This window comes from Equus asinus, chromosome 1 (assembly GCF_041296235.1).
Source record: "Equus asinus isolate D_3611 breed Donkey chromosome 1, EquAss-T2T_v2, whole genome shotgun sequence".
Classification (NCBI taxonomy): Eukaryota; Metazoa; Chordata; class Mammalia; order Perissodactyla; family Equidae; genus Equus; species Equus asinus.
The window spans coordinates 67661871-67733959 of NC_091790.1; positions in this window are offsets into that span (position 1 = coordinate 67661871).

Here is a 72089-nt window from a genome sequence, read left to right on the forward strand (position 1 = left end):
TAGTATTCCATTGTGTATATATACCACATCTTCTTTATCCAATCATCAGTTTCTGGGCATGTAGGCTGGTTCCACGTCTTGGCTATTGTAAATAATGCTGCGATGAACATAGGGGTGCAACGGACTCTTGAGATATCTGATATCAGGTTCTTAGGATAGATACCCAGTAATGGGATGGCTGGGTCATAGGGTATTTCTATTTTTAACTTTTTGAGAAATCTCCATACTGTTTTCCATAGTGGCTGTACCAGTTTGCATTCCCACCAACAGTGTATGAGGGTTCCTCTTTCTCCACAACCTCTCCAACATTTTTCGTTCTTGGTTTTGGATGTTTTTGCCAATCTAACGGGGGTAAGGTGATATCTTAGTGTAGTTTTGATTTGCATTTCCCTGATGATTAGCGATGATGAACATCTTTTCATGTGTCTATTGGCCATATTCATATCTTCTTTTGAGAAATGTCTGTTCATGTCCTCTGCCCATTTTTTGATCGGGTTGTTTGTTTTTTTGTTGTTAAGCAGTGTGAGTTCTTTGTACCTATTCTCCTCAAACTGTTCCAGAAAATTGAGAAAGATGGAGAACTCCCTAACACATTCTATGAAGCCAACATCACTCTGATCCCCAAACCTGACAAGGACAACACAAAGAAGGAGAACTACAGGCCGATATCACTGATGAACATAGATGCAAAAATCCTCAACAAAATTTTGGCAAACCGATTACAGCAATACATCAAAAAGATTATACACCATGATCAAGTGGGATTTATACCAGGGACACAGGGATGGTTCAACACCCGCAAGTCAATCAACGTGATACACTACATCAACAAAATGAAAAACAAAAACCACATGATCATCTCAATAGACGCAGAGAAAGCATTCGACAAGATCCAACACCCATTTATGATAAAAACCCTCAGTAAAATGGGTATAGAAGGAAAGTACCTCAACATAATAAAGGCCATATATGATAGACCCACAGCCAACATCATACTCAATGGACAAAAGCTGAAAGCCATCCCTCTGAGGACAGGCACAAGACAAGGGTGCCCACTTTCACCACTCCTATTCAACATAGTACTGGAGGTGCTGGCCAGAGCAATTCGGCAGGAAATAAAAAAATAAAAGGAATCCAAATAGGTAACGAAGAAGTAAAACTCGCGTTGTTTGCAGACGACATGATCTTATACATAGAACACCCCAAAGAATCCACAGAAAAACTATTAGAAATAATCAACAACTACAGCAAAGTAGCAGGGTATAAAATTAATGGGCCCCAAAGCATCTTGCTTCCAGCTCTCTGGGAAGCTAAGAAACAACTCGCTCTGCACAGTGCTCTAACAGCCTACCGGGAACATCTCTTACAAAGGCCTGTGAAACGCAGTTTCTTTGCAGGCCCGATCTGGATGAAGTAGAACTTCTGATCGGGGTGTGCTGCATTGCCCTAGAGCTGCAAGGCACAAAGTGCTGCATTCTTTCCATAGGGGCAGATGGGCCCCAAAGCATCTTGCTTCCAGGTCTTTGGGAAGCTAAGAAACAACTCGCTCTGCAGAGTGCTCTAAGAGCCTACCGCAAAGATCTCTTACAAAGGCCTGTGAAATGCAGTTTCTTTGCGGGCCTGATCTGGCTGAAGTAGAACTTCTGCTCTGGGTGTGCTACATTGCCCTAGAGCTGCAAGGCACAAAGTGCTGCCTTCTTTCCAAAGGGTGAGAAGGGCCCCAAAGCATCTTGCTTCCAGCTCTTTGGGAAGCTAAGAAACAACTCGCTCTGCACAGTGCTCTAACAGCCTACAGGGAACATCTCTTACAAAGGCCTGTGAAACGCAGTTTCTTTGCGGGCCTGATCTGGCTGAAGTAGAACTTCTGCTCTGGGTGTGCTACCTTGCCGTGGAGCTGCAAGGCAGAAAGTGCTGCGTTCTTTCCATAGGGGCAGATGGGCCCCAAAGCATCTTTTTTTTTTTTTGTTTATTAATGTTATGATGGATTACAAGCTTGTGAAATTTCAGTTGTACATTTTTGTTAGTCATGTTGTGGGAACACCACTTCCCCCTCCGTGCCCTCCCCCCACCCCCCCTTTTCCCTGGTAACCACCGATCAGATCTCCTTCTCAATATACTAATTTCCACCTATGAGTGGAGTCATATAGAGTTCGTCTTTCTCTGACTGACTTATTTCGCTTAACATAATGCCCTCGAGGTCCATCCACCTTGTTGTGAAGGGGCCAATGTCGTCTTTTTTTATGGCTGAGTAGTATTCCATTGTGTATATATACCACATCTTCTTTATCCAATCATCAGTTTCTGGGCATGTAGGCTGGTTCCACGTCTTCGCTGTTGTAAATAATGCTGCGATGAACATAGGGGTGCAATGGACTCTTGAGATATCTGATATCAGGTTCTTAGGATAGATACCCAGTAATGGGATGGCTGGGTCATAGGGTATTTCTATTTTTAACTTTTTGAGAAATCTCCATACTGTTTTCCATAGTGGCTGTACCAGTTTGCATTCCCACCAACAGTGTATGAGGGTTCCTCTTTCTCCACAACCTCTCCAACATTTGTCGTTCTTGGTTTTGGATGTTTTTGCCAATCTAACGGGGGTAAGGTGATATCTTAGTGTAGTTTTGATTTGCATTTCCCTGATGATTAGCGATGATGAACATCTTTTCATGTGTCTATTGGCCATATTCATATCTTCTTTGGAGAAATGTCCGTTCATGTCCTCTGCCCATTTTTCGATCGGGTTGTTTGTTTTTTTGTTGTTAAGCAGTGTGAGTTCTTTGTACCTATTCTCCTCAAACTGTTCCAGAAAATTGAGAAAGATGGAGAACTCCCTAACACATTCTATGAAGCCAACATCACTCTGATCCCCCAACCTGACAAGGACAACACAAAGAAGGAGAACTACAGGCCGATATCACTGATGAACATAGATGCAAAAATCCTCAACAAAATTTTGGCAAACCGATTACAGCAATACATCAAAAAGATTATACACCATGATCAAGTGGGATTTATACCAGGGACACAGGGATGGTTCAACACCCGCAAGTCAATCAACGTGATACACTACATCAACAAAATGAAAAACAAAAACCACATGATCATCTCAATAGACGCAGAGAAAGCATTCGACAAGATCCAACACCCATTTATGATAACAACCCTCAGTAAAATGGGTATAGAAGGAAAGAACCTCAACATAATAAAGGCCATATATGATAGACCCACAGCCAACATCATACTCAATGGACAAAAGCTGAAAGCCATCCCTCTGAGGACAGGAACAAGACAAGGGTGCCCACTTTCACCACTCCTATTCAACATAGTACTGGAGGTGCTGGCCAGAGCAATTCGGCAGGAAATAAAAAAATAAAAGGAATCCAAATAGGTAACGAAGAAGTAAAACTCGCGTTGTTTGCAGACGACATGATCTTATACATAGAAAACCCCAAAGAATCCACAGAAAAACTATTAGAAATAATCAACAACTACAGCAAAGTAGCAGGGTATAAAATTAACGAGCCCCAAAGCATCTTGCTTAGAGCTCTCTGGGAAGCTAAGAAACAAGTCGCTCTGCACAGTGCTCTAACAGCCTACCGGGAACATCTCTTACAAAGGCCTATGAAACGCAGTTTCTTTGCAGGCCTGATCTGGCTGAAGTAGAACTTCTGCTCGGGGTGTGCTGCATTGCCCTAGAGCTGCAAGGCTCAAAGTGCTGCGTTCTTTCCATAGGGGCAGATGGGCCCCAAAGCATCTTGCTTCCACCTCTCTGGGAAGCTAAGAAACTAGTCGCTCTGCACAGTGCTCTTACAGCCTACCGGGAACATCTCTTACAAAGGCCTGTGAAACGCAGTTTCTTTGCAGGCGTGACCTGGCAGAAGTAGAACATCTGCTCTGGGTGTGCTACATTGCCCTAGAGCTGAAAGGCACAAAGTGCTGCCTTCTTTCCAAAGGGTGAGAAGGTCCCCAAAGCATCTTGCTTGCAGCTCTTTGGGAAGCTAGGAAACAACTCGCTCTGCACAGTGCTCTAACAGCCTACCGCGAACATGTCTTACAAAGGCCTGTGAAACGCAGTTTCTTTGCAGGCCTGATCTGGCTGAAGTACAACTTCTGCTCTGGGTGTGCTACATTGCCCTAGAGCTGCAAGGCACAAAGTGCTGCCTTCTTTCCAAAGGGTGAGAAGGGCCCCAAAGCATCTTGCTTCCGGCTCTTTGGGAAGCTAAGAAACAACTCGCTCTGCACAGTGCTCTAACAGCCTACCGGGAACATCTCCTACAAAGGCCTGTGAAACGCAGTTTCTTTGCACGACTGACCTGGCAGAAGTAGAACAACTGCTCTGGGTGTGCTACAATGCCGTAGAGCTGCAAGGCACAAAGTGCTGCCTTCTTTACTTAAGTGCAGATTGCCCCCAAAGCGTCTTGCTACCGGCTGTTTGGGAAGCTAAGAAACAACTCGCTCTGCACAGTGCTCTAACAGCCTACGGGGAACATCTATTACAAAGGCCTGTGAAACGCAGTTTCTTTGCAGGCCTGACCTGGCAGAAGTAGAACATCTGCTCTGGGTGTGCTACATTGCCCTAGAGCTGCAAGGCACAAAGTGCTGCCTTCTTTCCTTAAGGGCAGATGGCCCCCAAAGCATCTTGCTTCCAGGTCTTTGGGAAGCTAAGAAAGAACTCGCTCTGCACAGTGGTCTAACAGCCTACGGGGAACATCTCTTACAAAGGCCTGTGAAACGCAGTTTCTTTGCAGGCCTGATCTGGCTGAAGTAAAACTTCTGCTCTGGGTGTGCTACATTGCCCTAGAGCTGCAAGGCACAAAGTGCTGCCTTCTTTCCAAAGGCTGAGTAGGGCCCCAAAGCATCTTGCTTCCAGCTATTTGGGAAGCTGAGAAACAACTCGCTCTGCACAGTGCTCTAACAGCCTACCGGGAACATCTCTTACAAAGGCCTGTGAAATGCAGTTTCTTTGCGGGCTTGATCTGGCTGAAGTAGAACTTCTGCTCTGGATGTGCTACATTGCCCTAGAGCTGCAAGGCACAAAGTGCTGCCTTCATTTCAAAGGGGCAGATGAGCCCCAAAGCATCTTGCTTCCAACTCTTTTGGAAGCTGACAAACAACTCGCTCTGCACAGTGCTCTAACAGCCTACCGCGATCATCTATTACAAAGGCCTGTGAAACGCAGTTTCTTTCCAGGCCTGATCTGGCTGAAGTAGAACTTCTGCTCTGGGTGTGCTACATTGACCTAGACCTGCAAGGCACAAAGTGCTGCCTTCTTGCCAAAGGGTGAGAAGGGCCCCAAAGCATCTTGCTTCCAGCTCTTTGGGAAGCTAAGAAACAAGTCTCTCTGCACAGTGCTCTAACAGCCTACTGGGAACATCTCTTACAAAGGCCTGTGAAACGCAGTTTCTTTGCGGGCCTGATCTGGCTGAAGTAGAACTTCTGCTCTGGGTGTGCTACATTGCCCTAGAGCTGCAAGGCAGAAAGTGCTGCGTTCTGTCCATAGGGGCAGATGGGCCGCAAAGCATCTTTTTTTTTTTTTTTGTTTACTGATGTTATGATGCATTACAAGCTTGTGAAATTTCAGTTGTACATTTTTGTTAGTCATGTTGTGGGAACACCACTTCCCACTCCGTGCCCTCCCCCCACCCACCCTTTTCCCTGGTAACCACCGATCAGATCTCCTTCTCAATATACTAATTTCCACCTATGAGTGGAGTCATATAGAGTTCGTCTTTCTCTGACTGACTTATTTCGCTTAACATAATGCCCTCGAGGTCCATCCACCTTGTTGTGAAGGGGCCAATGTCATCTTTTTTTATGGCTGAGTAGTATTCCATTGTGTATATATACCACATCTTCTTTATCCAATCATCAGTTTCTGGGCATGTAGGCTGGTTCCACGTCTTGGCTATTGTAAATAATGCTGCGATGAACATAGGGGTGCAACGGACTCTTGAGATATCTGATATCAGGTTCTTAGGATAGATACCCAGTAATGGGATGGCTGGGTCATAGGGTATTTCTATTTTTAACTTTTTGAGAAATCTCCATACTGTTTTCCATAGTGGCTGTACCAGTTTGCATTCCCACCAACAGTGTATGAGGGTTCCTCTTTCTCCACAACCTCTCCAACATTTGTCGTTCTTGGTTTTGGACGTTTTTGCCAATCTACCGGGGGTAAGGTGATATCTTAGTGTAGTTTTGATTTGCATTTCCCTGATGATTAGCGATGATGAACATCTTTTCATGTGTCTATTGGCCATATTCATATCTTCTTTGGAGAAATGTCTGTTCATGTCCTCTGCCCATTTTTTGATCGGGTTGTTTGTTTTTTTGTTGTTAAGCAGTGTGAGTTCTTTGTAGCTATTCTCCTCAAACTGTTCCAGAAAATTGAGAAAGATGGAGAACTCCCTAACACATTCTATGAGGCCAACATCACTCTGATCCCCAAACCTGACAAGGACAACACAAAGAAGGAGAACTACAGGCCGATATCACTGATGAACATAGATGCAAAAATCCTCAACAAAATTTTGGCAAACCGATTACAGCAATACATCAAAAAGATTATACACCATGATCAAGTGGGATTTATACCAGGGACACAGGGATGGTTCAACACCCGCAAGTCAATCAACGTGATACACTACATCAACAAAATGAAAAACAAAAACCACATGATCATCTCAATAGACGCAGAGAAAGCATTCGACAAGATCCAACACCCATTTATGATAAAAACCCTCAGTAAAATGGATATAGAAGGAAAATACCTCAACATAATAAAGGCCATATATGATAGACCCACAGCCAACATCATACTTAATGGACAAAAGCTGAAAGCCATCCCTCTGAGGACAGGAACAAGACAAGGGTGCCCACTTTCACCACTCCTATTCAACATAGTACTGGAGGTGCAGGCCAGAGCAATTCGGCAGGAAAAAAAAATAAAAGGAATCCAAATAGGTAACGAAGAAGTAAAACTCGCGTTGTTTGCAGACGACATGATCTTATACATAAAAAACCCCAAAGAATCCACAGAAAAACTATTAGAAATAATCAACAACTACAGCAAAGTAGCATGGTATAAAATTAACGGGCCCCAAAGCATCTTGCTTACAGCTCTCTGGGAAGCTAAGAAACAACTCGCTCTGCACAGTGCTCTAACAGCCTACCGGGAACATCTCTTACAAAGGCCTGTGAAACGCAGTTTCTTTGCAGGCCTGATCTGGCTGAAGTAGAACTTCTGCTCGGGGTGTGCTGCATTGCCCTAGAGCTGCAAGGCACAAAGTGCTGCGTTCTTTCCATAGGGGCAGATGGGCCCCAAAGCATCTTGCTTCCAGCTCTCTGGGAAGCTAAGAAACTAGTCGCTCTGCACAGTGCACTTACAGCCTACCGGGAACATCTCTTACAAAGGCCTGTGAAACGAAGTTTCTTTGCAGGTCTGATCTAGCTGAAGTAGAACTTCGGCTCTGGGTGTGCTACATTGCCCTAGAGCTGCAAGGCACAAAGTGCTGCCTTCTTTCCAAAGGGTGAGAAGGGCCCCAAAGCAACTTGCCTACAGCTCTTTGGGAAGCTAAGAAACAAGTCGCTCTGCACAGTGCTCTAACAGCCTACCTTGAACATCTCTCACAAAGGCCTGTGAAACGAAGTTTCTTTGCAGGCCTGACCTGGCAGAAGTAGAACAACTGCTCTGGGTGTGCTACAGTGCCCTAGAGCTGCAAGGCACAAAGTGCTGCCTTCTTTCCAAAGGGTGAGAAGGGCCCCAAAGCATCTTGCTTCCGGCTCTTTGGGAAGCTAAGAAACAACTCGCTCTGCATAGTGCTCTAACAGCCTACCGGGAACATCTCCTACAAAGGCCTGTGAAACGCAGTTTCTTTGCACGACTGACCTGGCAGAAGTAGAACAACTGCTCTGGGTGTGCTACAATGCCGTAGAGCTGCAAGGCACAAAGTGCTGCCTTCTTTACTTAAGTGCAGATTGCCCCCAAAGCGTCTTGCTACCGGCTGTTTGGGAAGCTAAGAAACAACTCGCTCTGCACAGTGCTCTAACAGCCTACGGGGAACATGTCTTACAAAGGCCTGTGAAACGCAGTTTCTTTGCAGGTCTGATCTAGCTGAAGTAGAACTTCGGCTCTGGGTGTGCTACATTGCCCTAGAGCTGCAAGGCACAAAGTGCTGCCTTCTTTCCTTAAGGGCAGATGGCCCCCAAAGCATCTTGCTTCCAGGTCTTTGGGAAGCTACGAAAGAACTCTCTCTGCACAGTGGTCTAACAGCCTACGGGGAACATCTCTTACAAAGGCCTGTGAAACGCAGTTTCTTTGCAGGCCTGATCTGGCTGAAGTAAAACTTCTACTCTGGGTGTGCTACATTGCCCTAGAGCTGCAAGGCACAAAGTGCTGCCTTCTTTCCAAAGGCTGAGTAGGGCCGCAAAGCATCTTGCTTCCAGCTCTTTGGGAAGCTAAGAAACAACTCGCTCTGCACAGTGCTCTAACAGCCTACCGGGAACATCTCTTACAAAGGCCTGTGAAACGCAGTTTCTTTGCAGGCCTGATCTGGCTGAAGTAGAACTTCTGCTCTGGGTGTGCTACATTGCCCTAGAGCTGCAAGGCACAAAGTGCTGCCTTCTTGCCAAAGGTGAGAAGGGCCCCAAAACATCTTGCTTCCAGCTCTTTGGGAAGCTAAGAAACAAGTCTCTCTGCACAGTGCTCTAACAGCCTACTGGGAACATCTCTTACAAAGGCCTGTGAAACGCAGTTTCTTTGCAGGCCTGATCTGGCTGAAGTAGAACTTCTGCTCTGGGTGTGCTACATTGCCCTAGAGCTGCAAGGCAGAAAGTGCTGCGTTCTGTCCATAGGGGCAGATGGGCCCCAAAGCTTCCCTTTTTTTTTTTTTTTGTTTACTGATGTTATGATGCATTACAAGCTTGTGAAATTTCAGTTGTACATTTTTGTTAGTCATGTTGTGGGAACACCACTTCCCACTCCGTGCCCTCCCCCCACCCCCCCTTTTCCCTGGTAACCACCGATCAGATCTCCTTCTCAATATACTAATTTCCACCTATGAGTGGAGTCATATAGAGTTCGTCTTTCTCTGACTGACTTATTTCGCTTAACATAATGCCCTCGAGGTCCATCCACATTGTTGTGAAGGGGCCAATGTCGTCTTTTTTTATGGCTGAGTAGTATTCCATTGTGTATATATACCACATCTTCTTTATCCAATCATCAGTTTCTGGGCACGTAGGCTGGTTCCACGTCTTGGCTATTGTAAATAATGCTGCGATGAACATAGGGGTGCAACGGACTCTTGAGATATCTGATATCAGGTTCTTAGGATAGATACCCAGTAATGGGATGGCTGGGTCATAGGGTATTTCTATTTTTAACTTTTTGAGAAATCTCCATACTGTTTTCCATAGTGGCTGTACCAGTTTGCATTCCCACCAACAGTGTATGAGGGTTCCTCTTTCTCCACAACCTCTCCAACATTTGTCGTTCTTGGTTTTGGACGTTTTTGCCAATCTAACGGGGGTAAGGTGATATCTTAGTGTAGTTTTGATTTGCATTTCCCTGATGATTAGCGATGATGAACATCTTTTCATGTGTCTATTGGCCATGTTCATATCTTCTTTGGAGAAATGTCTGTTCATGTCCTCTGCCCATTTTTTGATCGGGTTGTTTGTTTTTTTGTTGTTAAGCAGTGTGAGTTCTTTGTGGCTATTCTCCTCAAACTGTTCCAGAAAATTGAGAAAGATGGAGAACTCCCTAACACATTCTATGAGGCCAACATCACTCTGATCCCCAAACCTGACAAGGACAACACAAAGAAGGAGAACTACAGGCCGATATCACTGATGAACATAGATGCAAAAATCCTCAACAAAATTTTGGCAAACCGATTACAGCAATACATCAAAAAGATTATACACCATGATCAAGTGGGATTTATACCAGGGACACAGGGATGGTTCAACACCCGCAAGTCAATCAACGTGATACACTACATCAACAAAATGAAAAACAAAAACCACATGATCATCTCAATAGACGCAGAGAAAGCATTCGACAAGATCCAACACCCATTTATGATAAAAACCCTCAGTAAAATGGATATAGAAGGAAAATACCTCAACATAATAAAGGCCATATATGATAGACCCACAGCCAACATCATACTCAATGGACAAAAGCTGAAAGCCATCCCTCTGAGGACAGGAACAAGACAAGGGTGCCCACTTTCACCACTCCTATTCAACATAGTACTGGAGGTGCAGGCCAGAGCAATTCGGCAGGAAAAAAAAATAAAAGGAATCCAAATAGGTAACGAAGAAGTAAAACTCGCGTTGTTTGCAGACGACATGATCTTATACATAAAAAACCCCAAAGAATCCACAGAAAAACTATTAGAAATAATCAACAACTACAGCAAAGTAGCATGGTATAAAATTAACGGGCCCCAAAGCATCTTGCTTACAGCTCTCTGGGAAGCTAAGAAACAACTCGCTCTGCACAGTGCTCTAACAGCCTACCGGGAACATCTCTTACAAAGGCCTGTGAAACGCAGTTTCTTTGCAGGCCTGATCTGGCTGAAGTAGAACTTCTGCTCGGGGTGTGCTGCATTGCCCTAGAGCTGCAAGGCACAAAGTGCTGCGTTCTTTCCATAGGGGCAGATGGGCCCCAAAGCATCTTGCTTCCAGCTCTCTGGGAAGCTAAGAAACTAGTCGCTCTGCACAGTGCACTTACAGCCTACCGGGAACATCTCTTACAAAGGCCTGTGAAACGAAGTTTCTTTGCAGGTCTGATCTAGCTGAAGTAGAACTTCGGCTCTGGGTGTGCTACATTGCCCTAGAGCTGCAAGGCACAAAGTGCTGCCTTCTTTCCAAAGGGTGAGAAGGGCCCCAAAGCATCTTGCCTACAGCTCTTTGGGAAGCTAAGAAACAAGTCGCTCTGCACAGTGCTCTAACAGCCTACCTTGAACATCTCTCACAAAGGCCTGTGAAACGAAGTTTCTTTGCAGGCCTGACCTGGCAGAAGTAGAACAACTGCTCTGGGTGTGCTACAGTGCCCTAGAGCTGCAAGGCACAAAGTGCTGCCTTCTTTCCAAAGGGTGAGAAGGGCCCCAAAGCATCTTGCTTCCGGCTCTTTGGGAAGCTAAGAAACAACTCGCTCTGCACAGTGCTCTAACAGCCTACCGGGAACATCTCCTACAAAGGCCTGTGAAACGCAGTTTCTTTGCACGACTGACCTGGCAGAAGTAGAACAACTGCTCTGGGTGTGCTACAATGCCGTAGAGCTGCAAGGCACAAAGTGCTGCCTTCTTTACTTAAGTGCAGATTGCCCCCAAAGCGTCTTGCTACCGGCTGTTTGGGAAGCTAAGAAACAACTCGCTCTGCACAGTGCTCTAACAGCCTACGGGGAACATCTCTTACAAAGGCCTGTGAAACGCAGTTTCTTTGCAGGTCTGATCTAGCTGAAGTAGAACTTCGGCTCTGGGTGTGCTACATTGCCCTAGAGCTGCAAGGCACAAAGTGCTGCCTTCTTTCCTTAAGGGCAGATGGCCCCCAAAGCATCTTGCTTCCAGGTCTTTGGGAAGCTACGAAAGAACTCTCTCTGCACAGTGGTCTAACAGCCTACGGGGAACATCTCTTACAAAGGCCTGTGAAACGCAGTTTCTTTGCAGGCCTGATCTGGCTGAAGTAAAACTTCTACTCTGGGTGTGCTACATTGCCCTAGAGCTGCAAGGCACAAAGTGCTGCCTTCTTTCCAAAGGCTGAGTAGGGCCGCAAAGCATCTTGCTTCCAGCTCTTTGGGAAGCTAAGAAACAACTCGCTCTGCACAGTGCTCTAACAGCCTACCGGGAACATCTCTTACAAAGGCCTGTGAAACGCAGTTTCTTTGCAGGCCTGATCTGGCTGAAGTAGAACTTCTGCTCTGGGTGTGCTACATTGCCCTAGAGCTGCAAGGCACAAAGTGCTGCCTTCTTGCCAAAGGTGAGAAGGGCCCCAAAACATCTTGCTTCCAGCTCTTTGGGAAGCTAAGAAACAAGTCTCTCTGCACAGTGCTCTAACAGCCTACTGGGAACATCTCTTACAAAGGCCTGTGAAACGCAGTTTCTTTGCAGGCCTGATCTGGCTGAAGTAGAACTTCTGCTCTGGGTGTGCTACATTGCCCTAGAGCTGCAAGGCAGAAAGTGCTGCGTTCTGTCCATAGGGGCAGATGGGCCCCAAAGCTTCCCTTTTTTTTTTTTTTTGTTTACTGATGTTATGATGCATTACAAGCTTGTGAAATTTCAGTTGTACATTTTTGTTAGTCATGTTGTGGGAACACCACTTCCCACTCCGTGCCCTCCCCCCACCCCCCCTTTTCCCTGGTAACCACCGATCAGATCTCCTTCTCAATATACTAATTTCCACCTATGAGTGGAGTCATATAGAGTTCGTCTTTCTCTGACTGACTTATTTCGCTTAATATAATGCCCTCGAGGTCCATCCACATTGTTGTGAAGGGGCCAATGTCGTCTTTTTTTATGGCTGAGTAGTATTCCATTGTGTATATATACCACATCTTCTTTATCCAATCATCAGTTTCTGGGCACGTAGGCTGGTTCCACGTCTTGGCTATTGTAAATAATGCTGCGATGAACATAGGGGTGCAACGGACTCTTGAGATATCTGATATCAGGTTCTTAGGATAGATACCCAGTAATGGGATGGCTGGGTCATAGGGTATTTCTATTTTTAACTTTTTGAGAAATCTCCATACTGTTTTCCATAGTGGCTGTACCAGTTTGCATTGCCACCAACAGTGTATGAGGGTTCCTCTTTCTCCACAACCTCTCCAACATTTGTCGTTCTTGGTTTTGGACGTTTTTGCCAATCTACCGGGGGTAAGGTGATATCTTAGTGTAGTTTTGATTTGCATTTCCCTGATGATTAGCGATGATGAACATCTTTTCATGTGTCTATTGGCCATATTCATATCTTCTTTGGAGAAATGTCTGTTCATGTCCTCTGCCCATTTTTTGATCGGGTTGTTTGTTTTTTTGTTGTTAAGCAGTGTGAGTTCTTAGTAGCTATTCTCCTCAAACTGTTCCAGAAAATTGAGAAAGATGGAGAACTCCCTAACACATTCTATGAGGCCAACATCACTCTGATCCCCAAACCTGACAAGGACAACACAAAGAAGGAGAACTACAGGCCGATATCACTGATGAACATAGATGCAAAAATCCTCAACAAAATTTTGGCAAACCGATTACAGCAATACATCAAAAAGATTATACACCATGATCAAGTGGGATTTATACCAGGGACACAGGGATGGTTCAACACCCGCAAGTCAATCAACGTGATACACTACATCAACAAAATGAAAAACAAAAACCACATGATCATCTCAATAGACGCAGAGAAAGCATTCGACAAGATCCAACACCCATTTATGATAAAAACCCTCAGTAAAATGGATATAGAAGGAAAATACCTCAACATAATAAAGGCCATATATGATAGACCCACAGCCAACATCATACTCAATGGACAAAAGCTGAAAGCCATCCCTCTGAGGACAGGAACAAGACAAGGGTGCCCACTTTCACCACTCCTATTCAACATAGTACTGGAGGTGCAGGCCAGAGCAATTCGGCAGGAAAAAAAAATAAAAGGAATCCAAATAGGTAACGAAGAAGTAAAACTCGCGTTGTTTGCAGACGACATGATCTTATACATAAAAAACCCCAAAGAATCCACAGAAAAACTATTAGAAATAATCAACAACTACAGCAAAGTAGCATGGTATAAAATTAACGGGCCCCAAAGCATCTTGCTTACAGCTCTCTGGGAAGCTAAGAAACAACTCGCTCTGCACAGTGCTCTAACAGCCTACCGGGAACATCTCTTACAAAGGCCTGTGAAACGCAGTTTCTTTGCAGGCCTGATCTGGCTGAAGTAGAACTTCTGCTCGGGGTGTGCTGCATTGCCCTAGAGCTGCAAGGCACAAAGTGCTGCGTTCTTTCCATAGGGGCAGATGGGCCCCAAAGCATCTTGCTTCCAGCTCTCTGGGAAGCTAAGAAACTAGTCGCTCTGCACAGTGCACTTACAGCCTACCGGGAACATCTCTTACAAAGGCCTGTGAAACGAAGTTTCTTTGCAGGTCTGATCTAGCTGAAGTAGAACTTCGGCTCTGGGTGTGCTACATTGCCCTAGAGCTGCAAGGCACAAAGTGCTGCCTTCTTTCCAAAGGGTGAGAAGGGCCCCAAAGCATCTTGCCTACAGCTCTTTGGGAAGCTAAGAAACAAGTCGCTCTGCACAGTGCTCTAACAGCCTACCTTGAACATCTCTCACAAAGGCCTGTGAAACGAAGTTTCTTTGCAGGCCTGACCTGGCAGAAGTAGAACAACTGCTCTGGGTGTGCTACAGTGCCCTAGAGCTGCAAGGCACAAAGTGCTGCCTTCTTTACTTAAGTGCAGATTGCCCCCAAAGCGTCTTGCTACCGGCTGTTTGGGAAGCTAAGAAACAACTCGCTCTGCACAGTGCTCTAACAGCCTACGGGGAACATCTCTTACAAAGGCCTGTGAAACGCAGTTTCTTTGCAGGTCTGATCTAGCTGAAGTAGAACTTCGGCTCTGGGTGTGCTACATTGCCCTAGAGCTGCAAGGCACAAAGTGCTGCCTTCTTTCCTTAAGGGCAGATGGCCCCCAAAGCATCTTGCTTCCAGGTCTTTGGGAAGCTACGAAAGAACTCTCTCTGCACAGTGGTCTAACAGCCTACGGGGAACATCTCTTACAAAGGCCTGTGAAACGCAGTTTCTTTGCAGGCCTGATCTGGCTGAAGTAAAACTTCTACTCTGGGTGTGCTACATTGCCCTAGAGCTGCAAGGCACAAAGTGCTGCCTTCTTTCCAAAGGCTGAGTAGGGCCGCAAAGCATCTTGCTTCCAGCTCTTTGGGAAGCTAAGAAACAACTCGCTCTGCACAGTGCTCTAACAGCCTACCGGGAACATCTCTTACAAAGGCCTGTGAAACGCAGTTTCTTTGCAGGCCTGATCTGGCTGAAGTAGAACTTCTGCTCTGGGTGTGCTACATTGCCCTAGAGCTGCAAGGCACAAAGTGCTGCCTTCTTGCCAAAGGTGAGAAGGGCCCCAAAACATCTTGCTTCCAGCTCTTTGGGAAGCTAAGAAACAAGTCTCTCTGCACAGTGCTCTAACAGCCTACTGGGAACATCTCTTACAAAGGCCTGTGAAACGCAGTTTCTTTGCAGGCCTGATCTGGCTGAAGTAGAACTTCTGCTCTGGGTGTGCTACATTGCCCTAGAGCTGCAAGGCAGAAAGTGCTGCGTTCTGTCCATAGGGGCAGATGGGCCCCAAAGCTTCCCTTTTTTTTTTTTTTTTGTTTACTGATGTTATGATGCATTGCAAGCTTGTGAAATTTCAGTTGTACATTTTTGTTAGTCATGTTGTGGGAACACCACTTCCCCCTCCGTGCCCTCCCCCCACCCCCCCTTTTCCCTGGTAACCACCGATCAGATCTCCTTCTCAATATACTAATTTCCACCTATGAGTGGAGTCATATAGAGTTCGTCTTTCTCTGACTGACTTATTTCGCTTAACATAATGCCCTCGAGGTCCATCCACATTGTTGTGAAGGGGCCAATGTCGTCTTTTTTTATGGCTGAGTAGTATTCCATTGTGTATATATACCACATCTTCTTTATCCAATCATCAGTTTCTGGGCATGTAGGCTGGTTCCACGTCTTGGCTATTGTAAATAATGCTGCGATGAACATAGGGGTGCAACGGACTCTTGAGATATCTGATATCAGGTTCTTAGGATAGATACCCAGTAATGGGATGGCTGGGTCATAGGGTATTTCTATTTTTAACTTTTTGAGAAATCTCCATACTGTTTTCCATAGTGGCTGTACCAGTTTGCATTCCCACCAACAGTGTATGAGGGTTCCTCTTTCTCCACAACCTCTCCAACATTTGTCGTTCTTGGTTTTGGACGTTTTTGCCAATCTACCGGGGGTAAGGTGATATCTTAGTGTAGTTTTGATTTGCATTTCCCTGATGATTAGCGATGATGAACATCTTTTCATGTGTCTATTGGCCATATTCATATCTTCTTTGGAGAAATGTCTGTTCATGTCCTCTGCCCATTTTTTGATCGGGTTGTTTGTTTTTTTGTTGTTAAGCAGTGTGAGTTCTTTCTACCTATTCTCCTCAAACTGTTCCAGAAAATTGAGAAAGATGGAGAACTCCCTAACACATTCTATGAGGCCAACATCACTCTGATCCCCAAACCTGACAAGGACAACACAAAGAAGGAGAACTACAGGCCGATATCACTGATGAACATAGATGCAAAAATCCTCAACAAAATTTTGGCAAACCGATTACAGCAATACATCAAAAAGATTATACACCATGATCAAGTGGGATTTATACCAGGGACACAGGGATGGTTCAACACCCGCAAGTCAATCAACGTGATACACTACATCAACAAAATGAAAAACAAAAACCACATGATCATCTCAATAGACGCAGAGAAAGCATTCGACAAGATCCAACACCCATTTATGATAAAAACCCTCAGTAAAATGGATATAGAAGGAAAATACCTCAACATAATAAAGGCCATATATGATAGACCCACAGCCAACATCATACTCAATGGACAAAAGCTGAAAGCCATCCCTCTGAGGACAGGAACAAGACAAGGGTGCCCACTTTCACCACTCCTATTCAACATAGTACTGGAGGTGCAGGCCAGAGCAATTCGGCAGGAAAAAAAAATAAAAGGAATCCAAATAGGTAACGAAGAAGTAAAACTCGCGTTGTTTGCAGACGACATGATCTTATACATAAAAAACCCCAAAGAATCCACAGAAAAACTATTAGAAATAATCAACAACTACAGCAAAGTAGCATGGTATAAAATTAACGGGCCCCAAAGCATCTTGCTTACAGCTCTCTGGGAAGCTAAGAAACAACTCGCTCTGCACAGTGCTCTAACAGCCTACCGGGAACATCTCTTACAAAGGCCTGTGAAACGCAGTTTCTTTGCAGGCCTGATCTGGCTGAAGTAGAACTTCTGCTCGGGGTGTGCTGCATTGCCCTAGAGCTGCAAGGCACAAAGTGCTGCGTTCTTTCCATAGGGGCAGATGGGCCCCAAAGCATCTTGCTTCCAGCTCTCTGGGAAGCTAAGAAACTAGTCGCTCTGCACAGTGCACTTACAGCCTACCGGGAACATCTCTTACAAAGGCCTGTGAAACGAAGTTTCTTTGCAGGTCTGATCTAGCTGAAGTAGAACTTCGGCTCTGGGTGTGCTACATTGCCCTAGAGCTGCAAGGCACAAAGTGCTGCCTTCTTTCCAAAGGGTGAGAAGGGCCCCAAAGCATCTTGCCTACAGCTCTTTGGGAAGCTAAGAAACAAGTCGCTCTGCACAGTGCTCTAACAGCCTACCTTGAACATCTCTCACAAAGGCCTGTGAAACGAAGTTTCTTTGCAGGCCTGACCTGGCAGAAGTAGAACAACTGCTCTGGGTGTGCTACAGTGCCCTAGAGCTGCAAGGCACAAAGTGCTGCCTTCTTTCCAAAGGGTGAGAAGGGCCCCAAAGCATCTTGCTTCCGGCTCTTTGGGAAGCTAAGAAACAACTCGCTCTGCACAGTGCTCTAACAGCCTACCGGGAACATCTCCTACAAAGGCCTGTGAAACGCAGTTTCTTTGCACGACTGACCTGGCAGAAGTAGAACAACTGCTCTGGGTGTGCTACAATGCCGTAGAGCTGCAAGGCACAAAGTGCTGCCTTCTTTACTTAAGTGCAGATTGCCCCCAAAGCGTCTTGCTACCGGCTGTTTGGGAAGCTAAGAAACAACTCGCTCTGCACAGTGCTCTAACAGCCTACGGGGAACATCTCTTACAAAGGCCTGTGAAACGCAGTTTCTTTGCAGGTCTGATCTAGCTGAAGTAGAACTTCGGCTCTGGGTGTGCTACATTGCCCTAGAGCTGCAAGGCACAAAGTGCTGCCTTCTTTCCTTAAGGGCAGATGGCCCCCAAAGCATCTTGCTTCCAGGTCTTTGGGAAGCTACCAAAGAACTCTCTCTGCACAGTGGTCTAACAGCCTACGGGGAACATCTCTTACAAAGGCCTGTGAAACGCAGTTTCTTTGCAGGCCTGATCTGGCTGAAGTAAAACTTCTACTCTGGGTGTGCTACATTGCCCTAGAGCTGCAAGGCACAAAGTGCTGCCTTCTTTCCAAAGGCTGAGTAGTGCCGCAAAGCATCTTGCTTCCAGCTCTTTGGGAAGCTAAGAAACAACTCGCTCTGCACAGTGCTCTAACAGCCTACCGGGAACATCTCTTACAAAGGCCTGTGAAACGCAGTTTCTTTGCAGGCCTGATCTGGCTGAAGTAGAACTTCTGCTCTGGGTGTGCTACATTGCCCTAGAGCTGCAAGGCACAAAGTGCTGCCTTCTTGCCAAAGGTGAGAAGGGCCCCAAAACATCTTGCTTCCAGCTCTTTGGGAAGCTAAGAAACAAGTCTCTCTGCACAGTGCTCTAACAGCCTACTGGGAACATCTCTTACAAAGGCCTGTGAAACGCAGTTTCTTTGCAGGCCTGATCTGGCTGAAGTAGAACTTCTGCTCTGGGTGTGCTACATTGCCCTAGAGCTGCAAGGCAGAAAGTGCTGCGTTCTGTCCATAGGGGCAGATGGGCCCCAAAGCTTCCCTTTTTTTTTTTTTTTTGTTTACTGATGTTATGATGCATTGCAAGCTTGTGAAATTTCAGTTGTACATTTTTGTTAGTCATGTTGTGGGAACACCACTTCCCACTCCGTGCCCTCCCCCCACCCCCCCTTTTCCCTGGTAACCACCGATCAGATCTCCTTCTCAATATACTAATTTCCACCTATGAGTGGAGTCATATAGAGTTCGTCTTTCTCTGACTGACTTATTTCGCTTAACATAATGCCCTCGAGGTCCATCCACATTGTTGTGAAGGGGCCAATGTCGTCTTTTTTTATGGCTGAGTAGTATTCCATTGTGTATATATACCACATCTTCTTTATCCAATCATCAGTTTCTGGGCATGTAGGCTGGTTCCACGTCTTGGCTATTGTAAATAATGCTGCGATGAACATAGGGGTGCAACGGACTCTTGAGATATCTGATATCAGGTTCTTAGGATAGATACCCAGTAATGGGATGGCTGGGTCATAGGGTATTTCTATTTTTAACTTTTTGAGAAATCTCCATACTGTTTTCCATAGTGGCTGTACCAGTTTGCATTCCCACCAACAGTGTATGAGGGTTCCTCTTTCTCCACAACCTCTCCAACATTTGTCGTTCTTGGTTTTGGACGTTTTTGCCAATCTACCGGGGGTAAGGTGATATCTTAGTGTAGTTTTGATTTGCATTTCCCTGATGATTAGCGATGATGAACATCTTTTCATGTGTCTATTGGCCATATTCATATCTTCTTTGGAGAAATGTCTGTTCATGTCCTCTGCCCATTTTTTGATCGGGTTGTTTGTTTTTTTGTTGTTAAGCAGTGTGAGTTCTTTGTACCTATTCTCCTCAAACTGTTCCAGAAAATTGAGAAAGATGGAGAACTCCCTAACACATTCTATGAGGCCAACATCACTCTGATCCCCAAACCTGACAAGGACAACACAAAGAAGGAGAACTACAGGCCGATATCACTGATGAACATAGATGCAAAAATCCTCAACAAAATTTTGGCAAACCGATTACAGCAATACATCAAAAAGATTATACACCATGATCAAGTGGGATTTATACCAGGGACACAGGGATGGTTCAACACCCGCAAGTCAATCAACGTGATACACTACATCAACAAAATGAAAAACAAAAACCACATGATCATCTCAATAGACGCAGAGAAAGCATTCGACAAGATCCAACACCCATTTATGATAAAAACCCTCAGTAAAATGGATATAGAAGGAAAATACCTCAACATAATAAAGGCCATATATGATAGACCCACAGCCAACATCATACTTAATGGACAAAAGCTGAAAGCCATCCCTCTGAGGACAGGAACAAGACAAGGGTGCCCACTTTCACCACTCCTATTCAACATAGTACTGGAGGTGCAGGCCAGAGCAATTCGGCAGGAAAAAAAAATAAAAGGAATCCAAATAGGTAACGAAGAAGTAAAACTCGCGTTGTTTGCAGACGACATGATCTTATACATAAAAAACCCCAAAGAATCCACAGAAAAACTATTAGAAATAATCAACAACTACAGCAAAGTAGCATGGTATAAAATTAACGGGCCCCAAAGCATCTTGCTTACAGCTCTCTGGGAAGCTAAGAAACAACTCGCTCTGCACAGTGCTCTAACAGCCTACCGGGAACATCTCTTACAAAGGCCTGTGAAACGCAGTTTCTTTGCAGGCCTGATCTGGCTGAAGTAGAACTTCTGCTCGGGGTGTGCTGCATTGCCCTAGAGCTGCAAGGCACAAAGTGCTGCGTTCTTTCCATAGGGGCAGATGGGCCCCAAAGCATCTTGCTTCCAGCTCTCTGGGAAGCTAAGAAACTAGTCGCTCTGCACAGTGCACTTACAGCCTACCGGGAACATCTCTTACAAAGGCCTGTGAAACGAAGTTTCTTTGCAGGTCTGATCTAGCTGAAGTAGAACTTCGGCTCTGGGTGTGCTACATTGCCCTAGAGCTGCAAGGCACAAAGTGCTGCCTTCTTTCCAAAGGGTGAGAAGGGCCCCAAAGCATCTTGCCTACAGCTCTTTGGGAAGCTAAGAAACAAGTCGCTCTGCACAGTGCTCTAACAGCCTACCTTGAACATCTCTCACAAAGGCCTGTGAAACGAAGTTTCTTTGCAGGCCTGACCTGGCAGAAGTAGAACAACTGCTCTGGGTGTGCTACAATGCCGTAGAGCTGCAAGGCACAACGTGCTGCCTTCTTTACTTAAGTGCAGATTGCCCCCAAAGCGTCTTGCTACCGGCTGTTTGGGAAGCTAAGAAACAACTCGCTCTGCACAGTGCTCTAACAGCCTACGGGGAACATCTCTTACAAAGGCCTGTGAAACGCAGTTTCTTTGCAGGTCTGATCTAGCTGAAGTAGAACTTCGGCTCTGGGTGTGCTACATTGCCCTAGAGCTGCAAGGCACAAAGTGCTGCCTTCTTTCCTTAAGGGCAGATGGCCCCCAAAGCATCTTGCTTCCAGGTCTTTGGGAAGCTACGAAAGAACTCTCTCTGCACAGTGGTCTAACAGCCTACGGGGAACATCTCTTACAAAGGCCTGTGAAACGCAGTTTCTTTGCAGGCCTGATCTGGCTGAAGTAAAACTTCTACTCTGGGTGTGCTACATTGCCCTAGAGCTGCAAGGCACAAAGTGCTGCCTTCTTTCCAAAGGCTGAGTAGGGCCCCAAAGCATCTTGCTTCCAGCTCTTTGGGAAGCTAAGAAACAACTCGCTCTGCACAGTGCTCTAACAGCCTACCGGGAACATCTCTTACAAAGGCCTGTGAAACGCAGTTTCTTTGCAGGCCTGATCTGGCTGAAGTAGAACTTCTGCTCTGGGTGTGCTACATTGCCCTAGAGCTGCAAGGCACAAAGTGCTGCCTTCTTGCCAAAGGTGAGAAGGGCCCCAAAACATCTTGCTTCCAGCTCTTTGGGAAGCTAAGAAACAAGTCTCTCTGCACAGTGCTCTAACAGCCTACTGGGAACATCTCTTACAAGGGCCTGTGAAACGCAGTTTCTTTGCAGGCCTGATCTGGCTGAAGTAGAACTTCTGCTCTGGGTGTGCTACATTGCCCTAGAGCTGCAAGGCAGAAAGTGCTGCGTTCTGTCCATAGGGGCAGATGGGCCGCAAAGCATCTTTTTTTTTTTTTTTGTTTACTGATGTTATGATGCATTACAAGCTTGTGAAATTTCAGTTGTACATTTTTGTTAGTCATGTTGTGGGAACACCACTTCCCACTCCGTGCCCTCCCCCCACCCCCCCTTTTCCCTGGTAACCACCGATCAGATCTCCTTCTCAATATACTAATTTCCACCTATGAGTGGAGTCATATAGAGTTCGTCTTTCTCTGACTGACTTATTTCGCTTAACATAATGCCCTCGAGGTCCATCCACATTGTTGTGAAGGGGCCAATGTCGTCTTTTTTATGGCTGAGTAGTATTCCATTGTGTATATATACCACATCTTCTTTATCCAATCATCAGTTTCTGGGCATGTAGGCTGGTTCCACGTCTTGGCTATTGTAAATAATGCTGCGATGAACATAGGGGTGCAACGGACTCTTGAGATATCTGATATCAGGTTCTTAGGATAGATACCCAGTAATGGGATGGCTGGCTCATAGGGTATTTCTATTTTTAACTTTTTGAGAAATCTCCATACTGTTTTCCATAGTGGCTGTACCAGTTTGCATTCCCAATAACAGTGTATGAGGGTTCCTCTTTCTCCACAACCTCTCCAACATTTGTCGTTCTTGGTTTTGGACGTTTTTGCCAATCTACCGGGCGTAAGGTGATATCTTAGTGTAGTTTTGATTTGCATTTCCCTGATGATTAGCGATGATGAACATCTTTTCATGTGTCTATTGGCCATATTCATATCTTCTTTGGAGAAATGTCTGTTCATGTCCTCTGCCCATTTTTTGATCGGGTTGTTTGTTTTTTTGTTGTTAAGCAGTGTGAGTTCTTTGTACCTATTCTCCTCAAACTGTTCCAGAAAATTGAGAAAGATGGAGAACTCCCTAACACATTCTATGAGGCCAACATCACTCTGATCCCCAAACCTGACAAGGACAACACAAAGAAGGAGAACTACAGGCCGATATCACTGATGAACATAGATGCAAAAATCCTCAACAAAATTTTGGCAAACCGATTACAGCAATACATCAAAAAGATTATACACCATGATCAAGTGGGATTTATACCAGGGACACAGGGATGGTTCAACACCCGCAAGTCAATCAACGTGATACACTACATCAACAAAATGAAAAACAAAAACCACATGATCATCTCAATAGACGCAGAGAAAGCATTCGACAAGATCCAACACCCATTTATGATAACAACCCTCAGTAAAATGGGTATAGAAGGAAAGTACCTCAACATAATAAAGGCCATATATGATAGACCCACAGCCAACATCATACTCAATGGACAAAAGCTGAAAGCCATCCCTCTGAGGACAGGAACAAGACAAGGGTGCCCACTTTCACCACTCCTATTCAACATAGTACTGGAGGTGCTGGCCAGAGCAATTCGGCAGGAAAAAAAAATAAAAGGAATCCAAATAGGTAACGAAGAAGAAAAACTCGCGTTGTTTGCAGACGACATGATCTTATACATAGAAAACCCCAAAGAATCCACAGAAAAACTATTAGAAATAACCAATAACTACAGCAAAGTAGCAGGGTATAAACTTAACGGGCCCCAAAGCATCTTGCTTCCAGCTCTCTGGGAAGCTAAGAAACAACTCGCTCTTCACAGTGCTCTAACAGCCTACCGGGAACATCTCTTACAAAGGCCTGTGAAACGCAGTTTCTTTGCAGGCCTGATCTGGCTGAAGTAGAACTTCTGCTCAGGGTGTGCTGCATTGCCCTAGAGCTGCAAGGCACAAAGTGCTGCCTTCTTTCCTTAAGGGCAGATGGGCCCCAAAGCATCTTGCTTCCACTTCTTTGGGAAGCTAAGAAACAACTCGCTCTGCACAATGCTCTAACAGCCTACAGGGAACATCTCTTACAAAGGCCTGTGAAACGCAGTTTCTTTGCAGGTCTGATCTGGCTGAAGTAGAACTTCTGATCTGGGTGTGCTACATTGCCCTAGAGCTGCAAGGCACAAAGTGCTGCCTTCTTTCCAAAGGCTGAGTAGGGCCCCAAAGCATCCTGCTTCCAGCTATTTGGGAAGCTAAGAAACAACTCGCTCTGCACAGTGCTCTAACAGCCTACCGGGAACATCTCTTACAAAGGCCTGTGAAATGCAGTTTCTTTGCGGGCATGATCTGGCTGAAGTAGAACTTCTGCTCTGGATGTGCTACATTGCCCTAGAGCTGCAAGGCACAAAGTGCTGCCTTCATTTCAAAGGGGCAGATGAGCCCCAAAGCATCTTGCTTCCAACTCTTTTGGAAGCTGAGAAACAACTCGCTCTGCACAGTGCTCTAACAGCCTACCGCGATCATCTCTTACAAAGGCCTGTGAAACGCAGTTTCTTTGCAGGCCTGATCTGGCTGAAGTAGAACTTCTGCTCTGGGTGTGCTACATTGCCCTAGAGCTGCAAGGCACAAAGTGCTGCCTTCTTGCCAAAGGGTGAGAAGGGCCCCAAAGCATCTTGCTTCCAGCTCTTTGGGAAGCTAAGAAACAAGTCTCTCTGCACAGTGCTCTAACAGCCTACTGGGAACATCTCTTACAAAGGCCTGTGAAACGCAGTTTCTTTGCAGGCCTGATCTGGCTGAAGAAGAACTTCTGCTCTGGGTGTGCTACATTGCCCTAGAGCTGAAAGGCACAAAGTGCTGCCTTCTTTCCAAAGGGTGAGAAGGGCCCCAAAGCATCTTGCTTCCAGCTCTTTGGGAAGCTAAGAAACAACTCGCTCTGCACAGTGCTCTATCAGCCTACCGGGAACATCTCTTACAAAGGCCTGTGAAACGCAGTTTCTTTGCGGGCCTGATCTGGCTGAAGTAGAACTTCTGCTCTGGGTGTGCTACATTGCCCTAGAGCTGCAAGGCACAAAGTGCTGCGTTCTTTCCATAGGGGCAGATGGGCCCCAAAGCATCTTTTTTTTCTTTTTTTGTTTATTAATGTTATGATGGATTACAAGCTTGTGAAATTTCAGTTGTACATTTTTGTTAGTCATGTTGTGGGAACACCACTTCCCACTCCGTGCCCTCCCCCCACCCCCCCTTTTCCCTGGTAACCACCGATCAGATCTCCTTCTCAATATACTAATTTCCACCTATGAGTGGAGTCATATAGAGTTCGTCTTTCTCTGACTGACTTATTTCGCTTAACATAATGCCCTCGAGGTCCATCGACATTGTTGTGAATGGGCCAATGTCGTCTGTTTTTATGGCTGAGTAGTATTCCATTGTGTATATATACCACATCTTCTTTATCCAATCATCAGTTTCTGGGCATGTAGGCTGGTTCCACGTCTTGGCTATTGTAAATAATGCTGCGATGAACATAGGGGTGCAACGGACTCTTGAGATATCTGATATCAGGTTCTTAGGATAGATACCCAGTAATGGGATGGCTGGGTCATAGGGTATTTCTATTTTTAACTTTTTGAGAAATCTCCATACTGTTTTCCATAGTGGCTGTACCAGTTTGCATTCCCACCAACAGTGTATGAGGGTTCCTCTTTCTCCACAACCTCTCCAACATTTGTCGTTCTTGGTTTTGGATGTTTTTGCCAATCTAACGAGGGTAAGGTGATATCTTAGTGTAGTTTTGATTTGCATTTCCCTGATGATTAGCGATGATGAACATCTTTTCATGTGTCTATTGGCCATATTCATATCTTCTTTTGAGAAATGTCTGTTCATGTCCTCTGCCCATTTTTTGATCAGGTTGTTTGTTTTTTTGTTGTTAAGCAGTGTGAGTTCTTTGTACCTATTCTCCTCAAACCCTTCCAGAAAATTGAGAAAGATGGAGAACTCCCTAACACATTCTATGAAGCCAACATCACTCTGATCCCCCAACCTGACAAGGACAACACAAAGAAGGAGAACTACAGGCCGATATCACTGATGAACATAGATGCAAAAATCCTCAACAAAATTTTGGCAAACCGATTACAGCAATACATCAAAAAGATTATACACCATGATCAAGTGGGATTTATACCAGGGACACAGGGATGGTTCAACACCCGCAAGTCAATCAACGTGATACACTACATCAACAAAATGAAAAACAAAAACCACATGATCATCTCAATAGATGCAGAGAAAGCATTCGACAAGATCCAACACCCATTTATGATAAAAACCCTCAGTAAAATGGGTATAGAAGGAAAGTACCTCAACATAATAAAGGCCATATATGATAGACCCACAGCCAACAGCATACTCAATGGACAAAAGCTGAAAGCCATCCCTCTGAGGACAGGAACAAGACAAGGGTGCCCACTTTCACCACTCCTATACAACATAGTACTGGAGGTGCTGGCCAGAGCAATTCGGCAGGAAAAAAAAATAAAAGGAATCCAAATAGGTAACGAAGAAGTAAAACTCACGTTGTTTGCAGACGACATGATCTTATACATAGATAACCCCAAAGAATCCACAGAAAAACTATTAGAAATAATCAACAACTACAGCAAAGTAGCAGGGTATAAAATTAACGGGCCCCAAAGCATCTTGCTTCCAGCTCTCTGGGAAGCTAAGAAACAACTCGCTCTGCACAGTGCTCTAACAGCCTACCGGGAACATCTCTTACAAAGGTTGTGAAACGCAGTTTCTTTGCAGGCCTGATCTGGCTGAAGTAGAACTTCTGCTCGGGGTGTGCTGCATTGCCCTAGAGCTGAAAGGCACAAAGTGCTGCGATCTTTCCATAGGGGCAGATGGGCCCCAAAGCATCATGCTTCCAGCTCTCTGGGAAGCTAAGAAACTAGTCGCTCTGAACAGTGCTCTTACAGCCTACCGGGAACATCTCTTACAAAGGCCTGTGAAACGAAGTTTCTTTGGAGGTCTGATCTAGCTGAAGTAGAACTTCGGCTCTGGGTGTGCTACATTGCCCTAGAGCTGCAAGTCACAAAGTGCTGCCTTCATTCCAAAGGGTGAGAGGGCCCCAAAGCATCTTGCTTCCAGCTCTTTGGGAAGCTAAGAAACAAGTCGCTCTGCACAGTGCTCTAACAGCCTACCGGGAACATCTCTTACAAAGGCCTGTGAAACGCAGTTTCTTTGCATGCCTGACCTGGCAGAAGTAGAACAACTGCTCTGGGTGTGCTACATTGCCCTAGAGATGCAAGGCACAAAGTGCTGCCTTCTTTCCTTAAGAGCAGATGGCCCCTAAAGCATCTTGCTTCCAGCTCCTTGGGAAGCTAAGAAACAACTCGCTCTGCACAGTGCTCTAACAGCCTACAGGGAACATCTCTTACAAAGGCCTGTGAAACGCAGTTTCTTTGCAGGTCTGATCTGGCTGAAGTAGAACTTCTGCTTTGGGTGTGCTACATTGCCCTAGAGCTGCAAGGCACAAAGTGCTGCCTTCTTTCCCAAGGGTGAGAAGGGCCCCAAAGCATCTTGCTTCCAGCTCTTTGGGAAGCTAGGAAACAACTCGCTCTGCACAGTGCTCTAACAGCTTACCGGGAACATCTCTTACAAAGGCCTGTGAAACGCAGTTTCTTTGCAGGCCTGATCTGGCTGAAGTACAACTTCAGCCCTGGGTGTGCTACATTGCCCTATAGCTGCAAGGCACAAAGTGCTGACTTCTTTGCAAAGGGTGAGAAGGGCCCCAAAGCATCTTGCTTCCGGCTGTTTGGGAAGCTAAGAAACAACTCGCTCTGCACAGTGCTCTAACAGCCTACCGGGAACATCTCTTACAAAGGCCTGTGAAACGCAGTTTCTTTGCAGGCCTGATCTGGCTGAAGAAGAACTTCTGCTCTGGGTGTGCTACATTGCCCTAGAGCTGTAAGGCACAAAGTGCTGCCTTCTTTCCAAAGGGTGAGAAGGGCCCCAAAGCATCTTGCTTCCAGCTCTTTGGGAAGCTAAGAAACAACTCGCTCTGCACAGTGCTCTATCAGCCTACCGGGAACATCTCTTACAAAGGCCTGTGAAACGCAGTTTCTTTGCGGGCCTGATCTGGCTGAAGTAGAACTTCTGCTCTGGGTGTGCTACATTGCCCTAGAGCTGCAAGGCACAAAGTGCTGCGTTCTTTCCATAGGGGCAGATGGGCCCCAAAGCATCTTTTTTTTTTTTTTTGTTTATTAATGTTATGATGGATTACAAGCTTGTGAAATTTCAGTTGTACATTTTTGTTAGTCATGTTGTGGGAACACCACTTCCCACTCCGTGCCCTCCCCCCACCCCCCCTTTTCCCTGGTAACCACCGATCAGATCTCCTTCTCAATATACTAATTTCCACCTATGAGTGGAGTCATATAGAGTTCGTCTTTCTCTGACTGACTTATTTCGCTTAACATAATGCCCTCGAGGTCCATCGACATTGTTGTGAATGGGCCAATGTCGTCTTTTTTTATGGCTGAGTAGTATTCCATTGTGTATATATACCACATCTTCTTTATCCAATCATCAGTTTCTGGGCATGTAGGCTGGTTCCACGTCTTGGCTATTGTAAATAATGCTGCGATGAACATAGGGGTGCAACGGACTCTTGAGATATCTGATATCAGGTTCTTAGGATAGATACCCAGTAATGGGATGGCTGGGTCATAGGGTATTTCTATTTTTAACTTTTTGAGAAATCTCCATACTGTTTTCCATAGTGGCTGTACCAGTTTGCATTCCCACCAACAGTGTATGAGGGTTCCTCTTTCTCCACAACCTCTCCAACATTTGTCGTTCTTGGTTTTGGATGTTTTTGCCAATCTAACGAGGGTAAGGTGATATCTTAGTGTAGTTTTGATTTGCATTTCCCTGATGATTAGCGATGATGAACATCTTTTCATGTGTCTATTGGCCATATTCATATCTTCTTTTGAGAAATGTCTGTTCATGTCCTCTGCCCATTTTTTGATCGGGTTGTTTGTTTTTTTGTTGTTAAGCAGTGTGAGTTCTTTGTACCTATTCTCCTCAAACTGTTCCAGAAAATTGAGAAAGATGGAGAACTCCCTAACACATTCTATGAAGCCAACATCACTCTGATCCCCCAACCTGACAAGGACAACACAAAGAAGGAGAACTACAGGCCGATATCACTGATGAACATAGATGCAAAAATCCTCAACAAAATTTTGGCAAACCGATTACTGCAATACATCAAAAAGATTATACACCATGATCAAGTGGGATTTATACCAGGGACACAGGGATGGTTCAACACCCGCAAGTCAATCAACGTGATACACTACATCAACAAAATGAAAAACAAAAACCACATGATCATCTCAATAGACGCAGAGAAAGCATTCGACAAGATCCAACACCCATTTATGATAAAAACCCTCAGTAAAATGGGTATAGAAGGAAAGTACCTCAACATAATAAAGGCCATATATGATAGACCCACAGCCAACAGCATACTCAATGGACAAAAGCTGAAAGCCATCCCTCTGAGGACAGGAACAAGACAAGGGTGCCCACTTTCACCACTCCTATACAACATAGTACTGGAGGTGCTGGCCAGAGCAATTCGGCAGGAAAAAAAAATAAAAGGAATCCAAATAGGTAACGAAGAAGTAAAACTCACGTTGTTTGCAGACGACATGATCTTATACATAGATAACCCCAAAGAATCCACAGAAAAACTATTAGAAATAATCAACAACTACAGCAAAGTAGCAGGGTATAAAATTAACGGGCCCCAAAGCATCTTGCTTCCAGCTCTCTGGGAAGCTAAGAAACAACTCGCTCTGCACAGTGCTCTAACAGCCTACCGGGAACATCTCTTACAAAGGTTGTGAAACGCAGTTTCTTTGCAGGCCTGATCTGGCTGAAGTAGAACTTCTGCTCGGGGTGTGCTGCATTGCCCTAGAGCTGAAAGGCACAAAGTGCTGCGATCTTTCCATAGGGGCAGATGGGCCCCAAAGCATCATGCTTCCAGCTCTCTGGGAAGCTAAGAAACTAGTCGCTCTGAACAGTGCTCTTACAGCCTACCGGGAACATCTCTTACAAAGGCCTGTGAAACGAAGTTTCTTTGGAGGTCTGATCTAGCTGAAGTAGAACTTCGGCTCTGGGTGTGCTACATTGCCCTAGAGCTGCAAGTCACAAAGTGCTGCCTTCATTCCAAAGGGTGAGAGGGCCCCAAAGCATCTTGCTTCCAGCTCTTTGGGAAGCTAAGAAACAAGTCGCTCTGCACAGTGCTCTAACAGCCTACCGGGAACATCTCTTACAAAGGCCTGTGAAACGCAGTTTCTTTGCATGCCTGACCTGGCAGAAGTAGAACAACTGCTCTGGGTGTGCTACATTGCCCTAGAGATGCAAGGCACAAAGTGCTGCCTTCTTTCCTTAAGAGCAGATGGCCCCTAAAGCATCTTGCTTCCAGCTCCTTGGGAAGCTAAGAAACAACTCGCTCTGCACAGTGCTCTAACAGCCTACAGGGAACATCTCTTACAAAGGCCTGTGAAACGCAGTTTCTTTGCAGGTCTGATCTGGCTGAAGTAGAACTTCTGCTTTGGGTGTGCTACATTGCCCTAGAGCTGCAAGGCACAAAGTGCTGCCTTCTTTCCCAAGGGTGAGAAGGGCCCCAAAGCATCTTGCTTCCAGCTCTTTGGGAAGCTAGGAAACAACTCGCTCTGCACAGTGCTCTAACAGCTTACCGGGAACATCTCTTACAAAGGCCTGTGAAACGCAGTTTCTTTGCAGGCCTGATCTGGCTGAAGTACAACTTCAGCCCTGGGTGTGCTACATTGCCCTATAGCTGCAAGGCACAAAGTGCTGACTTCTTTGCAAAGGGTGAGAAGGGCCCCAAAGCATCTTGCTTCCGGCTGTTTGGGAAGCTAAGAAACAACTCGCTCTGCACAGTGCTCTAACAGCCTACCGGGAACATCTCTTACAAAGGCCTGTGAAACGCAGTTTCTTTGCAGGCCTGATCTGGCTGAAGAAGAACTTCTGCTCTGGGTGTGCTACATTGCCCTAGAGCTGTAAGGCACAAAGTGCTGCCTTCTTTCCAAAGGGTGAGAAGGGCCCCAAAGCATCTTGCTTCCAGCTCTTTGGGAAGCTAAGAAACAACTCGCTCTGCACAGTGCTCTATCAGCCTACCGGGAACATCTCTTACAAAGGCCTGTGAAACGCAGTTTCTTTGCGGGCCTGATCTGGCTGAAGTAGAACTTCTGCTCTGGGTGTGCTACATTGCCCTAGAGCTGCAAGGCACAAAGTGCTGCGTTCTTTCCATAGGGGCAGATGGGCCCCAAAGCATCTTTTTTTTTTTTTTTTGTTTATTAATGTTATGATGGATTACAAGCTTGTGAAATTTCAGTTGTACATTTTTGTTAGTCATGTTGTGGGAACACCACTTCCCACTCCGTGCCCTCCCCCCACCCCCCCTTTTCCCTGGTAACCACCGATCAGATCTCCTTCTCAATATACTAATTTCCACCTATGAGTGGAGTCATATAGAGTTCGTCTTTCTCTGACTGACTTATTTCGCTTAACATAATGCCCTCGAGGTCCATCGACATTGTTGTGAATGGGCCAATGTCGTCTTTTTTTATGGCTGAGTAGTATTCCATTGTGTATATATACCACATCTTCTTTATCCAATCATCAGTTTCTGGGCATGTAGGCTGGTTCCACGTCTTGGCTATTGTAAATAATGCTGCGATGAACATAGGGGTGCAACGGACTCTTGAGATATCTGATATCAGGTTCTTAGGATAGATACCCAGTAATGGGATGGCTGGGTCATAGGGTATTTCTATTTTTAACTTTTTGAGAAATCTCCATACTGTTTTCCATAGTGGCTGTACCAGTTTGCATTCCCACCAACAGTGTATGAGGGTTCCTCTTTCTCCACAACCTCTCCAACATTTGTCGTTCTTGGTTTTGGATGTTTTTGCCAATCTAACGAGGGTAAGGTGATATCTTAGTGTAGTTTTGATTTGCATTTCCCTGATGATTAGCGATGATGAACATCTTTTCATGTGTCTATTGGCCATATTCATATCTTCTTTTGAGAAATGTCTGTTCATGTCCTCTGCCCATTTTTTGATCGGGTTGTTTGTTTTTTTGTTGTTAAGCAGTGTGAGTTCTTTGTACCTATTCTCCTCAAACTGTTCCAGAAAATTGAGAAAGATGGAGAACTCCCTAACACATTCTATGAAGCCAACATCACTCTGATCCCCCAACCTGACAAGGACAACACAAAGAAGGAGAACTACAGGCCGATATCACTGATGAACATAGATGCAAAAATCCTCAACAAAATTTTGGCAAACCGATTACAGCAATACATCAAAAAGATTATACACCATGATCAAGTGGGATTTATACCAGGGACACAGGGATGGTTCAACACCCGCAAGTCAATCAACGTGATACACTACATCAACAAAATGAAAAACAAAAACCACATGATCATCTCAATAGACGCAGAGAAAGCGTTCGACAAGATCCAACACCCATTTATGATAAAAACCCTCAGTAAAATGGGTATAGAAGGAAAGTACCTCAACATAATAAAGGCCATATATGATAGACCCACAGCCAACAGCATACTCAATGGACAAAAGCTGAAAGCCATCCCTCTGAGGACAGGAACAAGACAAGGGTGCCCACTTTCACCACTCCTATTCAACATAGTACTGGAGGTGCTGGCCAGAGCAATTCGGCAGGAAAAAAAAATAAAAGGAATCCAAATAGGTAACGAAGAAGTAAAACTCACGTTGTTTGCAGACGACATGATCTTATACATAGATAACCCCAAAGAATCCACAGAAAAACTATTAGAAATAATCAACAACTACAGCAAAGTAGCAGGGTATAAAATTAACGGGCCCCAAAGCATCTTGCTTCCAGCTCTCTGGGAAGCTAAGAAACAACTCGCTCAGCACAGTGCTCTAACAGCCTACCGGGAACATCTCTTACAAAGGTTGTGAAACGCAGTTTCTTTGCAGGCCTGATCTGGCTGAAGTAGAACTTCTCCTCGGGGTGTGCTGCATTGCCCTAGAGCTGAAAGGCACAAAGTGCTGCGATCTTTCCATAGGGGCAGATGGGCCCCAAAGCATCATGCTTCCAGCTCTCTGGGAAGCTAAGAAACTAGTCGCTCTGAACAGTGCTCTTACAGCCTACCGGGAACATCTCTTACAAAGGCCTGTGAAACGAAGTTTCTTTGCAGGTCTGATCTAGCTGAAGTAGAACTTCGGCTCTGGGTGTGCTACATTGCCCTAGAGCTGCAAGTCACAAAGTGCTGCCTTCTTTTCAAAGGGTGAGAGGGCCCCAAAGCATCTTGCTTCCAGCTCTTTGGGAAGCTAAGAAACAAGTAGCTCTGCACAGTGCTCTAACAGCCTACCGGGAACATCTCTTACAAAGGCCTGTGAAACGCAGTTTCTTTGCATGCCTGACCTGGCAGAAGTAGAACAACTGCTCTGGGTGTGCTACATTGCCCTAGAGATGCAAGGCACAAAGTGATGCCTTCTTTCCTTAAGAGCAGATGGCCCCTAAAGCATCTTGCTTCCAGCTCCTTGGGAAGCTAAGAAACAACTCGCTCTGCACAGTGCTCTAACAGCCCACCGGGAACATCTCTTACAAAGGCCTGTGAAATGCAGTTTCTTTGCAGGTCTGATCTGGCTGAAGTAGAACTTCTGCTTTGGGTGTGCTACATTGCCCTAGAGCTGCAAGGCACAAAGTGCCGCCTTCTTTCCCAAGGGTGAGCAGGGCCCCAAAGAATCTTGCTTCCAGCTCTTTGGGAAGCTAGGAAACAACTCGCTCTGCACAGTGCTCTAACAGCCTACCGGGAACATCTCTTACAAAGGCCTGTGAAACGCAGTTTCTTTGCAGGCCTGATCTGGCTGAAGAAGAACTTCTGCTCTGGGTGTGCTACATTGCCCTAGAGCTGTAAGGCACAAAGTGCTGCCTTCTTTCCAAAGGGTGAGAAGGGCCCCAAAGCATCTTGCTTCCAGCTCTTTGGGAAGCTAAGAAACAACTCGCTCTGCACAGTGCTCTAACAGCCTACCGGGAACATCTCTTACAAAGGCCTGTGAAACGCAGTTTCTTTGCGGGCCTGATCTACCTGAAGTAGAACTTCTGCTCTGGGTGTGCTACATTGCCCTAGAGCTGCAAGGCACAAAGTGCTGCGTTCTTTCCATAGGGGCAGATGGGCCCCAAAGCATCTTTTTTTTTTTTTTTGTTTATTAATGTTATGATGGATTACAAGCTTGTGAAATTTCAGTTGTACATTTTTGTTAGTCATGTTGTGGGAACACCACTTCCCACTCCGTGCCCCCCCCCACACCCCCTTTTCCCTGGTAACCACCGATCAGATCTCCTTCTCAATATACTAATTTCCACCTATGAGTGGAGTCATATAGAGTTCGTCTTTCTCTGACTGACTTATTTCGCTTAACATAATGCCCTCGAGGTCCATCCACATTGTTGTGAATGGGCCAATGTCGTCTCTTTTTATGGCTGAGTAGTATTCCATTGTGTATATATACCACATCTTCTTTATCCAATCATCAGTTTCTGGGCATGTAGGCTGGTTCCACGTCTTGGCTATTGTAAATAATGCTGCGATGAACATAGGGGTGCAACGGACTCTTGAGATATCTGATATCAGGTTCTTAGGATAGATACCCAGTAATGGGATGGCTGGGTCATAGGGTATTTCTATTTTTAACTTTTTGAGAAATCTCCATACTGTTTTCCATAGTGGCTGTACCAGTTTGCATTCCCACCAACAGTGTATGAGGGTTCCTCTTTCTCCACAACCTCTCCAACATTTGTCGTTCTTGGTTTTGGATGTTTTTGCCAATCTAACGGGGGTAAGGTGATATCTTAGTGTAGTTTTGATTTGCATTTCCCTGATGATTAGCGATGATGAACATCTTTTCATGTGTCTATTGGCCATATTCATATCTTCTTTGGAGAAATGTCTGTTCATGTCCTCTGCCCATTTTTTGATCGGGTTGTTTGTTTTTTTGTTGTTAAGCAGTGTGAGTTCTTTGTACCTATTCTCCTCAAACTGTTCCAGAAAATTGAGAAAGATGGAGAACTCCCTAACACATTCTATGAAGCCAACATCACTCTGATCCCCCAACCTGACAAGGACAACACAAAGAAGGAGAACTACAGGCCGATATCACTGATGAACATAGATGCAAAAATCCTCAACAAAATTTTGGCAAACCGATTACAGCAATACATCAAAAAGATTATACACCATGATCAAGTGGGATTTATACCAGGGACACAGGGATGGTTCAACACCCGCAAGTCAATCAACGTGATACACTACATCAACAAAATGAAAAACAAAAACCACATGATCATCTCAATAGACGCAGAGAAAGCGTTCGACAAGATCCAACACCCATTTATGATAAAAACCCTCAGTAAAATGGGTATAGAAGGAAAGTACCTCAACATAATAAAGGCCATATATGATAGACCCACAGCCAACAGCATACTCAATGGACAAAAGCTGAAAGCCATCCCTCTGAGGACAGGAACAAGACAAGGGTGCCCACTTTCACCACTCCTATTCAACATAGTACTGGAGGTGCTGGCCAGAGCAATTCGGCAGGAAAAAAAAATAAAAGGAATCCAAATAGGTAACGAAGAAGTAAAACTCACGTTGTTTGCAGACGACATGATCTTATACATAGATAACCCCAAAGAATCCACAGAAAAACTATTAGAAATAATCAACAACTACAGCAAAGTAGCAGGGTATAAAATTAACGGGCCCCAAAGCATCTTGCTTCCAGCTCTCTGGGAAGCTAAGAAACAACTCGCTCAGCACAGTGCTCTAACAGCCTACCGGGAACATCTCTTACAAAGGTTGTGAAACGCAGTTTCTTTGCAGGCCTGATCTGGCTGAAGTAGAACTTCTCCTCGGGGTGTGCTGCATTGCCCTAGAGCTGAAAGGCACAAAGTGCTGCGATCTTTCCATAGGGGCAGATGGGCCCCAAAGCATCATGCTTCCAGCTCTCTGGGAAGCTAAGAAACTAGTCGCTCTGAACAGTGCTCTTACAGCCTACCGGGAACATCTCTTACAAAGGCCTGTGAAACGAAGTTTCTTTGCAGGTCTGATCTAGCTGAAGTAGAACTTCGGCTCTGGGTGTGCTACATTGCCCTAGAGCTGCAAGTCACAAAGTGCTGCCTTCTTTTCAAAGGGTGAGAGGGCCCCAAAGCATCTTGCTTCCAGCTCTTTGGGAAGCTAAGAAACAAGTAGCTCTGCACAGTGCTCTAACAGCCTACCGGGAACATCTCTTACAAAGGCCTGTGAAACGCAGTTTCTTTGCATGCCTGACCTGGCAGAAGTAGAACAACTGCTCTGGGTGTGCTACATTGCCCTAGAGATGCAAGGCACAAAGTGATGCCTTCTTTCCTTAAGAGCAGATGGCCCCTAAAGCATCTTGCTTCCAGCTCCTTGGGAAGCTAAGAAACAACTCGCTCTGCACAGTGCTCTAACAGCCCACCGGGAACATCTCTTACAAAGGCCTGTGAAACGCAGTTTCTTTGCAGGTCTGATCTGGCTGAAGTAGAACTTCTGCTTTGGGTGTGCTACATTGCCCTAGAGCTGCAAGGCACAAAGTGCCGCCTTCTTTCCCAAGGGTGAGCAGGGCCCCAAAGAATCTTGCTTCCAGCTCTTTGGGAAGCTAAGAAACAACTCGCTCTGCACAGTGCTCTAACAGCCTACCGGGAACATCTCTTACAAAGGCCTGTGAAACGCAGTTTCTTTGCAGGCCTGATCTGGCTGAAGAAGAACTTCTGCTCTGGGTGTGCTACATTTCCCTAGAGCTGTAAGGCACAAAGTGCTGCCTTCTTTCCAAAGGGTGAGAAGGGCCCCAAAGCATCTTGCTTCCAGCTCTTTGGGAAGCTAAGAAACAACTCGCTCTGCACAGTGCTCTAACAGCCTACCGGGAACATCTCTTACAAAGGCCTGTGAAACGCAGTTTCTTTGCGGGCCTGATCTACCTGAAGTAGAACTTCTGCTCTGGGTGTGCTACATTGCCCTAGAGCTGCAAGGCACAAAGTGCTGCGTTCTTTCCATAGGGGCAGATGGGCCCCAAAGCATCTTTTTTTTTTTTTTTGTTTATTAATGTTATGATGGATTACAAGCTTGTGAAATTTCAGTTGTACATTTTTGTTAGTCATGTTGTGGGAACACCACTTCCCACTCCGTGCCCCCCCCCACACCCCCTTTTCCCTGGTAACCACCAATCAGATCTCCTTCTCAATATACTAATTTCCACCTATGAGTGGAGTCATATAGAGTTCGTCTTTCTCTGACTGACTTATTTCGCTTAACATAATGCCCTCGAGGTCCATCCACATTGTTGTGAATGGGCCAATGTCGTCTCTTTTTATGGCTGAGTAGTATTCCATTGTGTATATATACCACATCTTCTTTATCCAATCATCAGTTTCTGGGCATGTAGGCTGGTTCCACGTCTTGGCTATTGTAAATAATGCTGCGATGAACATAGGGGTGCAACGGACTCTTGAGATATCTGATATCAGGTTCTTAGGATAGATACCCAGTAATGGGATGGCTGGGTCATAGGGTATTTCTATTTTTAACTTTTTGAGAAATCTCCATACTGTTTTCCATAGTGGCTGTACCAGTTTGCATTCCCACCAACAGTGTATGAGGGTTCCTCTTTCTCCACAACCTCTCCAACATTTGTCGTTCTTGGTTTTGGATGTTTTTGCCAATCTAACGGGGGTAAGGTGATATCTTAGTGTAGTTTTGATTTGCATTTCCCTGATGATTAGCGATGATGAACATCTTTTCATGTGTCTATTGGCCATATTCATATCTTCTTTGGAGAAATGTCTGTTCATGTCCTCTGCCCATTTTTTGATCGGGTTGTTTGTTTTTTTGTTGTTAAGCAGTGTGAGTTCTTTGTACCTATTCTCCTCAAACTGTTCCAGAAAATTGAGAAAGATGGAGAACTCCCTAACACATTCTATGATGCCAACATCACTCTGATCCCCCAACCTGACAAGGACAACACAAAGAAGGAGAACTACAGGCCGATATCACTGATGAACATAGATGCAAAAATCCTCAACAAAATTTTGGCAAACCGATTACAGCAATACATCAAAAAGATTATACACCATGATCAAGTGGGATTTATACCAGGGACACAGGGATGGTTCAACACCCGCAAGTCAATCAACGTGATACACTACATCAACAAAATGAAAAACAAAAACCACATGATCATCTCAATAGACGCAGAGAAAGCATTCGACAAGATCCAACACCCATTTATGATAAAAACCCTCAGTAAAATGGGTATAGAAGGAAAGAACCTCAACATAATAAAGGCCATATATGATAGACCCACAGCCAACATCATACTCAATGGACAAAAGCTGAAAGCCATCCCTCTGAGGACAGGAACAAGACAAGGGTGCCCACTTTCACCACTCCTATTCAACATAGTACTGGAGGTGCTGGCCAGAGCAATTCGGCAGGAAATAAAAAAATAAAAGGAATCCAAATAGGTAACGAAGAAGGAAAACTCACGTTGTTTGCAGACGACATGATCTTATACATAGAAAACCCCAAAGAATCCACAGAAAAACTATTAGAAATAATCAACAACTACAGCAAAGTAGCAGGGTATAAAATTAACGGGCCCCAAAGCATCTTGCTTCCAGCTCTCTGGGAAGCTAAGAAACAACTCGCTCTGCACAGTGCTCTAACAGCCTACCGGGAACATCTCTTACAAAGGTTGTGAAACGCAGTTTCTTTGCAGGCCTGATCTGGCTGAAGTAGAACTTCTGCTCGGGGTGTGCTGCATTGCCCTAGAGCTGAAAGGCACAAAGTGCTGCGATCTTTCCATAGGGGCAGATGGGCCCCAAAGCATCATGCTTCCAGCTCTCTGGGAAGCTAAGAAACTAGTCGCTCTGAACAATGCTCTTACAGCCTACCGGGAACATCTCTTACAAAGGCCTGTGAAACGAAGTTTCTTTGCAGGTCTGATCTAGCTGAAGTAGAACTTCGGCTCTGGGTGTGCTACATTGCCCTAGAGCGGCAAGTCACAAAGTGCTGCCTTCTTTCCAAAGGGTGAGAGGGCCCCAAAGCATCTTGCTTCCAGCTCTTTGGGAAGCTAAGAAACAAGTAGCTCTGCACAGTGCTCTAACAGCCTACCGGGAACATCTCTTACAAAGGCCTGTGAAACGCAGTTTCTTTGCATGCCTGACCTGGCAGAAGTAGAACAACTGCTCTGGGTGTGCTACATTGCCCTAGAGATGCAAGGCACAAAGTGATGCATTCTTTCCTTAAGAGCAGATGGCCCCTAAAGCATCTTGCTTCCAGCTCCTTGGGAAGCTAAGAAACAACTCGCTCTGCACAGTGCTCTAACAGCCCACCGGGAACATCTCTTACAAAGGCCTGTGAAACGCAGTTTCTTTGCAGGTCTGATATGGCTGAAGTAGAACTTCTGCTTTGGGTGTGCTACATTGCCCTAGAGCTGCAAGGCACAAAGTGCTGCCTTCTTTCCCAAGGGTGAGCAGGGCCCCAAAGCATCTTGCTTCCAGCTCTTTGGGAAGCTAGGAAACAACTCGCTCTGCACAGTGCTCTTACAGCCTACCGGGAACATCTCTTACAAAGGCCTGTGAAACGCAGTTTCTTTGCAGGCCTGATCTGGCTGAAGTACAACTTCTGCCCTGGGTGTGCTACATTGCCCTATAGCTGCAAGGCACAAAGTGCTGACTTCTTTCCAAAGGGTGAGAAGGGCCCCAAAGCATCTTGCATCCGGCTGTTTGGGAAGCTAAGAAACAACTCGCTCTGCACAGTGCTCTAACAGCCTACCGGAAACATCTCTTACAAAGGCCTGTGAAACGCAGTTTCTTTGCAGGCCTGATCTGGCTGAAGAAGAACTTCTGCTCTGGGTGTGCTACATTGCCCTAGAGCTGTAAGGCACAAAGTGCTGCCTTCTTTCCAAAGGGTGAGAAGGGCCCCAAAGCATCTTGCTTCCAGCTCTTTGGGAAGCTAAGAAACAACTCGCTCTGCACAGTGCTCCAACAGCCTACCGGGAACATCTCTTACAAAGGCCTGTGAAACGCAGTTTCTTTGCATGCCTGACCTGGCAGAAGTAGAACAACTGCTCTGGGTGTGCTACATTGCCCTAGAGATGCAAGGCACAAAGTGATGCCTTCTTTCCTTAAGAGCAGATGGCCCCTAAAGCATCTTGCTTCCAGCTCCTTGGGAAGCTAAGAAACAACTCGCTCTGCACAGTGCTCTAACAGCCTACCGGGAACATCTCTTACAAAGGCCTGTGAAACCAGTTTCTTTGCAGGTCTGATCTGGCTGAAGTAGAACTTCTGCTTTGGGTGTGCTACATTGCCCTAGAGCTGCAAGGCACAAAGTGCTGCCTTCTTTCCCAAGGGTGAGAAGGGCCCCAAAGCATCTTGCTTCCAGCTCTTTGGGAAGCTAGGAAACAACTCGCTCTGCACAGTGCTCTAACAGCCTACCGGGAACATCTCTTACAAAGGCCTGTGAAACGCAGTTTCTTTGCAGGCCTGATCTGGCTGAAGTACAACTTCTGCCCTGGGTGTGCTACATTGCCCTATAGCTGCAAGGCACAAAGTGCTGACTTCTTTCCAAAGGGTGAGAAGGGCCCCAAAGCATCTTGCATCCGGCTGTTTGGGAAGCTAAGAAACAACTCGCTCTGCACAGTGCTCTAACAGCCTACCGGGAACATCTCTTACAAAGGCCTGTGAAACGCAGTTTCTTTGCAGGCCTGATCTGGCTGAAGAAGAACTTCTGCTCTGGGTGTGCTACATTGCCCTAGAGCTGTAAGGCACAAAGTGCTGCCTTCTTTCCAAAGGGTGAGAAGGGCCCCAAAGCATCTTGCTTCCAGGTCTTTGGGAAGCTAAGAAACAACTCGCTCTGCACAGTGCTCTATCAGCCTACCGGGAACATCTCTTACAAAGGCCTGTGAAACGCAGTTTCTTTGCGGGCCTGATCTGGCTGAAGTAGAACTTCTGCTCTGGGTGTGCTACATTGCCATAGAGCTGCAAGGCACAAAGTGCTGCGTTCTTTTCATAGGGGCAGATGGGCCCCAAAGCATCTTTATTTTTTTTTTTTGTTCATTAATGTTATGATGGATTACATCCTTGTGAAATTTCAGTTGTACATTTTTGTTAGTCATGTTGTGGGAACACCACTTCCCACTCCGTGCCCTCCCCCCACCCCCCCTTTTCCCTGGTAACCACCGATCAGATCTCCTTCTCAATATACTAATTTCCACCTATGAGTGGAGTCATATAGAGTTCGTCTTTCTCTGACTGACTTATTTCGCTTAACATAATGCCCTCGAGGTCCATCCACATTGTTGTGAAGGGGCCAATGTCGTCTTTTTTTCTGGCTGAGTAGTATTCCTTTGTGTATATATACCACATCTTCTTTATCCAATCATCAGTTTCTGGGCATGTAGGCTGGTTCCACGTCTTGGCTATTGTAAATAATGCTGCGATGAACATAGGGGTGCAACGGACTCTTGAGATATCTGATATCAGGTTCTTAGGATAGATACCCACTAATGGGATGGCTGGGTCATAGGGTATTTCTATTTTTAACTTTTTGAGAAATCTCCATACTGTTTTCCATAGTGGCTGTACCAGTTTGCATTCCCACCAACAGTGTATGAGGGTTCCTCTTTCTCCACAACCTCTCCAACATTCGTCGTTCTTGGTTTTGGATGTTTTTGCCAATCTAACGGGGGTAAGGTGATATCTTAGTGTAGTTTTGATTTGCATTTCCCTGATGATTAGCGATGATGAACATCTTTTCATGTGTCTATTGGCCATATTCATATCTTCTTTGGAGAAATGTCTGTTCATGTCCTCTGCCCATTTTTTGATCGGGTTGTTTGTTTTTTTGTTGTTAAGCAGTGTGAGTTCTTTGTACCTATTCTCCTCAAACTGTTCCAGAAAATTGAGAAAGATGGAGAACTCCCTAACACATTCTATGAAGCCAACATCACTCTGATCCCCCAACCTGACAAGGACAACACAAAGAAGGAGAACTACAGGCCGATATCACTGATGAACATAGATGCAAAAATCCTCAACAAAATTTTGGCAAACCGATTACAGCAATACATCAAAAAGATTATACACCATGATCAAGTGGGATTTATACCAGGGACACAGGGATGGTTCAACACCCGCAAGTCAATCAACGTGATACACTACATCAACAAAATGAAAAACAAAAACCACATGATCATCTCAATAGACGCAGAGAAAGCATTCGACAAGATCCAACACCCATTTATGATAAAAACCCTCAGTAAAATGGGTATAGAAGGAAAGAACCTCAACATAATAAAGGCCATATATGATAGACCCACAGCCAACATCATACTCAATGGACAAAAGCTGAAAGCCATCCCTCTGAGGACAGGAACAAGACAAGGGTGCCCACTTTCACCACTCCTATTCAACATAGTACTGGAGGTGCTGGCCAGAGCAATTCGGCAGGAAATAAAAAAATAAAAGGAATCCAAATAGGTAACGAAGAAGGAAAACTCACGTTGTTTGCAGACGACATGATCTTATACATAGAAAACCCCAAAGAATCCACAGAAAAACTATTAGAAATAATCAACAACTACAGCAAAGTAGCAGGGTATAAAATTAACGGGCCCCAAAGCATCTTGCTTCCAGCTCTCTGGGAAGCTAAGAAACAACTCGCTCTGCACAGTGCTCTAACAGCCTACCGGGAACATCTCTTACAAAGGTTGTGAAACGCAGTTTCTTTGCAGGCCTGATCTGGCTGAAGTAGAACTTCTGCTCGGGGTGTGCTGCATTGCCCTAGAGCTGAAAGGCACAAAGTGTTGCGATCTTTCCATAGGGGCAGATGGGCCCCAAAGCATCATGCTTCCAGCTCTCTGGGAAGCTAAGAAACTAGTCGCTCTGAACAATGCTCTTACAGCCTACCGGGAACATCTCTTACAAAGGCCTGTGAAACGAAGTTTCTTTGCAGGTCTGATCTAGCTGAAGTAGAACTTCGGCTCTGGGTGTGCTACATTGCCCTAGAGCGGCAAGTCACAAAGTGCTGCCTTCTTTCCAAAGGGTGAGAGGGCCCCAAAGCATCTTGCTTCCAGCTCTTTGGGAAGCTAAGAAACAAGTAGCTCTGCACAGTGCTCTAACAGCCTACCGGGAACATCTCTTACAAAGGCCTGTGAAACGCAGTTTCTTTGCATGCCTGACCTGGCAGAAGTAGAACAACTGCTCTGGGTGTGCTACATTGCCCTAGAGATGCAAGGCACAAAGTGATGCATTCTTTCCTTAAGAGCAGATGGCCCCTAAAGCATCTTGCTTCCAGCTCCTTGGGAAGCTAAGAAACAACTCGCTCTGCACAGTGCTCTAACAGCCCACCGGGAACATCTCTTACAAAGGCCTGTGAAACGCAGTTTCTTTGCAGGTCTGATCTGGCTGAAGTAGAACTTCTGCTTTGGGTGTGCTACATTGCCCTAGAGCTGCAAGGCACAAAGTGCTGCCTTCTTTCCCAAGGGTGAGCAGGGCCCCAAAGCATCTTGCTTCCAGCTCTTTGGGAAGCTAGGAAACAACTCGCTCTGCACAGTGCTCTTACAGCCTACCGGGAACATCTCTTACAAAGGCCTGTGAAACGCAGTTTCTTTGCAGGCCTGATCTGGCTGAAGTACAACTTCTGCCCTGGGTGTGCTACATTGCCCTATAGCTGCAAGGCACAAAGTGCTGACTTCTTTCCAAAGGGTGAGAAGGGCCCCAAAGCATCTTGCATCCGGCTGTTTGGGAAGCTAAGAAACAACTCGCTCTGCACAGTGCTCTAACAGCCTACCGGAAACATCTCTTACAAAGGCCTGTGAAACGCAGTTTCTTTGCAGGCCTGATCTGGCTGAAGAAGAACTTCTGCTCTGGGTGTACTACATTGCCCTAGAGCTGTAAGGCACAAAGTGCTGCCTTCTTTCCAAAGGGTGAGAAGGGCCCCAAAGCATCTTGCTTCCAGCTCTTTGGGAAGCTAAGAAACAACTCGCTCTGCACAGTGCTCTAACAGCCTACCGGGAACATCTCTTACAAAGGCCTGTGAAACGCAGTTTCTTTGCATGCCTGACCTGGCAGAAGTAGAACAACTGCTCTGGGTGTGCTACATTGCCCTAGAGATGCAAGGCACAAAGTGATGCCTTCTTTCCTTAAGAGCAGATGGCCCCTAAAGCATCTTGCTTCCAGCTCCTTGGGAAGCTAAGAAACAACTCGCTCTGCACAGTGCTCTAACAGCCTACCGGGAACATCTCTTACAAAGGCCTGTGAAACCAGTTTCTTTGCAGGTCTGATCTGGCTGAAGTAGAACTTCTGCTTTGGGTGTGCTACATTGCCCTAGAGCTGCAAGGCACAAAGTGCTGCCTTCTTTCCCAAGGGTGAGAAGGGCCCCAAAGCATCTTGCTTCCAGCTCTTTGGGAAGCTAGGAAACAACTCGCTCTGCACAGTGCTCTAACAGCCTACCGGGAACATCTCTTACAAAGGCCTGTGAAACGCAGTTTCTTTGCAGGCCTGATCTGGCTGAAGTACAACTTCTGCCCTGGGTGTGCTACATTGCCCTATAGCTGCAAGGCACAAAGTGCTGACTTCTTTCCAAAGGGTGAGAAGGGCCCCAAAGCATCTTGCATCCGGCTGTTTGGGAAGCTAAGAAACAACTCGCTCTGCACAGTGCTCTAACAGCCTACCGGGAACATCTCTTACAAAGGCCTGTGAAACGCAGTTTCTTTGCAGGCCTGATCTGGCTGAAGAAGAACTTCTGCTCTGGGTGTGCTACATTGCCCTAGAGCTGTAAGGCACAAAGTGCTGCCTTCTTTCCAAAGGGTGAGAAGGGCCCCAAAGCATCTTGCTTCCAGGTCTTTGGGAAGCTAAGAAACAACTCGCTCTGCACAGTGCTCTATCAGCCTACCGGGAACATCTCTTACAAAGGCCTGTGAAACGCAGTTTCTTTGCGGGCCTGATCTGGCTGAAGTAGAACTTCTGCTCTGGGTGTGCTACATTGCCATAGAGCTGCAAGGCACAAAGTGCTGCGTTCTTTTCATAGGGGCAGATGGGCCCCAAAGCATCTTTATTTTTTTTTTTTGTTCATTAATGTTATGATGGATTACATCCTTGTGAAATTTCAGTTGTACATTTTTGTTAGTCATGTTGTGGGAACACCACTTCCCACTCCGTGCCCTCCCCCCACCCCCCCTTTTCCCTGGTAACCACCGATCAGATCTCCTTCTCAATATACTAATTTCCACCTATGAGTGGAGTCATATAGAGTTCGTCTTTCTCTGACTGACTTATTTCGCTTAACATAATGCCCTCGAGGTCCATCCACATTGTTGTGAAGGGGCCAATGTCGTCTTTTTTTCTGGCTGAGTAGTATTCCTTTGTGTATATATACCACATCTTCTTTATCCAATCATCAGTTTCTGGGCATGTAGGCTGGTTCCACGTCTTGGCTATTGTAAATAATGCTGCGATGAACATAGGGGTGCAACGGACTCTTGAGATATCTGATATCAGGTTCTTAGGATAGATACCCACTAATGGGATGGCTGGGTCATAGGGTATTTCTATTTTTAACTTTTTGAGAAATCTCCATACTGTTTTCCATAGTGGCTGTACCAGTTTGCATTCCCACCAACAGTGTATGAGGGTTCCTCTTTCTCCACAACCTCTCCAACATTCGTCGTTCTTGGTTTTGGATGTTTTTGCCAATCTAACGGGGGTAAGGTGATATCTTAGTGTAGTTTTGATTTGCATTTCCCTGATGATTAGCGATGATGAACATCTTTTCATGTGTCTATTGGCCATATTCATATCTTCTTTGGAGAAATGTCTGTTCATGTCCTCTGCCCATTTTTTGATCGGGTTGTTTGTTTTTTTGTTGTTAAGCAGTGTGAGTTCTTTGTAGCTATTCTCCTCAAACTGTTCCAGAAAATTGAGAAAGATGGAGAACTCCCTAACACATTCTATGAAGCCAACATCACTCTGATCCCCCAACCTGACAAGGACAACACAAAGAAGGAGAACTACAGGCCGATATCACTGATGAACATAGATGCAAAAATCCTCAACCAAATTTTGGCAAACCGATTACAGCAATACATCAAAAAGATTATACACCATGATCAAGTGGGATTTATACCAGGGACACAGGGATGGTTCAACACCCGCAAGTCAATCAACGTGATACACTACATCAACAAAATGAAAAACAAAAACCACATGATCATCTCAATAGACGCAGAGAAAGCATTCGACAAGATCCAACACCCATTTATGATAAAAACCCTCAGTAAAATGGATGTAGAAGGAAAGTACCTCAACATAATAAAGGCCATATATGATAGACCCACAGCCAACATCATACTCAATGGACAAAAGCTGAAAGCCATCCCTCTGAGGACAGGAACAAGACAAGGGTGCCCACTTTCACCACTCCTATTCAACATAGTACTGGAGGTGCTGGCCAGAGCAATTCGGCAGGAAAAAAAAATAAAAGGAATCCAAATAGGTAACGAAGAAGTAAAACTCGCGTTGTTTGCCGACGACATGATCTTATACCTAGAAAACCCCAAAGAATCCACGGAAAAACTATTAGAAATAATCAACAACTACAGCAAAGTAGCAGCGTATACAATTAACGGGCCCCAAAGCATCTTGCTTCCAGCTCTCTGGGAAGCTAAGAAACAACTCGCTCTGCACAGTGCTCTAACAGCCTACCGGGAACATCTCTTACAAAGGCCTGTGAAACGCAGTTTCTTTGCAGGCCTGATCTGGCTGAAGTAGAACTTCTGCACGGGGTGTGCTGCATTGCCCTAGAGCTGCAAGGCACAAAGTGCTGCGTTCTTTCCATAGGGGCAGATGGGCCCCAAAGCATCTTTCTTCCAGCTCTCTGGGAAGCTAAGAAACTAGTCGCTCTGCACAGTGCTCTAACAGCCTACCGGGAACATCTCTTACAAAGGCCTGTGAAACGCAGTTTCTTTGCAGGTCTGATCTAGCTGAAGTAGAACTTCGGCTCTGGGTGTGCTACATTGCCCTAGAGCTGCAAGGCACAAAGTGCTGCCTTCTTTCCAAAGGGTGAGAAGGGCCCGAAAGCATCTTGCTTCCAGCTCGTTGGGAAGCTAAGGAACAACTCGCTCTGCACAGTGCTCTAACAGCCTACAGGGAACATCTCTTACAAAGGCCTGTGAAACGCAGTTTCTTTGCGGGCCTGATCTGGCTGAAGTAGAACTTCTGCTCTGGGTGTGCTACAGTGCCCTAGAGCTGCAAGGCACAAAGTGCTGCGTTCTTTCCATAGGGGCCGATTGGCCCCAAAGCATCTTTTTGTTTGTTTGTTTGTTTATTAATGTTATGATGGATTACAAGCTTGTGAAATTTCAGTTGTACATTTTTGTTAGTCATGTAGTGGGAACACCACTTCCCCCTCCGTGCCCTCCCCCCACCCCTCCTTTTCCCTGGTAACCACCGATCAGATCTCCTGCTCAATATACTAATTTCCACCTATGAGTGGAGTCATATAGAGTTCGTCTTTCTCTGACTGACTTATTTCGCTTAACATAATGCCCTCGAGGTCCATCCACATTGTTGTGAAGGGGCCAATGTCGTCTTTTTTTCTGGCTGAGTAGTATTCCTTTGTGTATATATACCACATCTTCTTTATCCAATCATCAGTTTCTGGGCATGTAGGCTGGTTCCACGTCTTGGCTATTGTAAATAATGCTGCGATGAACATAGGGGTGCAACGGACTCTTGAGATATCTGATATCAGGTTCTTAGGATAGATACCCAGTAATGGGATGGCTGGGTCATAGGGTATTTCTATTTTTAACTTTTTGAGAAATCTCCATACTGTTTTCCATAGTGGCTGTACCAGTTTGCATTCCCACCAACAGTGTATGAGGGTTCCTCTTTCTCCACAACCTCTCCAACATTTGTCGTTCTTGGTTTTGGATGTTTTTGCCAATCTAACGGGGGTAAGGTGATATCTTAGTGTAGTTTTGATTTGCATTTCCCTGATGATTAGCGATGATGAACATCTTTTCATGTGTCTATTGGCCATATTCATATCTTCTTTGGAGAAATGTCTGTTCATGTCCTCTGCCCATTTTTGGATCGGGTTGTTTGTTTTTTTGTTGTTAAGCAGTGTGAGTTCATTGTACCTATTCTCCTCAAACTGTTCCAGAAAATTGAGAAAGATGGAGAACTCCCTAACACATTCTATGAAGCCAACATCACTCTGATCCCCCAACCTGACAAGGACAACACAAAGAAGGAGAACTACAGGCCGATATCACTGATGAACATAGATGCAAAAATCCTCAACAAAATTTTGGCAAACCGATTACAGCAATACATCAAAAAGATTATACACCATGATCATGTGGGATTTATACCAGGGACACAGGGATGGTTCAACACCCGCAAGTCAATCAACGTGATACACTACATCAACAAAATGAAAAACAAAAACCACATGATCATCTCAATAGACGCAGAGAAAGCATTCGACAAGATCCAACACCCATTTATGATAAAAACCCTCAGTAAAATGGGTATAGAAGGAAAGAACCTCAACATAATAAAGGCCATATATGATAGACCCACAGCCAACATCATACTCAATGGACAAAAGCTGAAAGCCATCCCTCTGAGGACAGGAACAAGACAAGGGTGCCCACTTTCACCACTCCTATTCAACATAGTACTGGAGGTGCTGGCCAGAGCAATTCGGCAGGAAATAAAAAAATAAAAGGAATCCAAATAGGTAACGAAGAAGTAAAACTAGCGTTGTTTGCAGACGACATGATCTTATACATAGAAAACCCCAAAGAATCCACAGAAAAACTATTAGAAATAATCAACAACTACAGCAAAGTAGCAGGGTATAAAATTAACCGGCTCCAAAGCATCTTGCTTCCAGCTCTCTGGGAAGCTAAGAAACAACTCGCTCTGCACAGTGCTCTAACAGCCTACCGGGAACATCTCTTACAAAGGCCTGTGAAACGCAGTTTCTTTGCAGGCCTGACCTGGCAGAAGTAGAACTTCTGCTCGGGGTGTGCTGCATTGTCCTAGAGCTGCAAGGCACAAAGTGCTGCGTTCTTTCCATAGGGGCAGATGGGCCCCAAAGCATCTTGCTTCCAACTCTTTTGGAACCTGAGAAACAACTCGCTCTGCACAGTGCTCTAACAGCCTACCGGGAACATCTCTTACAAAGGCCTGTGAAACGCAGTTTCTTTGCCTGCCTAATCTGGCTGAAGTAGAACTTCTGCTCTGGGTGTGCTATATTGCCTTAGAGCTGCAAGGCACAAAGTGCTGCCTTCTTGCCAAAGGGTGAGAAGGGCCCCAAAGCATCTTGCTTCCAGCTCGTTGGGAAGCTAAGAAACAACTCGCTCTGCACAGTGCTCTAACAGCCTACCGGGAACATCTCTTACAAAGGCCTGTGAAACGCAGTTTCTTTGCGGGCCTGATCTGGCTGAAGTAGAACTTCTGCTCTGGGTGTGCTACATTGCCCTAGAGCTGCAAGGCACAAAGTGCTGCGTTCTTTCCATAGGGGCACATGGGCCCCAAAGCATCTTTTTTTTTTTTTTGTTTATTAATGTTATGATGGATTACAAGCTTGTGAAATTTCAGTTGTACATTTTTGTTAGTCATGTTGTGGGAACACCACTTCCCACTCCGTGCCCTCCCCCCACCCCCCCTTTTCCCTGGTAACCACCGATCAGATCTCCTTCTCAATATACTAATTTCCACCTATGAGTGGAGTCATATAGAGTTCGTCTTTCTCTGACTGACTTATTTCGCTTAACATAATGCCCTCGAGGTCCATCCACATTGTTGTGAAGGGGCCAATGTCGTCTTTTTTTCTGGCTGAGTAGTATTCCATTGTGTATATATACCACATCTTCTTTATCCAATCATCAGTTTCTGGGCATGTAGGCTGGTTCCACGTCTTGGCTATTGTAAATAATGCTGCGATGAACATAGGGGTGCAACGGACTCTTGAGATATCTGATATCAGGTTCTTAGGATAGATACCCAGTAATGGGATGGCTGGGTCATAGGGTATTTCTATTTTTAACTTTTTGAGAAATCTCCATACTGTTTTCCATAGTGGCTGTACCAGTTTGCATTCTCACCAACAGTGTATGAGGGTTCCTCTTTCTCCACAACCTCTCCAACATTTGTCGTTCTTGGTTTTGGATGTTTTTGCCAATCTAACGGGGGTAAGGTGATATCTTAGTGTAGTTTTGATTTGCATTTCCCTGATGATTAGCGATGATGAACATCTTTTCATGTGTCTATTGGCCATATTCATATCTTCTTTTGAGAAATGTCTGTTCATGTCCTCTGCCCATTTTTGGATCGGGTTGTTTGTTTTTTTGTTGTTAAGCAGTGTGAGTTCTTTGTACCTATTCTCCTCAAACTGTTCCAGAAAATTGAGAAAGATGGAGAACTCCCTAACACATTCTATGAAGCCAAAATCACTCTGATCCCCCAACCTGACAAGGACAACACAAAGAAGGAGAACTACAGGCCGATATCACTGATGAACATAGATGCAAAAATCCTCAACAAAATTTTGGCAAACCGATTACAGCACTACATCAAAAAGATTATACACCATGATCAAGTGGGATTTATACCAGGGACACAGGGATGGTTCAACACCCGCAAGTCAATCAACGTGATACACTACATCAACAAAATGAAAAACAAAAACCACATGATCATCTCAATAGACGCAGAGAAAGCATTCGACAAGATCCAACACCCATTTATGATAAAAACCCTCAGTAAAATGGGTATAGAAGGAAAGTACCTCAACATAATAAAGGCCATATATGATAGACCCACAGCCAACAGCATACTCAATGGACAAAAGCTGAAAGCCATCCCTCTGAGGACAGGAACAAGACAAGGGTGCCCACTTTCACCACTCCTATTCAACATAGTACTGGAGGTGCTGGCCAGAGCAATTCGGCAGGAAAAAAAATAAAAGGAATCCAAATAGGTAACGAAGAAGTAAACCTCGCGTTGTGTGCAGACGACATGATCTTATACATAGAAAACCCCAAAGAATCCACAGAAAAACTATTAGAAATAATCAACAACTGCAGCAAAGTAGCAGGGTATAAAATTAACGGGCCCCAAAGCATCTTGCTTCCAGCTCTCTGGGAAGCTAAGAAACAACTCGCTCTGCACAGTGCTCTAACAGCCTACCGGGAACATCTCTTACAAAGGCCTGTGAAACGCAGTTTCTTTGCAGGCCTGATCTGGCTGAAGTAGGACTTCTGCTCTGGGTGTGCTACATTGCCCTAGAGCTGCAAGGCACAAAGTGCTGCCTTCATTTCAAAGGGGCAGATGAGCCCCAAAGCATCTTGCTTCCAACTCTTTTGGAAGCTGAGAAACAACTCGCTCTGCACAGTGCTCTAACAGCCTACCGGGAACATCTCTTACAAAGGCCCGTGAAACGCAGTTTCTTTGCCTGCCTGATCTGGCTGAGGTAGAACTTCTGCTCTGGGTGTGCTACATTGCCTTAGAGCTGCAAGGCACAAAGTGCTGCCTTCTTGCCAAAGGGTGAGAAGGGCCCCAAAGCATCTTCCTTCCAGCTCTTTGGGAAGCTAAGAAACAACTCGCTCTGCACAGTGCTCTAACAGCCTACCGGGAACATCTCTTACAAAGGCCTGTGAAACGCAGTTTCTTTGCGGGCCTGATCTGGCTGAAGTAGAACTTCTGCTCTGGGTGTGCTACATTGCCCTAGAGCTGCAAGGCACAAAGTGCTGCGTTCATTCCATAGGGGCAGATGGGCCCCAAAGCATCTTTTTTTTTTGTTTGTTTATTAATGTTATGATGGATTACAAGCTTGTGAAATTTCAGTTGTACATTTTTGTTAGTCATGTTGTGGGAACACCACTTCCCACTCCGTGCCCTCCCCCCACCCCCCTTTTCCCTGGTAACCACCGATCAGATCTCCTTCTCAATATACTAATTTCCACCTATGAGTGGAGTCATATAGAGTTCGTCTTTCTCTGACTGACTTATTTCGCTTAACATAATGCCCTCGAGGTCCATCGACATTGTTGTGAATGGGCCAATGTCGTCTTTTTTTATGGCTGAGTAGTATTCCATTGTGTATATATACCACATCTTCTTTATCCAAACATCAGTTTCTGGGCATGTAGGCTGGTTCCACGTCTTGGCTATTGTAAATAATGCTGCCATGAACATAGGGGTGCAACGGACTCTTGAGATATCTGATATCAGGTTCTTAGGATAGATACCCAGTAATGGGATGGCTGGGTCATAGGGTATTTCTATTTTTAACTTTTTGAGAAATCTCCATACTGTTTTCCATAGTGGCTGTACCAGTTTGCATTCCCACCAACAGTGTATGAGGGTTCCTCTTTCTCCACAACCTCTCCAACATTTGTCGTTCTTGGTTTTGGATGTTTTTGCCAATCTAACGGGGGTAAGGTGATATCTTAGTGTAGTTTTGATTTGCATTTCCCTGATGATTAGCGATGATGAACATCTTTTCATGTGTCTATTGGCCATATTCATATCTTCTTTTGAGAAATGTCTGTTCATGTCCTCTGCCCATTTTTTGATCGGGTTGTTTGTTTTTTTGTTGTTAAGCAGTGTGAGTTCTTTGTAGCTATTCTCCTCAAACTGTTCCAGAAAATTGAGAAAGATGGAGAACTCCCTAACACATTCTATGAAGCCAACATCACTCTGATCCCCCAACCTGACAAGGACAGCACAAAGAAGGAGAACTACAGGCCGATATCACTGATGAACATAGATGCAAAAATCCTCAACAAAATTTTGGCAAACCGATTACAGCACTACATCAAAAAGATTATACACCATGATCAAGTGGGATTTATACCAGGGACACAGGGATGGTTCAACACCCGCAAGTCAATCAACGTGATACACTACATCAACAAAATGAAAAACAAAAACCACATGATCATCTCAATAGACGCAGAGAAAGCATTCGACAAGATCCAACACCCATTTATGATAAAAACCCTAAGTAAAATGGGTATAGAAGGAAAGTACCTCAACATAATAAAGGCCATATATGATAGACCCACAGCCAACAGCATACTCAATGGACAAAAGCTGAAAGCCATCCCTCTGAGGACAGGAACAAGACAAGGGTGCCCACTTTCACCACTCCTATTCAACATAGTACTGGAGGTGCTGGCCAGAGCAATTCGGCAGGAAAATAAAATAAAAGGAATCCAAATAGGTAACGAAGAAGTAAAACTCGCGTTGTTTGCAGACGACATGATCTTATACATAAAAAACCCCAAAGAATCCACAGAAAAACTATTAGAAATAATCAACAACTACAGCAAAGTAGCAGGGTATAAAATTAACGGGCCCCAAAGCATCTTGCTTCCAGCTCTCTGGGAAGCTAAGAAACAACTCGCTCTGCACAGTGCTCTAACAGCCTACCGGGAACATCTCTTACAAAGGCCTGTGAAACGCAGTTTCTTTGCAGGCCTGATCTGGCTGAAGTAGAACTTCTGCTCGGGGTGTGCTGCATTGCCCTAGAGCTGCAAGGCACAAAGTGCTGCCTTCTTTCCAAAGGGTGAGAGGGCCCCAAAGCATCTTGCTTCCAGCTCTTTGGGAAGCTAAGAAACAAGTCGCTCTGCACAGTGCTCTAACAGCCTACCGGGATCATCTCTTACAAAGGCCTGTTAAACGAAGTTTCTTTGCAGGCCTGACGTGGCAGAAGTAGAACAACATCTCTGGGTGTGCTACATTGCCCTAGAGCTGCAAGGCACAAAGTGCTGCCTTCTTTCCTTAAGGGCAGATGGTCCCTAAAGCATCTTGCTTCCAGCTCCTTGGGAAGCTAAGAAACAACTCGCTCTGCACAGTTCTCTAACAGCCTACAGGGAACATCTCTTACAAAGGCCTGTGAAACGCAGTTTCTTTGCAGGTCTGATGTGGCTGAAGTAGAACTTCTGCTTTGGGTGTGCTACATTGCCCTAGAGCTGCAAGGCACAAAGTGCTGCCTTCTTTCCAAAGGATGAGAAGGGCCCCAAAGAATCTTGCTTCCAGCTCTTTGGGAAGCTAGGAAACAACTTGCTCTGCACAGTGCTCTAACAGCCTACCGGGAACATCTCTTACAAAGGCCCGTGAAACGCAGTTTCTTTGCCTGCCTGATCTGGCTGATGTAGAACTTCTGCTCTGGGTGTGCTACATTGCCTTAGAGCTGCAAGGCACAAAGTGCTGCCTTCTTGCCAAAGGGTGAGAAGGGCCCCAAAGCATCTTCCTTCCAGCTCTTTGGGAAGCTAAGAAACAACTCGCTCTGCACAGTGCTCTAACAGCCTCCCGGGAACATCTCTTACAAAGGCCTGTGAAACGCAGTTTCTTTGCGGGCCTGATCTGGCTGAAGTAGTACTTCTGCTCTGGGTGTGCTACATTGCCCTAGATCTGCAAGGCACAAAGTGCTGCGTTCTTTCCATAGGGGCAGATGGGCCCCAAAGCATCTTTTTTTTTTGTTTGTTTATTAATGTTATGATGGATTACAAGCTTGTGAAATTTCAGTTGTACATTTTTGTTAGTCATGTTGTGGGAACACCACTTCCCACTCCTTGCCCTCTCCCCACCCCCCTTTTCCCTGGTAACCACCGATCAGATCTCCTTCTCAATATACTAATTTCCACCTATGAGTGGAGTCATATAGAGTTCGTCTTTCTCTGACTGACTTATTTCGCTTAACATAATGCCCTCGAGGTCCATCCACATTGTTGTGAAGGGGCCAATGTCGTCTTTTTTTATGGCTGAGTAGTATTCCATTGTGTATATATACCACATCTTCTTTATCCAATCATCAGTTTCTGGGCATGTAGGCTGGTTCCACGTCTTGGCTATTGTAAATAATGCTGCGATGAACATAGGGGTGCAACGGACTCTTGAGATATCTGATATCAGGTTCTTAGGATAGATACCCAGTAATGGGATGGCTGGGTCATAGGGTATTTCTATTTTTAACTTTTTGAGAAATCTCCATACTGTTTTCCATAGTGGCTGTACCAGTTTGCATTCCCACCAACAGTGTATGAGGGTTCCTCTTTGTCCACAACCTCTGCAACATTTGTCGTTCTTGGTTTTGGATGTTTTTGCCAATCTAACGGGGGTAAGGTGATATCTTAGTGTAGTTTTGATTTGCATTTCCCTGATGATTAGCGATGATGAACATCTTTTCATGTGTCTATTGGCCATATTCATATCTTCTTTGGAGAAATGTCTGTTCATGTCCTCTGCCCATTTTTGGATCGGGTTGTTTGTTTTTTTGTTGTTAAGCAGTGTGAGTTCTTTGTAGCTATTCTCCTCAAACTGTTCCAGAAAATTGAGAAAGATGGAGAACTCCCTAACACATTCTATGAAGCCAACATCACTCTGATCCCCCAACCTGACAAGGACAACACAAAGAAGGAGAACTACAGGCCGATATCACTGATGAACATAGATGCAAAAATCCTCAACAAAATTTTGGCAAACCGATTACAGCACTACATCAAAAAGATTATACACCATGATCAAGTGGGATTTATACCAGGGACACAGGGATGGTTCAACACCCGCAAGTCAATCAACGTGATACACTACATCAACAAAATGAAAAACAAAAACCACATGATCATCACAATAGACGCAGAGAAAGCATTCGACAAGATCCAACACCCATTTATGATAAAAACCCTCAGTAAAATGGGTATAGAAGGAAAGTACCTCAACATAATAAAGGCCATATATGATACACCCACAGCCAACAGCATACTCAATGGACAAAAGCTGAAAGCCATCCCTCTGAGGACAGGAACAAGACAAGGGTGCCCACTTTCACCACTCCTATTCAACATAGTACTGGAGGTGCTGGCCAGAGCAATTCGGCAGGAAAATAAAATAAAAGGAATCCAAATAGGTAACGAAGAAGTAAAACTCGCGTTGTTTGCAGACGACATGATCTTATACATAAAAAACCCCAAAGAATCCACAGAAAAACTATTAGAAATAATCAACAACTACAGCAAAGTAGCAGGGTATAAAATTAACGGGCCCCAAAGCATCTTGCTTCCAGCTCTCTGGGAAGCTAAGAAACAACTCGCTCTGCACAGTGCTCTAACAGCCTACCGGGAACATCTCTTACAAAGGCCTGTGAAACGCAGTTTCTTTGCAGGCCTGATCTGGCTGAAGTAGAACTTCTGCTCGGGGTGTGCTGCATTGCCCTAGAGCTGCAAGGCACAAAGTGCTGCGTTCTTTCCATATGGGCAGATGGGCCCCAAAGCATCTTGCTTCCAGCTCTCTGGGAAGCTAAGAAACTAGTCGCTCTGCACAGTGCTCTTACAGCCTACCGGGAACATCTCTTACAAAGGCCTGTGAAACGAAGTTTCTTTGCAGGTCTGATCTAGCTGAAGTAGAACTTCGGCTCTGGGTGTGCTACATTGCCCTAGAGCTGCAAGGCACAAAGTGCTGCCTTCTTTCCAAAGGGTGATAGGGCCCCAAAGCATCTTGCTTCCAGCTCTTTGGGAAGCTAAGAAACAAGTCGCTCTGCACAGTGCTCTAACAGCCTACCGGGAACATCTCTTACAAAGGCCTGTGAAACGAAGTTTCTTTGCAGGCCTGACCTGGCAGAAGTAGAACAACTTCTCTGGGTGTGCTACATTGCCCTAGAGCTGCAAGGCACAAAGTGCTGCCTTCTTTCCTTAAGGGCAGATGGTCCCTAAAGCATCTTGCTTCCAGCTCCTTGGGAAGCTAAGAAACAACTCGCTCTGCACAGTTCTCTAACAGCCTACAGGGAACATCTCTTACAAAGGCCTGTGAAACGCAGTTTCTTTGCAGGTCTGATGTGGCTGAAGTAGAACTTCTGCTTTGGGTGTGCTACATTGCCCTAGAGCTGCAAGGCACAAAGTGCTGCCTTCTTTCCAAAGGATGAGAAGGGCCCCAAAGCATCTTGCTTCCAGCTCTTTGGGAAGCTAGGAAACAACTTGCTCTGCACAGTGCTCTAACAGCCTACCGGGAACATCTCTTACAAAGGCCTGTGAAACGCAGTTTCTTTGCAGGCCTCATCTGGCTGAAGTAGAACTTCTGCTCTGGGTGTGCTACATTGCCCTAGAGCTGCAAGGCACAAAGTGCTACCTTCATATCAAAGGGGCAGATGAGCCCCAAAGCATCTTGCTTCCAACTCTTTTGGAAGCTGAGAAACAACTCGCTCTGCACAGTGCTCTAACAGCCTACCGGGAACATCTCTTACAAAGGCCTGTGAAACGCAGTTTCTTTGCATGGCTGATCTGGCTGAAGTAGAACTTCTGCTCTGGGTGTGCTACATTGCCTTAGAGCTGCAAGGCAGAAAGTGCTGCCTTCTTGCCAAAGGGTGAGAAGGGCCCCAAAGCATCTTGCTTCCAGCTCTTTGGGAAGCTAAGAAACAACTCGCTCTGCACAGTGCTCTATCAGCCTACCGGGAACATCTCTTACAAAGGCCTGTGAAACGCAGTTTCTTTGCGGGCCTGATCTGGCTGAAGTAGAACTTCTGCTCTGGGTGTGCTACATTGCCCTAGAGCTGCAAGGCACAAAGTGCTGCGTTCTTTCCATAGGGGCAGATGGGCCCCAAAGCATCTTTTTTTTTTTTTTTTTTTGTTTATTAATGTTATGATGGATTACAAGCTTGTGAAATTTCAGTTGTATATTTTTGTTAGTCATGTTTTGGGAACACCAATTCCCCCTCCGTGCCCTCCCCCACCCACCCTTTTCCCTGGTAACCACCGATCAGATCTCCTTCTCAATATACTAATTTCCACCTATGAGTGGAGTCATATAGAGTTCGTCTTTCTCTGACTGACTTATTTCGCTTAACATAATGCCCTCGAGGTCCATCCACATTGTTGTGAAGGGGCCAATGTCGTCTTTTTTTATGGCTGAGTAGTATTCCATTGTGTATATATACCACATCTTCTTTATCCAATCATCATTTTCTGGGCATGTAGGCTGGTTCCACGTCTTGGCTATTGTAAATAATGCTGCGATGAACATAGGGGTGCAACGGACTCTTGAGATATCTGATATCAGGTTCTTAGGATAGATACCCAGTAATGGGATGGCTGGGTCATAGGGTATTTCTAGTTTTAACTTTTTGAGAAATCTCCATACTGTTTTCCATAGTGTCTGTACCAGTTTGCATTCCCACCAACAGTGTATGAGGGTTCCTCTTTCTCCACAACCTCTCCAACATTCGTCGTTCTTGGTTTTGGATGTTTTTGCCAATCTAACGGGGGTAAGGTGATATCTTAGTGTAGTTTTGATTTGCATTTCCCTGATGATTAGCGATGATGAACATCTTTTCATGTGTCTATTGGCCATATTCCTATCTTCTTTTGAGAAATGTCTGTTCATGTCCTCTGCCCATTTTTGGATCGGGTTGTTTGTTTTTTTGTTGTTAAGCAGTGTGAGTTCTTTGTACCTATTCTCCTCAAACTGTTCCAGAAAATTGAGAAAGATGGAGAACTCCCTAACACATTCTATGAAGCCAACATCACTCTGATCCCCAAACCTGACAAGGACAACACAAAGAAGGAGAACGACAGGCCGATATCACTGATGAACATAGATGCAAAAATCCTCAACAAAATTTTGGCAAACCGATTACAGCAATACATCAAAAAGATTATACACCATGATCAAGTGGGATTTATACCAGGGACACAGGGATGGTTCAACACCCGCAAGTCAATCAACGTGATACACTACATCAACAAAATGAAAAACAAAAACCACATGATCATCTCAATAGACGCAGAGAAAGCATTCGACAAGATCCAACACCCATTTATGATAAAAACCCTCAGTAAAATGATTATAGAAGGAAAGTACCTCAACATAATAAAGGCCATATATGATAGACCCACAGCCAACAGCATACTCAATGGACAAAAGCTGAAAGCCATCCGTCTGAGGACAGGAACAAGACAAGGGTGCCCACTTTCACCACTCCTATTCAACATAGTACTGGAGGTGCTGGCCAGAGCAATTCGGCAGGAAAATAAAATAAAAGGAATCCAAATAGGTAACGAAGAAGTAAAACTCGCGTTGTTTGCAGACGACATGATCTTATACATAAAAAACCCCAAAGAATCCACAGAAAAACTATTAGAAATAATCAACAACTACAGCAAAGTAGCAGGGTATAAAATTAACGGGCCCCAAAGCATCTTGCTTCCAGCTCTCTGGGAAGCTAAGAAACAACTCGCTCTGCACAGTGCTCTAACAGCCTACCGGGAACATCTCTTACAAAGGCCTGTGAAACGCAGTTTCTTTGCAGGCCTGATCTGGCTGAAGTAGAACTTCTGCTCGGGGTGTGCTGCATTGCCCTAGAGCTGCAAGGCACAAAGTGCTGCCTTCTTTCCAAAGGGTGAGAGGGCCCCAAAGCATCTTGCTTCCAGCTCTTTGGGAAGCTAAGAAACAAGTCGCTCTGCACAGTGCTCTAACAGCCTACCGGGATCATCTCTTACAAAGGCCTGTTAAACGAAGTTTCTTTGCAGGCCTGACGTGGCAGAAGTAGAACAACATCTCTGGGTGTGCTACATTGCCCTAGAGCTGCAAGGCACAAAGTGCTGCCTTCTTTCCTTAAGGGCAGATGGTCCCTAAAGCATCTTGCTTCCAGCTCCTTGGGAAGCTAAGAAACAACTCGCTCTGCACAGTTCTCTAACAGCCTACAGGGAACATCTCTTACAAAGGCCTGTGAAACGCAGTTTCTTTGCAGGTCTGATGTGGCTGAAGTAGAACTTCTGCTTTGGGTGTGCTACATTGCCCTAGAGCTGCAAGGCACAAAGTGCTGCCTTCTTTCCAAAGGATGAGAAGGGCCCCAAAGAATCTTGCTTCCAGCTCTTTGGGAAGCTAGGAAACAACTTGCTCTGCACAGTGCTCTAACAGCCTACCGGGAACATCTCTTACAAAGGCCCGTGAAACGCAGTTTCTTTGCCTGCCTGATCTGGCTGAAGTAGAACTTCTGCTCTGGGTGTGCTACATTGCCTTAGAGCTGCAAGGCACAAAGTGCTGCCTTCTTGCCAAAGGGTGAGAAGGGCCCCAAAGCATCTTCCTTCCAGCTCTTTGGGAAGCTAAGAAACAACTCGCTCTGCACAGTGCTCTAACAGCCTCCCGGGAACATCTCTTACAAAGGCCTGTGAAACGCAGTTTCTTTGCGGGCCTGATCTGGCTGAAGTAGTACTTCTGCTCTGGGTGTGCTACATTGCCCTCGATCTGCAAGGCACAAAGTGCTGCGTTCTTTCCATAGGGGCAGATGGGCCCCAAAGCATCTTTTTTTTTTGTTTGTTTATTAATGTTATGATGGATTACAAGCTTGTGAAATTTCAGTTGTACATTTTTGTTAGTCATGTTGTGGGAACACCACTTCCCACTCCGTGCCCTCTCCCCACCCCCCTTTTCCCTGGTAACCACCGATCAGATCTCCTTCTCAATATACTAATTTCCACCTATGAGTGGAGTCATATAGAGTTCGTCTTTCTCTGACTGACTTATTTCGCTTAACATAATGCCCTCGAGGTCCATCCACATTGTTGTGAAGGTGCCAATGTCGTCTTTTTTTATGGCTGAGTAGTATTCCATTGTGTATATATACCACATCTTCTTTATCCAATCATCAGTTTCTGGGCATGTAGGCTGGTTCCACGTCTTGGCTATTGTAAATAATGCTGCGATGAACATAGGGGTGCAACGGACTCTTGAGATATCTGATATCAGGTTCTTAGGATAGATACCCAGTAATGGGATGGCTGGGTCATAGGGTATTTCTATTTTTAACTTTTTGAGAAATCTCCATACTGTTTTCCATAGTGGCTGTACCAGTTTGCATTCCCACCAACAGTGTATGAGGGTTCCTCTTTCTCCACAACCTCTCCAACATTTGTCGTTCTTGGTTTTGGATGTTTTTGCCAATCTAACGGGGGTAAGGTGATATCTTAGTGTAGTTTTGATTTGCATTTCCCTGATGATTAGCGATGATGAACATCTTTTCATGTGTCTATTGGCCATATTCATATCTTCTTTTGAGAAATGTCTGTTCATGTCCTCTGCCCATTTTTGGATCGGGTTGTTTGTTTTTTTGTTGTTAAGCAGTGTGAGTTCTTTGTAGCTATTCTCCTCAAACTGTTCCAGAAAATTGAGAAAGATGGAGAACTCCCTAACACATTCTATGAAGCCAACATCACTCTGATCCCCCAACCTGACAAGGACAACACAAAGAAGGAGAACTACAGGCCGATATCACTGATGAACATAGATGCAAAAATCCTCAACAAAATTTTGGCAAACCGATTACAGCACTACATCAAAAAGATTATACACCATGAACAAGTGGGATTTATACCAGGGACACAGGGATGGTTCAACACCCGCAAGTCAATCAACGTGATACACTACATCAACAAAATGAAAAACAAAAACCACATGATCATCACAATAGACGCAGAGAAAGCATTCGACAAGATCCAACACCCATTTATGATAAAAACCCTCAGTAAAATGGGTGTAGAAGGAAAGTACCTCAACATAATAAAGGCCATATATGATACACCCACAGCCAACAGCATACTCAATGGACAAAAGCTGAAAGCCATCCCTCTGAGGACAGGAACAAGACAAGGGTGCCCACTTTCACCACTCCTATTCAACATAGTACTGGAGGTGCTGGCCAGAGCAATTCGGCAGGAAAATAAAATAAAAGGAATCCAAATAGGTAACGAAGAAGTAAAACTCGCGTTGTTTGCAGACGACATGATCTTATACATAAAAAACCCCAAAGAATCCACAGAAAAACTATTAGAAATAATCAACAACTACAGCAAAGTAGCAGGGTATAAAATTAACGGGCCCCAAAGCATCTTGCTTCCAGCTCTCTGGGAAGCTAAGAAACAACTCGCTCTGCACAGTGCTCTAACAGCCTACCGGGAACATCTCTTACAAAGGCCTGTGAAACGCAGTTTCTTTGCAGGCCTGATCTGGCTGAAGTAGAACTTCTGCTCGGGGTGTGCTGCATTGCCCTAGAGCTGCAAGGCACAAAGTGCTGCGTTCTTTCCATATGGGCAGATGGGCCCCAAAGCATCTTGCTTCCAGCTCTCTGGGAAGCTAAGAAACTAGTCGCTCTGCACAGTGCTCTTACAGCCTACCGGGAACATCTCTTACAAAGGCCTGTGAAACGAAGTTTCTTTGCAGGTCTGATCTAGCTGAAGTAGAACTTCGGCTCTGGGTGTGCTACATTGCCCTAGAGCTGCAAGGCACAAAGTGCTGCCTTCTTTCCAAAGGGTGAGAGGGCCCCAAAGCATCTTGCTTCCAGCTCTTTGGGAAGCTAAGAAACAAGTCGCTCTGCACAGTGCTCTAACAGCCTACCGGGAACATCTCTTACAAAGGCCTGTGAAACGAAGTTTCTTTGCAGGCCTGACCTGGCAGAAGTAGAACAACTTCTCTGGGTGTGCTACATTGCCCTAGAGCTGCAAGGCACAAAGTGCTGCCTTCTTTCCTTAAGGGCAGATGGTCCCTAAAGCATCTTGCTTCCAGCTCCTTGGGAAGCTAAGAAACAACTCGCTCTGCACAGTTCTCTAACAGCCTACAGGGAACATCTCTTACAAAGGCCTGTGAAACGCAGTTTCTTTGCAGGTCTGATGTGGCTGAAGTAGAACTTCTGCTTTGGGTGTGCTACATTGCCCTAGAGCTGCAAGGCACAAAGTGCTGCCTTCTTTCCAAAGGATGAGAAGGGCCCCAAAGCATCTTGCTTCCAGCTCTTTGGGAAGCTAGGAAACAACTTGCTCTGCACAGTGCTCGAACAGCCTACCGGGAACATCTCTTACAAAGGCCTGTGAAACGCAGTTTCTTTGCAGGCCTCATCTGGCTGAAGTAGAACTTCTGCTCTGGGTGTGCTACATTGCCCTAGAGCTGCAAGGCACAAAGTGCTACCTTCATCTCAAAGGGGCAGATGAGCCCCAAAGCATCTTGCTTCCAACTCTTTTGGAAGCTGAGAAACAACTCGCTCTGCACAGTGCTCTAACAGCCTACCGGGAACATCTCTTACAAAGGCCTGTGAAACGCAGTTTCTTTGCGGGCCTGATCTGGCTGAAGTAGAACTTCTGCTCTGGGTGTGCTACATTGCCTTAGAGCTGCAAGGCAGAAAGTGCTGCCTTCTTGCCAAAGGGTGAGAAGGGCCCCAAAGCATCTTGCTTCCAGCTCTTTGGGAAGCTAAGAAACAACTCGCTCTGCACAGTGCTCTATCAGCCTACCGGGAACATCTCTTACAAAGGCCTGTGAAACGCAGTTTCTTTGCGGGCCTGATCTGGCTGAAGTAGAACTTCTGCTCTGGGTGTGCTACATTGCCCTAGAGCTGGAAGGCACAAAGTGCTGCGTTCTTTCCATAGGGGCAGATGGGCCCCAAAGCATCTTTTTTTGTTGTTGTTTATTAATGTTATGATGGATTACAAGCTTGTGAAATTTCAGTTGTACATTTTTGTTAGTCATGTTTTGGGAACACCAATTCCCCCTCCGTGCCCTCCCCCACCCCCCCTTTTCCCTGGTAACCACCGATCAGATCTCCTTCTCAATATACTAATTTCCACCTATGAGTGGAGTCATATAGAGTTCGTCTTTCTCTGACTGACTTATTTCGCTTAACATAATGCCCTCGAGGTCCATCCACATTGTTGTGAAGGGGCCAATGTCGTCTTTTTTTATGGCTGAGTAGTATTCCATTGTGTATATATACCACATCTTCTTTATCCAATCATCATTTTCTGGGCATGTAGGCTGGTTCCACGTCTTGGCTATTCTATAAAATGCTGCGATGAACATAGGGGTGCAACGGACTCTTGAGATATCTGATATCAGGTTCTTAGGATAGATACCCAGTAATGGGATGGCTGGGTCATAGGGTATTTCTAGTTTTAACTTTTTGAGAAATCTCCATACTGTTTTCCATAGTGTCTGTACCAGTTTGCATTCCCACCAACAGTGTATGAGGGTTCCTCTTTCTCCACAACCTCTCCAACATTCGTCGTTCTTGGTTTTGGATGTTTTTGCCAATCTAACGGGGGTAAGGTGATATCTTAGTGTAGTTTTGATTTGCATTTCCCTGATGATTAGCGATGATGAACATCTTTTCATGTGTCTATTGGCCATATTCCTATCTTCTTTTGAGAAATGTCTGTTCATGTCCTCTGCCCATTTTTGGATCGGGTTGTTTGTTTTTTTGTTGTTAAGCAGTGTGAGTTCTTTGTACCTATTCTCCTCAAACTGTTCCAGAAAATTGAGAAAGATGGAGAACTCCCTAACACATTCTATGAAGCCAACATCACTCTGATCCCCAAACCTGACAAGTACAACACAAAGAAGGAGAACGACAGGCCGATATCACTGATGAACATAGATGCAAAAATCCTCAACAAAATTTTGGCAAACCGATTACAGCAATACATCAAAAAGATTATACACCATGATCAAGTGGGATTTATACCAGGGACACAGGGATGGTTCAACACCCGCAAGTCAATCAACGTGATACACTACATCAACAAAATGAAAAACAAAAACCACATGATCATCTCAATAGACGCAGAGAAAGCATTCGACAAGATCCAACACCCATTTATGATAAAAACCCTCAGTAAAATGATTATAGAAGGAAAGTACCTCAACATAATAAAGGCCATATATGATAGACCCACAGCCAACAGCATACTCAATGGACAAAAGCTGAAAGCCATCCGTCTGAGGACAGGAACAAGACAAGGGTGCCCACTTTCACCACTCCTATTCAACATAGTACTGGAGGTGCTGGCCAGAGCAATTAGGCAGGAAAAAAAAATAAAAGGAATCCAAATAGGTAACGAAGAAGTAAAACTCGCGTTGTTTGCAGACGACATGATCTTATACATAAAAAACCCCAAAGAATCCACAGAAAAACTATTAGAAATAATCAACAACTACAGCAAAGTAGCAGGGTATAAAATTAACGGGCCCCAAAGCATCTTGCTTCCAGCTCTCTGGGAAGCTAAGAAACAACTCGCTCTGCACAGTCCTCTAACAGCCTACCGGGAACATCTCGTACAAAGGCCTGTGAAACGCAGTTTCTTTGCAGGTCTGATCTAGCTGAAGTAGAACTTCTGCTCTGGGTGTGCTACATTGCCCTAGAGCTGCAAGGCACACAGTGCTGCCTTCTTTCCAAAGGGTGAGAAGGGACCCAAAGCATCTTGCTTCCAGCTCTTTGGGAAGCTAAGAAACAAGTCGCTCTGCACAGTGCTCTAACAGCCTACCGGGAACATCTCTTACAAAGGCCTGTGAAACGAAGTTTCTTTGCAGGCCTGACCTGGCAGAAGTAGAACAACTTCTCTGGGTGTGCTACATTGCCCTAGAGCTGCAAGGCACAAAGTGCTGCCTTCTTTCCTTAAGGGCAGATGGTCCCTAAAGCATCTTGCTTCCAGCTCCTTGGGAAGCTAAGAAACAACTCGCTCTGCACAGTTCTCTAACAGCCTACAGGGAACATCTTTTACAAAGGTCTGTGAAACGCAGTTTCTTTGCAGGTCTGATGTGGCTGAAGTAGAACTTCTGCTTTGGGTGTGCTACATTGCCCTAGAGCTGCAAGGCACAAAGTGCTGCCTTCTTTCCAAAGGGTGAGAAGGGCCCCAAAGCATCTTGCTTCCAGCTCTTTGGGAAGCTAGGAAACAACTTGCTCTGCACAGTGCTCTAACAGCCTACCGGGAACATCTCTCACAAAGGCCTGTGAAACGCCGTTTCTTTGCAGGCCTGATCTGGCTGAAGTAGAACTTCTGCTCTGGGTGTGCTACATTGCCCTAGAGCTGCAAGGCACAAAGTGCTGCCTTCATCTGAAAGGGGCAGATGAGCCCCAAAGCATCTTGCTTCCAACTCTTTTGGAAGCTGAGAAACAACTCGCTCTGCACAGTGCTCTAACAGCCTACCGGGAACATCTCTTACAAAGGCCTGTGAAACGCAGTTTCTTTGCATGCCTGATCTGGCTGAAGTAGAACTTCTGCTCTGGGTGTGCTACATTGCCTTAGAGCTGCAAGGCACAAAGTGCTGCCTTCTTGCCAAAGGGTGAGAAGGGCCCCAAAGCATCTTGCTTCCAGCTCTTTGGGAAGCTTAGAAACAACTCGCTCTGCACAGTGCTCTAACAGCCTACTGGGAACATCTCTTACAAAGGCCTGTGAAACGCAGTTTCTTTGCGGGCCTGATCTGGCTGAAGTAGAACTTCTGCTCTGGGTGTGCTACATTGCCCTAGAGCTGCAAGGCACAAAGTGCTGCGTTCTTTCCATAAGGGCAGATGGGCCCCAAAGCATCTTTTTTTTTTTTGTTTATTAATGTCATGATGGATTACAAGCTTGTGAAATTTCAGTTGTACATTTTTGTTAGTCATGTTGTGGGAACACCACTTCCCACTCCGTGCCCTCCCCCCACCCCCCCTTTTCCCTGGTAACCACCGATCAGATCTCCTTCTCAATATACTAATTTCCACCTATGAGTGGAGTCATATAGAGTTCGTCTTTCTCTGACTGACTTATTTCGCTTAACATAATGCCCTCGAGGTCCATCCACATTGTTGTGAAGGGGCCAATGTCGTCTTTTTTTATGGCTGAGTAGTATTCCATTGTGTATATATACCACATCTTCTTTATCCAATCATCAGTTTCTGGGCATGTAGGCTGGTTCCACGTCTTGGCTATTGTAAATAATGCTGCGATGAACATAGGGGTGCAACGGACTCTTGAGATATCTGATATCAGGTTCTTAGGATAGATACCCAGTAATGGGATGGCTGGGTCATAGGGTATTTCTATTTTTAACTTTTTGAGAATTCTCCATACTGTTTTCCATAGTGGCTGTACCAGTTTGCATTCCCACCAACAGTGTATGAGGGTTCCTCTTTCTCCACAACCTCTCCCACATTTGTCGTTCTTGGTTTTGGATGTTTTTTCCAATCTAACGGGGGTAAGGTGATATCTTAGTGTAGTTTTGATTTGCATTTCCCTGATGATTAGCGATGATGAACATCTTTTCATGTGTCTATTGGCCATATTCCTATCTTCTTTTGAGAAATGTCTGTTCATGTCCTCTGCCCATTTTTGGATCGGGTTGTTTGTTTTTTTGTTGTTAAGCAGTGTGAGTTCTTTGTACCTATTCTCCTCAAACTGTTCCAGAAAATTGAGAAAGATGGAGAACTCCCTAACACATTCTATGAAGCCAACATCACTCTGATCCCCCAACCTGACAAGGACAACACAAAGAAGGAGAACGACAGGCCGATATCACTGATGAACATAGATGCAAAAATCCTCAACAAAATTTTGGCAAACCGATTACAGCAATACATCAAAAAGATTATACACCATGATCAAGTGGGATTTATACCAGGGACACAGGGATGGTTCAACACCCGCAAGTCAATCAACGTGATACACTACATCAACAAAATGAAAAACAAAAACCACATGATCATCTCAATAGACGCAGAGAAAGCATTCGACAAGATCCAACACCCATTTATGATAAAAACCCTCAGTAAAATGGGTATAGAAGGAAAGTACCTCAACATAATAAAGGCCATATATGATAGACCCACAGCCAACAGCATACTCAATGGACAAAAGCTGAAAGCCATCCCTCTGAGGACAGGAACAAGACAAGGGTGCCCACTTTCACCACTCCTATTCAACATAGTACTGGAGGTGCTGGCCAGAGCAATTCGGCAGGAAAAAAAAATAAAAGGAATCCAAATAGGTAACGAAGAAGTAAAACTCGCGTTGTTTGCAGACGACATGATCTTATACATAGAAAACCCCAAAGAATCCACAGAAAAACTATTAGAAATAATCAACAACTACAGCAAAGTAGCAGGGTATAAAATTAACGGGCCCCAAAGCATCTTGCTTCCAGCTCTCTGGGAAGCTAAGAAACAACTCGCTCTGCACAGTGCTCTAACAGCCTAACGGGAACATCTCCTACAAAGGCCTGTGAAACGCAGATTCTTTGCAGGCCTGATCTGGCTGAAGTAGAAATTCTGCTCGGGGTGTGCTGCATTGCCCTAGAGCTGCAAGGCACAAAGTGCTGCGTTCTTTCCATAGGGGCAGATGGGCCCCAAAGCATCTTGCTTCCAGCTCTCTGGGAAGCTAAGAAACTAGTCGCTCTGCACAGTGCTCTTACAGCCTACCGGGAACATCTCTCACAAAGGCCTGTGAAACGCAGTTTCTTTGCGGGCCTGATCTGGCTGAAGTAGAACTTCTGCTCTGGGTGTGCTACATTGCCCTAGAGCTGCAAGGCACAAAGTGCTGCGTTCTTTCCATAGGGGCAGATGGGCCCCAAAGCATCTTTTTTTTTTTTGTTTATTAATGTTATGATGGATTACAAGCTTGTGAAATTTCAGTTGTACATTTTTGTTAGTCATGTTGTGGGAACACCACTTCCCCCTCCGTGCCCTCCCCCCACCCCCCCTTTTCCCTGGTAACCACCGATCAGATCTCCTTCTCAATATACTAATTTCCACCTATGAGTGGAGTCATATAGAGTTCGTCTTTCTCTGACTGACTTATTTCGCTTAACATAATGCCCTCGAGGTCCATCCACATTGTTGTGAAGGGGCCAATGTCGTCTTTTTTTATGGCTGAGTAGTATTCCATTGTGTATATATACCACATCTTCTTTATCCAATCATCAGTTTCTGGGCATGTAGGCTGGTTCCACGTCTTGGCTATTGTAAATAATGCTGCGATGAACATAGGGGTGCAACGGACTCTTGAGATATCTGATATCAGGTTCTTAGGATAGATACCCAGTAATGGGATGGCTGGGTCATAGGGTATTTCTATTTTTAACTTTTTGAGAATTCTCCATACTGTTTTCCATAGTGGCTGTACCAGTTTGCATTCCCACCAACAGTGTATGAGGGTTCCTCTTTCTCCACAACCTCTCCCACATTTGTCGTTCTTGGTTTTGGATGTTTTTGCCAATCTAACGGGGGTAAGGTGATATCTTAGTGTAGTTTTGATTTGCATTTCCCTGATGATTAGCGATGATGAACATCTTTTCATGTGTCTATTGGCCATATTCCTATCTTCTTTTGAGAAATGTCTGTTCATGTCCTCTGCCCATTTTTGGATCGGGTTGTTGGTTTTTTTGTTGTTAAGCAGTGTGAGTTCTTTGTACCTATTCTCCTCAAACTGTTCCAGAAAATTGAGAAAGATGGAGAACTCCCTAACACATTCTATGAAGCCAACATCACTCTGATCCCCCAACCTGACAAGGACAACACAAAGAAGGAGAACTACAGGCCGATATCACTGATGAACATAGATGCAAAAATCCTCAACAAAATTTTGGCAAACCGATTACAGCAATACATCAAAAAGATTATACACCATGATCAAGTGGGATTTATACCAGGGACACAGGGATGGTTCAACACCCGCAAGTCAATCAACGTGATACACTACATCAACAAAATGAAAAACAAAAACCACATGATCATCTCAATAGACGCAGAGAAAGCATTCGACAAGATCCAACACCCATTTATGATAAAAACCCTCAGTAAAATGGGTATAGAAGGAAAGTACCTCAACATAATAAAGGCCATATATGATAGACCCACAGCCAACAGCATACTCAATGGACAAAAGCTGAAAGCCATCCCTCTGAGGACAGGAACAAGACAAGGGTGCCCACTTTCACCACTCCTATTCAACATAGTACTGGAGGTGCTGGCCAGAGCAATTCGGCAGGAAAAAAAAATAAAAGGAATCCAAATAGGTAACGAAGAAGTAAAACTCGCGTTGTTTGCAGACGACATGATCTTATACATAGAAAACCCCAAAGAATCCACAGAAAAACTATTAGAAATAATCAACAACTACAGCAAAGTAGCAGGGTATAAAATTAACGGGCCCCAAAGCATCTTGCTTCCAGCTCTCTGGGAAGCTAAGAAACAACTCGCTCTGCACAGTGCTCTAACAGCCTAACGGGAACATCTCTTACAAAGGCCTGTGAAACGCAGATTCTTTGCAGGCCTGATCTGGCTGAAGTAGAAATTCTGCTCGGGGTGTGCTGCATTGCCCTAGAGCTGCAAGGCACAAAGTGCTGCGTTCTTTCCATAGGGGCAGATGGGCCCCAAAGCATCTTGCTTCCAGCTCTCTGGGAAGCTAAGAAACAACTCGCTCTGCACAGTGCTCTAACAGCCTAACGGGAACATCTCTCACAAAGGCCTGTGAAACGCAGTTTCTTTGCGGGCCTGATCTGGCTGAAGTAGAACTTCTGCTCTGGGTGTGCTACATTGCCCTAGAGCTGCAAGGCACAAAGTGCTGCGTTCTTTCCATAGGGGCAGATGGGCCCCAAAGCTTCTTTTTTTTTTTTGTTTATTAATGTTATGATGGATTACAAGCTTGTGAAATTTCAGTTGTACATTTTTGTTAGTCATGTTGTGGGAACACCACTTCCCCCTCCGTGCCCTCCCCCCACCCCCCCTTTTCCCTGGTAACCACCGATCAGATCTCCTTCTCAATATACTAATTTCCACCTATGAGTGGAGTCATATAGAGTTCGTCTTTCTCTGACTGACTTATTTCGCTTAACATAATGCCCTCGAGGTCCATCCACATTGTTGTGAAGGGGCCAATGTCGTCTTTTTTTATGGCTGAGTAGTATTCCATTGTGTATATATACCACATCTTCTTTATCCAATCATCAGTTTCTGGGCATGTAGGCTGGTTCCACGTCTTGGCTATTGTAAATAATGCTGCGATGAACATAGGGGTGCAACGGACTCTTGAGATATCTGATATCAGGTTCTTAGGATAGATACCCAGTAATGGGATGGCTGGGTCATAGGGTATTTCTATTTTTAACTTTTTGAGAAATCTCCATACTGTTTTCCATAGTGGCTGTACCAGTTTGCATTCCCACCAACAGTGTATGAGGGTTCCTCTTTCTCCACAACCTCTCCCACATTTGTCGTTCTTGGTTTTGGATGTTTTTGCCAATCTAACGGGGGTAAGGTGATATCTTAGTGTAGTTTTGATTTGCATTTCCCTGATGATTAGCGATGATGAACATCTTTTCATGTGTCTATTGGCCATATTCCTATCTTCTTTTGAGAAATGTCTGTTCATGTCCTCTGCCCATTTTTGGATCGGGTTGTTGGTTTTTTTGTTGTTAAGCAGTGTGAGTTCTTTGTACCTATTCTCCTCAAACTGTTCCAGAAAATTGAGAAAGATGGAGAACTCCCTAACACATTCTATGAAGCCAACATCACTCTGATCCCCCAACCTGACAAGGACAACACAAAGAAGGAGAACTACAGGCCGATATCACTGATGAACATAGATGCAAAAATCCTCAACAAAATTTTGGCAAACCGATTACAGCAATACATCAAAAAGATTATACACCATGATCAAGTGGGATTTATACCAGGGACACAGGGATGGTTCAACACCCGCAAGTCAATCAACGTGATACACTACATCAACAAAATGAAAAACAAAAACCACATGATCATCTCAATAGACGCAGAGAAAGCATTCGACAAGATCCAACACCCATTTATGATAAAAACCCTCAGTAAAATGGGTATAGAAGGAAAGTACCTCAACATAATAAAGGCCATATATGATAGACCCACAGCCAACAGCATACTCAATGGACAAAAGCTGAAAGCCATCCCTCTGAGGACAGGAACAAGACAAGGGTGCCCACTTTCACCACTCCTATTCAACATAGTACTGGAGGTGCTGGCCAGAGCAATTCGGCAGGAAAAAAAAATAAAAGGAATCCAAATAGGTAACGAAGAAGTAAAACTCGCGTTGTTTGCAGACGACATGATCTTATACATAGAAAACCCCAAAGAATCCACAGAAAAACTATTAGAAATAATCAACAACTACAGCAAAGTAGCAGGGTATAAAATTAACGGGCCCCAAAGCATCTTGCTTCCAGCTCTCTGGGAAGCTAAGAAACAACTCGCTCTGCACAGTGCTCTAACAGCCTAACGGGAACATCTCTTACAAAGGCCTGTGAAACGCAGATTCTTTGCAGGCCTGATCTGGCTGAAGTAGAAATTCTGCTCGGGGTGTGCTGCATTGCCCTAGAGCTGCAAGGCACAAAGTGCTGCGTTCTTTCCATAGGGGCAGATGGGCCCCAAAGCATCTTGCTTCCAGCTCTCTGGGAAGCTAAGAAACAACTCGCTCTGCACAGTGC